Source organism: Prunus avium, chromosome 5 (genome assembly GCF_965620075.1).
Source record: "Prunus avium chromosome 5, drPruAviu1.hap1.1, whole genome shotgun sequence".
Taxonomy (NCBI): Eukaryota; Viridiplantae; Streptophyta; class Magnoliopsida; order Rosales; family Rosaceae; genus Prunus; species Prunus avium.
The window spans coordinates 23535286-23603053 of NC_142288.1; the positions used below are offsets into that span (position 1 = coordinate 23535286).

General features: G+C 38.5%; 4 protein-coding genes, 2 long non-coding RNA genes and 1 pseudogene across 8 annotated transcripts; 6 read left to right on the forward strand and 1 right to left on the reverse strand.

Annotated features, from left to right (window-relative positions):
• The first annotated feature begins 8178 nt into the window (after nt 1-8178).
• LOC148294528 (uncharacterized) lies at nt 8179-12411 on the forward strand. Its single transcript, XR_015835889.1, has 5 exons — nt 8179-8612; nt 10249-10296; nt 11193-11240; nt 11705-11749; nt 12004-12411. It is a non-coding gene; the product is annotated as an uncharacterized LOC148294528 (long non-coding RNA).
• A 775-nt stretch (nt 12412-13186) lies between these two features.
• On the forward strand, nt 13187-19115 carry LOC110766673 (uncharacterized). Of its 3 annotated transcripts, XM_021970037.2 has the most exons (9): nt 13187-13645; nt 13766-13816; nt 13895-13977; nt 16680-16727; nt 17563-17610; nt 18046-18090; nt 18346-18440; nt 18673-18704; nt 18834-19115. In XM_021970037.2, exons 1-9 carry the CDS (start codon nt 13294-13296, stop codon nt 18998-19000), a joined length of 921 nt encoding a protein of 306 aa, XP_021825729.2. In that variant the 5' UTR covers nt 13187-13293; the 3' UTR covers nt 19001-19115. The 3 variants fall into 3 exon arrangements, with proteins under 3 accessions (XP_021825729.2, XP_021825728.2, XP_021825727.2); XM_021970035.2 differs by having other exon boundaries at nt 13191-13645; nt 18673-19115; XM_021970036.2 differs by lacking the exon at nt 17563-17610 and having other exon boundaries at nt 13189-13645; nt 18673-19115.
• Nucleotides 19116-20826: 1711 nt separating this feature from the next.
• LOC110766672 (uncharacterized) lies at nt 20827-23197 on the forward strand. Its single transcript, XM_088253788.1, has 3 exons — nt 20827-20831; nt 21789-22585; nt 22694-23197. Exons 1-2 carry the CDS (start codon nt 20827-20829, stop codon nt 22414-22416), a joined length of 633 nt encoding a protein of 210 aa, XP_088109914.1. The 3' UTR covers nt 22417-22585; nt 22694-23197.
• Nucleotides 23198-32543: 9346 nt separating this feature from the next.
• LOC110766667 (subtilisin-like protease SBT3.6) lies at nt 32544-44883 on the forward strand (annotated as a pseudogene).
• A 12518-nt stretch (nt 44884-57401) lies between these two features.
• On the forward strand, nt 57402-58140 carry LOC110766665 (uncharacterized). Its single transcript, XM_021970031.1, has 2 exons — nt 57402-57462; nt 57605-58140. Exons 1-2 carry the CDS (start codon nt 57402-57404, stop codon nt 58138-58140), a joined length of 597 nt encoding a protein of 198 aa, XP_021825723.1.
• A 2074-nt stretch (nt 58141-60214) lies between these two features.
• LOC110766664 (uncharacterized) lies at nt 60215-62929 on the forward strand. The gene is made up of 3 exons (XR_002528189.2): nt 60215-60420; nt 61890-61951; nt 62805-62929. It is a non-coding gene; the product is annotated as an uncharacterized LOC110766664 (long non-coding RNA).
• A 3903-nt stretch (nt 62930-66832) lies between these two features.
• On the reverse strand, nt 66833-67537 carry LOC148294529 (uncharacterized). The gene has a single exon (XM_088253790.1). The coding sequence runs from the start codon at nt 67535-67537 to the stop codon at nt 66833-66835; it is 705 nt and encodes a 234-aa protein (XP_088109916.1).
• Between the last annotated feature and the right edge of the window lie 231 nt (nt 67538-67768).

Here is a 67768-nt window from a genome sequence, read left to right on the forward strand (position 1 = left end):
GTGATTCAAAAGAACATGATTAAGAACAACTTTCTAAATCAAGCTCAAAATACTTTGGCCAAAGATTTACTGAATCACATCTTGAAACATTCTCCTTCTTTATCGAAAGTAGAGATTCCTTATTGTACATTCACATGCCCCTATGATGAATTAAGAGATCCCAACAACACTTAAGACAAATCTTTTACGGCTTGCCTTTAAGAGCTATCAAAGATCAATAACGCATCATAGGACAACCATGATGCCTCAGGTCTAAGGACTAATTTGCATTATTGCAACTATGAGTTCTCGTTTGACATATAGATAAATATTCCATACGAGAACTACGGTTGATCGCGTTCAGTGTACTCATTCACTAATGAGCACCCACATACTTGTATTAGTGTCAACTACACAAATGGTTTGAGACTAACCATCCTCCCAATTGAGCATACATAATATGTGCTAATCTTGACGGTTTATCAATGCCCATTTGATAACCTATGATTAGGAACATTTTGGGATGCTACGGTTAGAGATTAAAGGTCTCCCGAATCTAATCTTCTTTAGATTACTTTATCTCTTATTTAGCATACCTTGGACATTTGTTTCTTTACACGATGTAAAAGATAACAAAATAAATTTGCCCTTTATATATCATATACGAAATGTATTCTAAGGAGATCACATCAAATGTATTGGCTCTTAGGGCACATTTCTAACAATCTCCCACTTGCACTAGAGCCACATAGCCATGTATCTCATACCCATTATCTCTGTATGTCTATCCAGTTGTGACTGTGACATAGGCTTAGTGCGTGGATCTGTTACGTTGTTTGCAGATGCCCTATCTAATGGTAACATTTTTCTATGTGTTTGGATCTCTGATGAGACCTAGGTTCCTTGGCTTGAGCTATCGCCCCATTGTCATCACACAGTAAAGGTACTTGTGACATTATGGTTAGAACCTCATTTAGTTCGGTAATGAACCTTTTATCCAAACAGATTTTATTGTAGCTTCTAAAGCGACAATGTAATCAACTTTAGTTGTTCTCCAACAACTACGTGTCCATTCAAAATGAAGACGTACCCTTAGGTGGATTTGCAATTGTTGATATTAGATACATTATCCGAATCAGTAAATGCTTCCACTTGCTACTCTGATGTTCCTCCTAGATGAGGAACATGTCCTTAGTCCTTCTTAAGTATTTAAGAACATACTTGATTGCTCCCAATTGATCAAATCATGGGCTTGATTTATATCTTCTAGTTATACTCGTATAACCGATATCATGTCTTGTACATGCTATGACATATATGAGAATCCCTATTGCATATGCATAAGAGATTTTTACTCATCTAATGTATCTCATAATGAGTTTTTGGACACATTCTCTTAGAAAAGTGAAGTCCATGTCATACTGGAAGTAAACCTTTCTTAGACTGGTCCATATGAAATCTCCTTAGCATCTTATCAGCATACAAGGATTGAGATAATCCAATTATTCTCTTAGATTTATCAGGATAAATCTTTATCTCAAGTATGTAAGATGCTTCTTTAAAATCTTTAATTAAGAATAATTTTAATGAGTCACAGCTTCACTGAAGATATCATTCCGATATTGTTTCCGATAAGTAGTATGTCATATACATACATTACTAGGAATACTACCAAACTCCCACTGACCTTTTTGTACACTCATTGGTCATCCATGTTTTGTATGAAGTCAAACGATTTGACAACTTCATCAAATAGGATGTCCCAACTCCAAGAACCTTGCATCAACCCATAAATGGATCTATGTAGCTTGCATACCTTATGCTTATCAACTTTAGAAATGAAGCCTTCAGGTCGATCTATGTATAGTTCTTCCTGAAGGTGGCCATTCAGAAAAGCCGCCTTCACATCCATTTTGACAAATCCCATAATCATGGTATGCAGCTATTGCAAGTCAAATCCGAATAGACTTTGTTATAGTGACAGGAGAGAAGGTTTCTTCATAGTCAATCCCTTCTCTTTGCTTGTAGCACTTTGCTACTAGCCTTGCTTTGTAGGTTCTACTATCCCATCTAAGCCTATCTTCCTCTTAAAGATCCATTTATTCCCTATTGGTACAATACCAGGAGGAGGATCACTAGAGTCCAGACTTTGTTGGTATACGTAGAATCCATTTCGGATTTCATGGCTCCAAGCCATTTCTATGAGTCAATGTCTGACATTGCCTCATTGTAGTTCGAAAGGTCCTTCGATATCCTTACAATCACTTAGGAGATTTAACTCTCCTTTGTTGTCGTGAAGGAAACCACAATACCTTTTAGGCATTCTGCTAACCCTTCTTGAACTACGTGGAGTCTGTGTTACAACAGGTTTGTGGATCTGGGATTGCACTTAGTTCAGTGTTGATTTCTAGCTCATTGGACAATTCCTTGAGTTCTATCTCATGTCCCCCTTTTCCCATCAAGAGTGTATTCTCCTTTTAGAAAGGTAGCTGACCTTGCGACAAACAACTTTTGCTTGTTGATGTGATAGAAGTAATATCCCATAGTTTCCTTGAGATACCCTATAAATCTACACTTCACTAACCTTGCATTTAGTTTATCCACATCTTGCCTTTACATATGCTGGACAACCCCAAATCTTGATCTAATCAAGACTTGGTTTCTTCCCAAATCACATTTCAAATGGAGTTTGTGGAACGGATTTTGGAAGACACTCTATTTAATAATTTCAAGTTCATATCCCTAAAAAGGATATAGGTAAATTAGTTCAGCTCATGGAACTCATTTTAGAAACTCCATTATGTTGTGGAATTCCTGGTGGAGTCCATCGTGATAAGATGCCATGTTCCTTGAGGTAATCAAGAAACTCTGTGCTTAAGTATTCACATCCTCGATCGAATCTAAGGATTTTAATACTCTTGCCAGTTTGGGTTTCAACTTCATTTCTGAATTCCTGAAACTTTTCAAAATTCAGATTTATGCTTCATTAAGTATAAATACCCTAACCGTGAATGATCATCGGTAAAGGTAATGAAGTATGAATAACTGCCCTCTGTGTTTGTATACAAAAATCCACAAACATCTTAGTGAATTAATCCCAACAGTTCTGTAACTCTTTCTCCTTTACCAGTGAAAGGAGACTTGGTCATTTTGCCATGTAGACAAGATTCACAAGTAGGCATAGGAACATGATCAAGTGATCCAAAAGGTTCCATCGTTTGCCATCCGGTGAATTCTATCTTGGCTAATGCCTCCAAGTTTAAGGTGTCACAACTTAGTTGCGGTATCCACATCTCTAGGCCTCTCAGGTCTAGTTGCATCTTTATCCATATACAGTTAATGCTACCATTCATTTCTAAAATGAAAAGAGACCATCAATCAAAATTGCATAAGCAACGATTTGATTGATATGTGAAATAGAACAAAGCATTTTGTCAAACAAAACATCAAATCCATTTCTTAAAATATAGAGACGGATATTAAGTTCTTTACACATCCAGAAATGAAATAACAATTATTTCAAATTTAGGTCTTCTTCGGATGGTAGTTTGAGATGTTAGGTGCCTATTGCATTGGCAACTACATTAGTGCTATTTCCCACGGTTAGCACCATTTCTCATTTTCCAAGTCTTCTACTCCCACTAGTTCATGCACACAATTGCATATATGTTGACTAGCTCCTGAATCAACTATTCAGTTTAGAAGCTTTAACTGTAATTACTAATTTTAGAACAAGAGAGTGACCTTCTGAAGGTTTTTCTCTTGAGGCTTGCAAGACATCTCTTGCAATTCCTCTTCCAATGTCCATCCTTGTCATAGTGAAAACAAGTACCTTTCAGTTACTTGTCTTTCTTTTGTATTCTTTCTTCCTTGGGTTTTTAGAAAATCTTTCTTCTTATTTCCTTTATCCTTACCTTTTGTTTGGATTTGGAAAAAGAAGAACTCTTCTAAAATTTGCAACTATCCTCTTAACCCTTTATCTTTCGAGATATTCATTTAAGCTACTATAGCCATGTTGAGTAGCTCAGATAAGGTGTCGTTCATCTTTCCCATATTATAGTTCATAACATACTGGGATTAACTGATGATATGGATGAAAGAAAGAATCTTGTTGAACTTCAACATCAAAGAAAAATCCATATTTTCCAATATCTTAAGTAATTATATTACTTTGAGATCATGTTGATTAACCGGGAACCCACTTACCATTCTTATCAAAACAAGTTCACATATGGTATTGTAAGCTAGGAGTAGCTTCACCTTTTCATGGATGCCAACATGTAACTTTTACCTTAGTTGTCATCTAACACATGCTTCTTATAAGCCTTTGTCTCCTCCTCAATGGCATATGGACATATGGACCAAGAGGGGTATGTGGTGGGGTTTTTCTTATACACAACCAATCTCATCCAATTATAAGACAACTTGGTGTTTGTGCAATCAAACCGGATAGTTCATGTCATCTTGGACGTTTGAGTCAAGTATCTTTGAGATTGGGTTTGTGATGGTTAATTTGAAATTCTGCAAAACATAAATAGATTTTAATTTAGATTAATCTTCTACCAAGGACTTAGGGTCTTTAAGTCATGATGGTAGCTCCCACTATTTTTGGCAAATTTCGTATTCCTCCTGAAATCCGAGAGTTTCCGTTGAAACTCTTAGTGGGGATGGGAGTCTCACTTTCACATAGTTTTCCTCAACCTAACAGTTTGTTGGATTGCTATGATACTAATGAGAGGATACTCTTATCCAATCACATCATTAATGTGAATATCCATCACTATGACCTCTAGAGAACTAGACCTCAACCTAACAGTTTGTTGGTTTCGTTCGTCTTAGTTAAGTTATTCCCACCATGCTTGTGGGTATAGGGTTTCAAGTATGACCTCAACCTAACAGTTTGTTGGCCATACTCGTTATCTATCCGCACTACATCAAGTATGTGTAATAGGCTTCCCTTGGATGGTTACAAGTACTGGATGTTGCCTCACTGAGGTCCAACAAGGTGTAAATGTGCCACCCAATAAGAGACTACCACGGTGGAAGGCCACAAAATAGCATTCAAAGTGCCATTTCGCTTATCAACTTAATATTGTTTTGAGGGTAGTTAAATTGGTCTCATTTTAATCCAATTTTAATCCTGTTAAAATTACCTATTTAATCTCATTAAATGGTTCCCAGTGCAATATATTAGTAGCACATAATACTCCCACTAAATGTTTTAGAAACCATTTGCTTGAAATAGTGGAAATACATGATACTACTAATTGATTAATTATCATCATTACCGAACATTCCAATTGCATTGGGCTTGTAGGATGATTATGGACTTTCTTGTTGATCCAACACGAGCCACCATGTTGGATCATGGTCTTGGATGGTGATTCATTTTAATTACGCGCGCATAAAAATAAATTAGGCATGAAAGCCATTTCATTATTACATAGCCAATCAAAATCGAATACATATTCAATAAGCGGCCAATCACATAGCTCAATTGTTTGGTCTAAGTCCATAACCATCCTTTAATTATTTAAACGCTTTAAACAATTAAACTAGCAATGTAAAAAACATGCTCTTGGGTTGCATACATATATATGGGTTTAATTCAAGTGGTAACCATATTCAAATAAAATAAATTTACCATGGAGTGAAAACATTTTACTTCAATAGTAAATGTAATTGTAGAAACCTTTTAGGCATAGTTACACTTATCATATATTGCAATTATATCCAAAACTATTCAACAATTAATAATGGATCCAAAGTTGATCCACTAGGGTGTGGGGTTAAAGCATGCATTTGTATAATACAAAGTGGTGATCATAATTTTTCAACTGAGTGAATAATCATGAATGTGACTAGGTAGGCCAACCACACTCACCAAAGTAATCAAAATTAATTTTAGTGTGGTAGGTAAATAATTAGTGATATGAATAAATTGATCAACTTTTGCATTTTATATCAAATCACCATCATTTACATCTAGATAGCCCCACACACTCACCAAAGTAATCTTATTAATTTTAGTGTGGTGGGTAAATGTTTATTGAGTGGAAACATTTTTGAAAAACTTTTAATTTTATAATAAAACACCATCATCATCTTTTGACCTATTTTGGTGGAAAAATCCACTAAACACAATCATCAAAATTAGCCACCTAACTTATGGATCAAAAAGATCCCATAACAAGAACATCAAGAACACCAAGAACATGCATATGAACTTATATGAATGTTCATGCTATTTCCGGAAAAATCCATATTCCATTTTAACCATCTCATGTTTGCCTCAATCTCCGGCTTCACGAGCGAGGGTCTTCATCTACCTCTCTAGTTTGCCTCAATCTCTCTTCTCTCCTCTACCTAACAAATCATCCACCAAGAGTGAACTAAGTCCGCAACTCTAATTATAGCCATACAGTCCGCAACACAATTATAGCCAATCTGCCTCATGTGACTACAGCAACTATGCACCAAGGCAGCAAGTGGATGACATTGCAAGAAATAAACTTGCCGGATGAGAGAAATAGTAACAGCAGCATCCATCTCTATAGCAAGATTGGAAATACCTTTATCAACAGCAGCTTGAGCCCAAAATACAGCCCCCATATCTCAACCTCCAAAATTTGCACCTTACCCAAATTCACAGAAAAACCAGCAATCCAGTCACCTAAGGAATCACGAAGGACACCTCGTGCTCCAATAAGACTAGTGGCAGTCCTTCTAGAACCATCCACATTGAGTTTAAATTTGCCAACTGTAGGAGAATCCCAGGCAAGAAATATATGCATTCTATCAAGCTTCTGGCCAAGGATAGAAATAGACTTAACCCACTCAACAACAGCAGCATAAATAACTTCTCTGGAGTTAAAAGGCAAACCCTCATCTTCACTAAAAACTTGCCTATTTCGCCATTTCCACAGGTACCAACAAGTGAAGGCAAAAAGGATACCCCAACCAATACCATCAGGGCCTTTAACCGTGGAAAGCAAATTACTTAAGAGCCAAGGCTTAGGCTCAAAGAGGAAGAAGTGTGCAGGTGAGTGAAAACTCAAAACAGTACCCCAAACCTCCATAGCCCTAGGACAATCCCTGAGAACATGGATTACAGACTCAGTATGCCACCCACAAATTTGACAAGAAGAATCCACAGCTAGATTCCTCTTAACTCTTTGCTCATCAGAAAGTATTTTCCCCTGATAAGCAAGCTAGAAAAAGAAGTGCAGTTTAGGAGGAATCTTCAATTTCCATAAAACTTTCTAGAAAGGATCATCATCCCCAAAAGCGTGAATGTTACTAACTATGCCTCACGGTGTAATGAGAAGGCGTCTTGGAGTCGTGGTTTCAATTTCACATTATGATTAGTAGAATATGCAAATTATAGTCGGTCTACGTCCTATTAGCTTTAGACTTTAGGAAGAGTAGTTAACCAATGTAACTTATTATTGTATTGTATTAGAGCTAAAGATGCTGAATTCAGATCCATGCATCTGGAAACTTTCAATGTATGTTGAATTAATTCTATGTGTTTGGTTCTCTAGCGACGGAAAGGCTCACATGTTAGGGGACTGTTAGAATGTAAAAAACAACAGATGTTCCACATCCGAACGGCATCTTTGCAAGAAGAATTAGACCTCTTTTCAACTTTGGAAAGTGAAGATCTTGGTCGAATCTGTTGCCATGCTTTTCTTGTGCCCACAAGGTTAACTTGATGGGAGTTCTCACAACTTTTTCTGGTTCAATTATGACGTGATTGAAATGAGTAGGGGCTTTACATTGATGAAGCTGATAAATGACAGAATAACCCCTTCTTCTCAATGAAGTTACAACATTCATTTATTGGTCTGAAAACAAGGTAGTTGGGGTAAACTTTCATGAGCTGTGCAAATGCCATGAAGAGAAAATGCTTCCGACTGTTATTTGGAATCCTGTGATACTAATAAAAAGAATAAATTTTTGAATTTTTTGTGAAATCATAATATTGAAAATATTGCTAGACATATCACAATCTTATGCCATATAAAAAAAATTTCACTTTTGGAAAAAGCCAAAACTTTTCCAGAAAAGACAGAAAAATCTCCCAACTTTCAAACCAAAACATGCAAAATGTAAAGATTCCTTAGGAAATACAAAAAAAAAAAAAAAAAAAAAGGCTTTTTATCCATTTTGACTTATTTTACAAATATTTCTCTCTCCTTTGGCATTTTTCAAAATGTGAGCTCCAGAGCGTGAAAACGAAGACGTGCGTGTTTTTGCTTTCGCGAGAGATGGCAGGATTCTTAGTGACCTTCTTAAATAAGCCCATGTTTGGTTCATGACAGGATTCTTAGTGAGTTCTCAGTCGCGCATAGAACCTAAAACAACCGAAAAGAAGCCAAGCGGGAGAGAGTACCGAAAAGAAGAGAAGCGAAGCGAGAGAGAGGAAATGGCGAGGAATTCAGGGGTTTTGATACGGCAGTTGCTTGGCAATCGCAACAACCCGTGTGCAGCAGGTCGTCTTCATCATCTTCACCAAAAACCCATCCAAAACCTAACTTCAGTACCAAATACCACACCATCTTCACCACACACAATCGATATCCGTTCCGCTTCCAAACCCTTCTCCAATGTATAAGGTTTACATGGATAAGGTAACTTTCTGAAATTTAATAAATTACTGTAATTTTTTAAATTTTGAAGTGGTTTATGGTTTATTGGAAACAGTAGTTTGGCAACTTTCTTACTCCAAACATTGTTCTCTCCTTTAAATCAGATTGTCTGGGCTGAGGCATAAGTTTGGCTTGGAACCTGAAATATGGATTTAATATTTAAAAAGTACTGCATAAGTCTTAAGGAAAACAATTGAAATGCTTGAACAATGCATGTGAAAAGGTTTTGTTGACAATTAAATCTTGTTTTGTTTTTCTTGTGCGTGGTGGGATGCTTGGTTTTGTGAAATAGTTCATTGTCTTTGAAACAAATATTTTCTTTGGTTGATCACATATAGAGGAAGTTACTTTAATCAAACTGCTAGTATAGTACATCACTATAGACAAGAAGTCCCCGCTTACAACATTACAAATATAGTCCCACAAATCCTGATAATTTTAGACCTTTTACATCCCAAATATTGTGTAGTCTGTACTACTGCACCTTGCATCTTGACTGGATGCATTAGAATATGGTTGGGAAATATTGTTGGTGAATAGATTTTGACAGTCCATGATAATGAGAAGAAATTAAATTTTCTTCTTTGAGTTTCCCTGAACAGTTGAAATGACATAAAAATGTATAGTGAAAGAAAAGGGGCTACGTTGTAAGCATAAAATCAGAGTTAGTGAAAGAAAAAAAAAAAAAAAAGTCCTTGTGAATTTCTGCTTGTGTGTGAGGCACAGGTTGTCTTGGAGTGACTCCAAGGCACCTTCAATGTGATGACGGAATTTATCTAATTTCTCAACTTGAAAGCTTTGGTGCGATGGCAAAGGCCAGAGTGTGTCTGGATCTCTCATTTCTTCCCATTTTCCCTTACTGTTTTACATCAGTTTGGTATCAGAGCATCCTCCACCATGTTCTTACATGGTGAGAGATCCTGTGTACTAGGGGCAGATGGTCACCTTGGTAACCAACTTAAGATCATTCTACCTCAACATGTCAAACTTGAGGTCGAGTTTTCTGCAACAAAGGGAGAATGATGCAAGAGCGAAGTTCAAGTAGTAAATGGGAATCTTTCTAGTTTCCTATATAATAAATGCAATTTTCTAAGGTTTACTGTCTTGGAGTCTCCCTATGGGACACGATTAATGTATTAGGTGTAATAATTATGTCTTTATAATTTCCAAGTGTGTTAATGTGGATCTTTCAAGATTGATGTAGCAATTACCCTATAAAAGGGGTTACTTTGTAGGCATAAAATCAGAGTTAGTGAAAGAAAAAAAAAGTTCATATGAATTTTTATTGTGTGTGAGAATTTATCTAATTTCTCAACTGGAAACCTTTGGTGTGATACCAAAGGCCAGAGTGAGTCCGGATCTCTCATTTCTTCCTATCTTCCCTCATTTTGCTACATCATGTTGTTCTGGGTGAAAGATAACTTAATCGGGTACATGATAAAACAAATGTCTTTTTCATTAGCTATGCATTATTTGCTTGCTCATGTCATGCATTATTTTTTTATTTTTCCGTACTGTAATTATGATCCGACATGCAGCTCCTCATAGAAGAATCATGATATTATATGTTGTTGTGCCTCTAAATTAGTAGACCTGACGTTCTTTATTGTATCTACAGAATGGCCCTAACTCTTTGGACATATTATTGGGAGATCCTCACGAGAGGGTATATTATCCGTTCCTTCTATTTTGTTTTTATCAGAAGGTTACTTTAATCAAACAGATAAGATCAATACATCACTATAGTTTATACTATTCTACATTTCACTTTTCATCTCAAATTGGTTGGGATTCAGGGGAAGATGTTGCCTTTTCTTTTGTAATAACAGTAGAAATATTGTTGGTGAATATATTGGACAGTCCATGATACTGCGAAGTAATCAAAATTGTGTTTTGTGAACTAGTTCATTGTCTTTGGAAAAAAGAAATGTTTTCTTTGATTGATACGATGTAGAGGAAGTTACTTTAATCAAACTGATATTATGAATACATCACCATAGACAAGAAGTCCCCGTATACAACAATACAAATGTAGTCCCACAAATCCTGACAAATCTAAAGTGCTAACAATTTTAGACCTTTTACATTCCAAATATAGTTTAGGCTATACTACACTTTACCTTGCATCTTCACTGGATGCGTAGAATATGGTTGGAAAATATTGTTGGTGAACAGATTTTGACAGTCCATGATACTGAGAAGAAATTAAATTTTCTTCATCAAGTTTCCCTGAACAGTTGAAATGAAATAAAAATGTATACTGCAACAAGACATAGAGGGTTTTATCCTATGCTTGTCTTCTTATCTGAGCCTTTTGTTCTGAGTGAAAGATAATTTAATCGGGTACATGATAAAGCAAATGTCTTTTTCATTAGCTGTGCATTAATCGCTTGATCATGTCATGCATTAATTTGTTCTCACAGAATTTGGGACCTAACGATGTTCGGTTTGTTTTCCGTACTCTAATTATGATCCGACAAGCAGTTGCTCATAGAAGAATCAAGATATTATATTTTGTTGTGCCACTAAATTAGTAGACCTGACATTGTTTATTTTCTATAGACTGGCCCTGGATTCCCTGTTGAGTTGCGTGGAATTTATGACAAAGCGGTAAATGATTCGATCCTTCTATTATGTTTTTATCAGAAGGTTACTTAAATCAAACAGATAAGATCAATACATCACCACTTCACCTTTCATCTTAAATTGGTTGGGATTCCAGGGAAGATGTTGCCTATACTTTTGTAATAACAATAGATAAATTGTTGGTGAATATATTTGACAGTCCTTGATACTGAGAAGTAATCAAAATTGTCTTTTCCGAGTTGAGGCATAGTGGGTTTTATCCCATGCTTGTCTGCTCTGATCAGTTTGTTCTGGGTTAAAGATAACTTAATCGTGCACCTGATAAAATTTATGTATTTTTTCATTAGCTATGCTTTAATGCTTGCTCATGCAGTAATTTTTTCCGTACTCTAATTATGATGCGCCATGCAGCTGCGTATAGAAGAATCATCATATTATTTCTTGTTGTGCCTCTAAACTAGTAGATCTGACGTTTATTCTATCTATAGAATATCGCTGGATCCAGATTGGACAGGTTGGGAATTTACAAGACGGTAAATGATTCGATCCTTCTATTTTGTTTGAATGTAAATGTCTGCACTTAGTTCAGTGATGTAATTTCTCATGTGTTTGACCTTTTCTTTCAAAATTTGGCATCTAGTTCTTACCATATCCTAATTAATGATTCAGAAAAGTATAAACAGGCTATGCTTATCTGGGAAAACAGGGGCTAAGCGTTTTGTTCAAGCTGCCCTGATTTTATCTTAAAATGGAATTTTACTCTGCTGATGTGTGCATTTTGCTGCAGCCAATGTTCCATTGCTATCTAAAAGGGGAAATGGTAGATGAGGTTTCCGGTGCTTCTATCAAACACTTGAAAAAGAGACTTGAAAATGTCTACAAGTAATTCTTCTCTCAGTTACCCTACTTCTGTGTGAATTTGTGTATTTGCAAATTATAGTCGGTCTACGTCCTATTAGTTTTAGACTTTAGGAAGAGTAGTTAACCAATGTAACTTATTATTGTATTAGAGCTGAAGATGCTGAATTCAGATCCATGCATCTGGAAACTTTAAATGTATGTTGAATTAATTCTACGTGTTTGGTTCTCTAGCGGCGGAAAGGCTCACATGTTAGGGGACAGTTAGAATGTAAAAAACAACAGATGTTCCACAACCGAACGGCATCTTTGCAATAAGAACTCGACTTCTTTTCAACTTTGGAAAGTGAAGATCTTGGTAGAATCTGTTGCCATGCTATTCTTGTGCCCACAAGGTTAACTTGGTGGGAGTTCACAACTTTTTCTGGTTCAATTATGACGTGATTGAAATGAGTAGGGGCCTTACATTGATGAAGCTGATAAATGACAGAATAACCCCTTCTTCTCAATGAAGTTACAACATTCATTTATTGGTCTGAAAACAAGGTAGCTGGGGTAAACTTTCATGAGCTGTGCAAATGCCATGAAGAGAAAATGCTTCTGACTGTTATTTGGAATCCTGTGATAATAATAAAAAAGAATAAATTTTTGAATTTTTTGTGAAATCATAATATTGAAAATATTGCTAGACATATCACAATCTTATGCCATATAAAAAAAAAAAATTTCACTTTTTGAAAAAGCCAAAACTTTTCCAAAAAAGACAGAAAAATTTCCCAACTTTCAAACTAAAGACATGCAAATGTAAAGGATTCCTTAGGAAATACAAAAACAAATAAGGGCATTTTTATCCATTTGGACTTATTTTACAAATATTTCTCTCTCCTTTGGCCTTTTTCAAAATGTCCCTAGATGAAACTGGAGAAGAAGACGAGAGCTCCAGAGCGTGAAAACGAAGACGTGCGTGTTTTCGCGAAAACGTGCGTGTTTTTGCTTTCGCGAGAGATGGGCTTGTTATTTTGGGCCGCCTTATTTAAGCACTGCCTTTTAAATGGCCTAAGATAAGCCCTAGTTAGTGAGCTTCTTAAATAAGCCCATGTTTGGTTCATGACAGGATTCTTAGTGAGTTCTCAGTCGCGCATAGAACCTAAAACAACCGAAAAGAAGCCAAGCGGGTGAGAGTACCGAAAAGAAGAGAAGCGAAGCGAGAGAGAGGAAAATGACGAGGAATTCAGGGGTTTTGATACGGCAATTGCTTGGCAATCGCAACAACCCGTGTGCAGCAGGTCTTCTTCATCATCTTCACCAAAAACCCATCCAAAACCTAACTTCAGTACCAAATACCACACCATCTTCACCACACACAATCGATATCCGTTCCGCTTCCAAACCCTTCTCCAATTATTCCATTCACACCCCAAACCTTCAATATCTGCAACAGAGACGATTCCTCTCCTCATCCTCACTTTCAGAGTCAGATTCAGATTCAAAACATTTACTTTCAGGTCCCTCAAACCTATTCGTCATACAGTGCGTGGCTGTCCATACTGAGGCAGTTAACAATGTTAAAGGTATGCCAATTTCTCCACCAACCTCATCCCTTATTAATTTTACAAATATTCAAATAGGAAATTAAGTTTTGTCGTGGATTTTAATTTTTAATGTTTAATTTTTTTAATTCCTTGGCATAGATGCTAGGTTGTCTGCGGTTTTCTACTACACAGCACCCGGCTGCCGGGCTAGTAAGTTCTAACTTCTAATCAATGAATTTTCTTTCATCAATCAAGTGATTTGCAATAAATTGCTCTCTTCTTGTGCAGCCCGTAAGTGGATAACTCCAATCCTTGATGAGTTGTGTGAGCAATTCCAACACATAAAAATGTATAAGGTTTACATGGATAAGGTAACTTTTTGAAGTGGTTTATGGTTTATTGGAAACAGTAGTTTGACAACTTTCTTACTCCTAACATTGTTCTCTCCTTTAAATCAGATTTTTTGGACTGAGGCATAAGTTTGGCTTGGAACCTGAAATATGGATTTAATGATTAAAAGAGTACTGCATAAGTTTAAGGAAAACAATTGCACAAGATGTGAAAATCATTTTTCTAATCTTGGTATACTGTTTACCCATATAAGATCATTGAAATGCTTGAACAATGCATGTGAAAAGGTTTTGTTGACAATTAAATCTTGTTTTTTTTTTCTTGTGCGTGGGTGGGATGCTTGGTTTTGTGAAATAGTTCATTGTCTTTGAAACAAATATTTTCTTTGGTTGATCACATATAGAGGAAGTTACTTTAATCAAACTGATAGTATGAATACATCACTATAGACAAGAAGTCCCCGCTTACAACATTACAAATATAGTCCCACAAATCCTGACAATTTTAGACCTTTTACATTCCAAATATTGTGTAGTCTGTGCTACACTTCATCTTGCATCTTGACTGGATGCATTAGAATATGGTTGGGAAATGTTGTTGGTGAATAGATTTTGACAGTCCATAATACTAAGAAGAAATTAAATTTTCTTCTTCGAGTTTCCCTGAACAGTTGAAATGACATAAAAATGTATAGTGAAAGAAAAGGGGCTACGTTGTAAGCATAAAACCAGAGTTAGTGAAAGAAAAAAAAAGTTCTTGTGAATTTCTGCTTGTGTGTGAGGCACAGGTTGTCTTGGAGTGACTCCAAGGCACCTTCGGTGTGATGACGGAATTGATCTAATTTCTCAACCTAAAACCTTTGGTGCGATGGCAAAGGCCAGAGTGAGTCCGGATCTCTCATTTCTTCCTATCTTCCCTTACTGTTCTACATCAGTTTGGTATGAGAGCATCCTCCACCATGTTCTTACTTGGTGAGAGATCCTGTGTACTAGGGGTAGATGGTCACCTTGGCAACCAACTTAAGATCATTCTACCTCAACAAGTCAAACTCGAGGTCGAGTTTTCTGCAACTAAGGGAGAATGATGCAAGATCAAGGATTGAAATATCGGCCGATACACCGATATATCGATATTTTCAACTGTCGACATCGATATTGGGGGGTAAGGCCATATCTTCCCCTATATCGGCGATATATCCCCAATAAGTGTGATATCCCCGATATTTCCCGATACCCATAATAGAACCCAAAAAAAATTCAGAAGTTTAGAAGGCAATTGAAGAAAATTGAAACCCAAAAATAGCTAATCCTTGCCCGTAACCCTATAAATTATTAATATGAAGAATCTATGCACAGTCCACTGCCCACATACCTCCAATCCATCTGAAGAGGATATGGCGATCAGTTTTGGATCTATGAGCATAGGAACTAGACCTAGTACTAACTCAAATGAATCTTATGATGGCTATGGTTATGTCATGTCTGATTATAGTAGAACTAGTTATGAAGTTCAAGATGATGAAACAAATTATGGACCTACTAGTTGGGTCAATCCTAACTATCCCATATATGGGAGGACAGTAGGGAACTCAAGAAAGACCTATGTGCACCATGTTCAAACATGGCTTACAAACTGCTCGAGTTACATGACTTGGTATGACTATTGTATGAATCTAGATGGTTGTTCCTCATTGTTTGAACCTCATAGGAGCTCTTCATTTATGTAGATGGACACTTATCTAAATTGTAACCCAATGTTTAAACAAACTATGGATTTATGCATGGCTTATTCATTCTAATCAACATTTTATTTTCAAAACGCGCATTACATATCACTTATATTTCATCTTATGTATATCTTATTATTAGTAAATTTTGAGTTTTATTTGTTCAATACATTCATTGATAATGTAAATAACATTTATGAAAGTTTTACATCAAAATTATGTGTTTCAATGCCTATATCTGTCATTTTTGTTGATTTTTTCCCGATACCTAAAACGATAACAATATATACCCCGAAATATCCATAAATTGAAGGCCCGATATTATTTGCACGGCCGATATTTTAATCCTTGTGCAGGAGCAATGTTCAAGTTTAGTAAATGGGAATCTTTTTAGTTTCCTATGTAATAAATGCAATTTTTGAAGGTTTACTGTCTTTGAGTCTCTCTATGGGACACGATTAATGTATTAGGTAATAATTATGTCTTTATAATTCCCAAGTGTGTTAATATGGATCTTTCAAGATTGATGTACCAATTACCCTATAAAAGGGGCTACTTTGTAAGCGTAAAATCAGAGTTAGTGAAAGAAAAAAAAAATTCAAATGAATTTTTGATTGTGTGTGAGGCACAGGTTGTCGTGGAGTGATTCCAAGGCACCTCTGGTGTGATGCCGGAATTTATCTAATTTCTCAACTGGAAACCTTTGGTGTGATACCAAAGGCCAGAGTGAGTCCGGATCTCTCATTTCTTCCTATCTTCCCTCATTTTCCTACATCCCATTTGTTCTGGGTGAAAGATAACTTATTCTGGTGCATGATAAAACAAATGTCTGTTTCATTAGCTATGCATTATTTGCTTACTCATGTCATGCATTACTATTTTTTTTTTCTATACTGTAATTATGATCCGACATGCATCTCCTCATAGAAGAATCATGATATTATATGTTGTTGTGCCTCTAAATTAGTAGCCTGACGTTGTTTATTGTATCTACAGAATGGCCCTAAATGCCCATTGGCCTTTTTCAGAGATCCTCACGGGAGGGTATATGATCCGTTCCTTCTATTTTGTTTTTATCAGAAGGTTACTTTAATCAAACAGATAAGATCAATACATCACTATAGTTTATACTATTCTACATTTCACTTCTCATCTCAAATTGGTTGGGATTCAGGGGAAGATGTTGCCTTTTCTTTTGTAATAACAGTAGAAATATTGTTGGTGAATATATTTGACAGTCCATGATACTGAGAAGTAATCAAAATTGTGTTTTGTGAACTAGTTTGTTGTCTTTGGAAAAAAAATGTTTTCTTTGATTGATACGATGTAGAGGAAGTTACTTTAATCAAACTGATATTATGAATACATCACCATAGACAAGAAGTCCCCGTATACAACAATACAAATGTAGTCCCACAAATCCTGAAAAATCTAAATTGCTAACAATTTTAGACCTTTTACATTCCCAATGTAATTTAGTCTATACTACACTTTACCTTGAATTCCATGATACTGAGAAGAAATTAAATTTTCTTCTTCGAGTTTCCCTGAACAGTTGAAATGAAATAAAAATGTATACTGCAACAAGACATAGAGGGTTTTATCCTATGCTTGTCATCTTGTCTGAGCTTTTTCTTTTGAGTGAAAGATAACTTAATCTGGTACATGATAAAACAAATGTCTTTTTCATTAGCTACGCAGTAATCGCTTGATTATGTCATGCATTAATTTGTTCTCACGGAATTCGGGACCTAACGATGTTCGGTTTGTTTTCGTACTCTAATTATGATCCGACAAGCAGTTGCTCATAGAAGAATCAAGATATTATATTTTGTTGTGCCACTAAATGAATAGACCTGACATTGTTTATTTTCTATAGAATGGCCCTGCATTCCCTGTTGACTTGCGTGGAGTTTATGATGAAGTGGTAAATGATTCGATCCTTCTATTATGTTTTTATCAGAAGGTTACTTAAATCAAACAGATAAGATCAATACCACTTCACCTTTCATCTTAAATTGGTTGGGATTCCAGGGAACAATCGATAAATTGTTGGTGAATATATTTGACAGTCCTTGATACTGAGAAGTAATCAAAATTGTCTTTTCCGAGTTGAGGCATAGTGGGTTTTATCCCATGCTTGTCTGCTCGGATCAGTTTGTTCTGGGTTAAAGATAACTTAATCGTGCACCTGATAAAATTTATGTATTTTTTCATTAGCTATGCATTCATGCTTGCTCATGCAGTTATTTTTTTCCGTACTCTAATTATGATGCGCCATGCAGCTGCGTATAGAAGAATCATCATATTATTTCTTGTTATGCCTCTAAACTAGTAGATCTGACGTTTATTCTATCTATAGAAAATCGCTGGATCCAGATTGGACAAGTTGGGAATATACAAGACGGTAAATGATTCGATCCTTCTATTTTGTTTGAATGTAAATGTATGCACTTTGTTAAGTGATGTAATTTCTCATGTGTTTTGACCTTTTCTTTCAAAATTTGGCTTCTAGTTCTTATCATATCCTAATTAATAATTCAGAAAAGTATAAACAGGCTATGCTTATCTGGGAAAATGGGGGCTAAGCGTTTTGTTCAAGCTGCCCTGAATTTTTCTTAAAATGGAATGTTACTCTGCTGATGTGTGCATTTTGCTGCAGCCAATGCTCCATTGCTATCTAAAAGGGGAAAGGGTAGATGAGGTTTCCGGTGCTTCTATCAAACACTTGAAAAAGAGACTTGAAAATGTCTACAAGTAATTCTTCTCTCGGTTACCCTACTTCTGCTTGAATTTGTGTATTTGTGAATGGAGTCATATTTTGGTGCCCATGTCGGTTTTTCACTGTTGTTGAAGTCAAGATGTGATCTTTCTATATGTTTTTATTTCTATCTTTGTGATAAATGGATGAATGATATAGCAAGTTACTAAACTGACCCTATTGTTGAATTTTCTCATCTGCTGTACTTGCTACTCAATGTACGTAAAGTCCATCTGGGATGAAGAAAAGGAAAAGACAAGGTAAGAAAGATGAGAATAATGGAGGATTTGTTGCAGTACTCCCAAGTTTGGTTCCTGAAACATCATTTCCTGTGATGGCCGAACTTGGACAAGTAATTTTTGATTTTGATGATGAGGAAGAGATGACAGATGATGCGGACAAGATGCCATTTGATGAGGAGAAGAGGGCAAGGGACAAGATGTGGTGGTTTGCCAAAGGGTTGTTTTCAAGTAAAAAGAAGAGAGAGATGTTTTGTAAATTGAAAGATCCTGAAGCCAAGCGCAAATGGATTAAGAGTGAAATGGCTAAGGAATGAACTGGAAGTACTTGTATCATGGTACATGTAACGTTGTTTGACACTGTCTATGGTTTAGACTTGTGTGGTGCTGGATTAAGATATCCTTTTTTTATTTATATACCCGCTTCTAGCATCAATATTATTAAGATATCCTTTTTTTTATTCCCTCCCACCCCTGGTGTTTTCTCCTCCCCTCCCCCCTAGTGATTCCTTCTCTCCTCCTCCATTTCTTCTCCCTCCTCCTGTGATTTCTTCTACCCTCCCCCAGGCGATCCCTTCTCTTCCCCCGACCCCGCCATTTCTTATGCCTCCTACCTCCTCCCATGAGGTTTCAATTTCATAAATTTCATATTCAACGTTTTTAAATTTCACCAAATTACGCCCTCCGTCAACTTCACCGTTAGATTTTCTGTTAAATTGGTGATGTGACAATTGTGGTACCTACTTTTACGCGGATGTGTTGCGTAAAAAAAACAATATAAAATTCTTTAAAAATATTATTTAATTTTTAAAAATTTATAACATGTAGAAAAAAGAAAAAACATGCACCATCACCCCCTCTCTCTCCCCCCAACCCTTATTATAGCTTTTGCTACCGACACCTTGCCCCCTCGTGCGGACCTTGCGATGTAACACCAGGGGGTATGCACTAAGGGACAAGAGGGGTTGCACGACCCCTTGGATGACTGAAAAATGGCTGTGGAGGTCTCAGGCGACCCCTTGGCTAGTAGATGCGTGACCCCAAGTGTGCACACAACTTGCTTGACGAAAGTCCCCAAAGGCCAAAAGATGCGCGCACAAGGTTCTAATTTTTTTGTAAAGCACCTTTTGGCCATCGTTTTGGTCCAGGCGCATTCAAATTTTTTTAATGACCTGGGCTCAAAATGCGTCGTTTTGAGCCAGGCTTTAGAAAAAGAAAAAAAAGAAAAAAAAAGGAACTGGTCAATTCCTCCTCTTTTAATTCCGGGGAAGGAACTGGTCAATTCCTTGCAAGACCAAGTACTTTTCTAACCCTTTTACTTTTTGAGTTTTTTTTCTTTCATTTGATTGCTTTGTTTTCTCTATTCTAATCCTTCTTTTTCATGTAGACTGAAAAATAATTTTTTCTTTTTTGTTCATTTTATTTGATAGAAAATGGTGATTTGTTTTTATGGATAAAATTTCAGATAATGTATGTCAAGTGCAATTAAATCATTTATGTTCCCTCTTTCTCAATTTTTTTCCTTTTACCTTGATCAAAAGGTTAATATTTGTTGTTTTTTAGGACATTTCCTATTGAAAGGAGGGGCGATCGTGTACTAAACTTATACACACTACACATATGCTAGGACTCGAACCCAAGACCTTTTATGGGGGAGCAATTGCTCCAAACCACTACACTAGATAGGGGGTCCTTTACCAATATTTGGATTTTCTACTTTCTTAGCAATTATGTCAATATAATAGTGTTATTTCTATCCCAACGGAGATCAGAATTTTTTTGCCGACCTTAGACAAATCCATCCCACCACCTTGGAACAACAAAAACAGGACCAAGAACAAAACCCCAGGACTTTCCAAGCCCTCTCTCAAATCTCCATTGAACAAAAACAGAGAGAGAAAGAGGGGAAATAGAGACGGAGATGGATGGAGGAGTTGTAGGCATGGGTGGGTTGGATCGGAGAGAGAGAGATAGAGAGAGAGAGAGAGAGAGAGAGAGAGAGAGTGCTGATGGTAGTTGTGGTGGTTAGCTGTCATGAGGTTTCAATTTCATCAATTGATTTTTTCTTACGTTTTAATTGATTTTTAAAAATTATAACGACATTTTACCCCCTCGAGGGTTAGCTGCCATATCGAAATAGGCCATGAGGTTTCAATTTCATCAATTTCATATCCAACGTTTTTAAATTATCAAATTACTCCATCCATCAACTTCATTGTTATATTTTCTGATGTATTATGTGGACAAAAAAAACAATATAATATTTAAAACTTTTCAAACAGGTATAAATATTTTAAAAAAACATGCACCCGCAACCCAGTAACCCCGTCTCTCTCCCCCAACCCCTAAGGTTTACTGTCTTTGAGTCTCCCTATGTCACATAATTAATGTTACGGTATTAGGTGTAATAAATATCTTTAGAATTACCAAGTGTGTTAATGTGGATCTTTCCAGATTCATGTACCAATTACCCTATAAAAAGGGCCTATTTTTTGCAAGCATAAAATCAGAGTTAGTGAAAGGAAAAAAAAAAGAAAAAAAAAAGGTTGTAGCGTATTTCTGCTTGTGTGAGGCAAGGTCTTAAATATCGATTGTATCGGAAATATCGGTAGGCTAAAAACACGGAAATTTTGATGGAAATATCGGGATATTATCGATATCGATAAAAATTGAATAAAAACCACGGAAATTGTAAGAAAAACTTGGAAATTTTTATTGAAACTTTGCAGGATGTTTATTTAGTTAATTATCTATTAGTTTATCAAAAAAAATTGGAAGGAAATACATTGCATGATGGATTTAACTGATTTTGTTGATTATATAGCGAGCTGGCAAACACTGCAAAGTTTATCTATTGCCTCCAGCTAAATTGAAAAATATCTCCTAATCATCACCCAAATTAAGAACTTCTTGTTTACTTTTTTGGACTCAAAACCAAATTAAGACCTCAAATTATCGCGAAAAGTATAATAAATTCTAAACGATGATGAGAAACTCCACACCCTGTCACCCATCACAGAGGAGAAAATGCTGAATTAGAACTCCATGGACCCCACCACCTCACAGGCCCCCCCACAACACGAATAAGAACAGCCTGTGATGAAGCTGTGAACGCTACATTTCACCTCACCACCTCCTTCTAAAAACAAAACAAAAACACAACGCAAAACCCAAAACACACATTTCATCATTCTCTTCTCTCTGTTTTCTTCTTGAGCTCAAATTTTGCAGAGCTTTCAAAACAGAGCCAACAGCAACAACAACTTGCTTCAGATTTTCCAACCTTGCCCCCAAGCCAATCACTCCCAGCGTCTCACAAGGCCTTCAAGATCCATTAACAGAGCAGCCAGGCCTGCGCAGGAGGCTCTCTTCTATCTCCCTCAAGCTCCAGCCCATCTCATCCCCTGCAATATCATGGGCCTTGAGCAGATCCAAATCGGTTTCCGCCATGGGAGAGTATGCAGGAGGGTCCATAAGAAAATGGTGGCTCTGGGGTTGGACTTGGATCCTCTCCAGAAAACCCATCTTTGCTCAAGATCTGGAGATGAACGAGGAGGAGACTAAAGTTCTTGGCTTTGACAACAACGGTTTTGTGTTGAAGCTGTTCGATACTATCGAGAACGATATTTCGCCGACAATTTCGGCGACATTCTCGACATTCGGACGGAAACTGTATGGTTTGTGCCCAGAGTATCGGCATGTGAAAAATATCGGCGATAATTTCGATTTTTAAGACATTGTTCGATACTATCGAGAATGATATTTCGCCGACAATTTCGGCGACATTATCGACATTCGGACGAAAACTGTATGGTTTGTGCCCAGAGTATCGGCATGTGAAAAAAATGAAATTATCTCCGATATTTCGGCGACAATTTCGATTTTTAAGACATTGGTGTGAGGTAAGCATAATTAAGATCCGACATGCAGCTGCCTATAGAAGAATCGTGATATTATATTTTGTTGTGCCTCTAAATCAGTAGGCCTGACGTTGTTTATTGTTTATACAGAATGGCCCTAAATGCCCATTGGACATATTTGGAATTCCATACAAGAGGGTAAATGATCCGATCCTTATATAAATTTGTTTTTATCAGAAGGTTACTTTATAGTCAAACAGATAAGATCAACACATCACTACACACTATTACAAAATAGTTAAACCATGACACAAAGTAGATGACGGTGCATCTTAAAACCGTCGTTATATTTTAAAAGACGACGGTGTTTTTAAAACCGTTATGATATATCATCTTATACACTACTAGAATCAAGGGCGAAGCCAATTAAGGCCTAGGAGGGTCATATGACCCTTCTGACCCAATGGTAACACTTACAGTTTAGGCTTTTGTTTGCTCAATATTTTCAACTTGACCTTGAGAAAAGAATGCATGAAGCACAAGGGCGGAACCACACTAAGGGCTACAGTGGCCTGTAGCCTAGTCAGTGACGGTGTACAGATTACCTTATTTCCACTTTCAACATTTAAGTAAATGTCTTTGTCATTTTACTTTTATTTATTTTTATATTACTCCATTTACTTAAGTTTACAATGTAAATAAGGAAGTACCCCCCATTTGGATTCAAATAAAAATACTAGAAAATCAAATTCCCACCAAATCAAAATATGAAAAATCGGTTTTAGTGTAAAATACGATTTAGGCTAAAAATGATGGCTCATTAAGTCAATATATATTTCATACTAAAATCTCATAAAATCAAGTTTTCTTATTTGATGTGTGAGGAATAAAAGCCGCCAAAAATTATCTTCAGAAAATGATTATTCCGGAAACCCATTTTTCATACTTAGTCAATATTTTTACATAAAACAATTTGACCTTCTACCATGTAAGTGGGTAGGAGAGCAACTGGTTTGACCTTCTACCACGTAAGTGTTTTTATTCATGTTCAGTTTAATTAGCAACATCTTCCAATATTGTCTTAAAACCCATTAAATATTTTTGGAACAACAACCATCAAAGTTTTCTTATATAATTGAACTTATTCTAAAATATTTATGTAGAAAAACAATGGATACTTAAGATTTTAGGTTGTTAATCTATTATCTCATAGTTTTATTCTCATGGCACATCCTTGTATGCATTTTTCTTCTCCTCTAAACCATCCTAGTCCAAGTCTAGTGGTGGTATGGCTTTTCCATTTATCTTGGCTAATAATGTTGACCCTCCTTGAGCGAATTCCTGGCTACGCCACTGACTAGAGTTAGATTATTTTTAAAAGACGACGCTTGTCACTAACAAGCGTCGTCTTTTAAAACACGCTGAACAAAAAAAAGGTCACTTGATTTTTAAAGACGACGCTTGTTAGTCACAAGCGTCATCTTTTAAAAATCAAGTGGCCTTTTTTTTTGTAAAGATGACGATTTTTTTTTTTACAGAACCGTCGTCTATTATATGTAAAGACGACGGTTTTTTTAAAAGAACTGTCGTCTATTATATGTAAAGACGATGGAGTAAAATTCTCAAAAGAGTAGAATTCTAAAGGACAATTTCCACATAGGATCTACTTGTAAATTGCTGAGCGAATCATCTGGCCAGCCTAACACATGTTAAAGTTGCACATCCAACACATAAGCAATTGGCAGAGGATGCAGGGACCTTGAATTTTAAATTTTGTGATTCAATGTAATATATATAATAGAGGATTTTATATTCTCAACAAAGCTTATGCTTTTCCTCTTTTTCTTGACCAGGAAATTACCTTAAGTTCTATGGTGCTATAAAACGTGCCTATCCAGACATCAAAATAATTTCAAACTGTGACGGATCTTCTCAAAACTTGGATCATCCAGCTGATTTGTTCGATTTTCATGTAAATTTCATAACACCACCACTTGTATTACACTTGCTAATGAAAAAGGATCGTCTATTATATGTAAAGACGACGGTTTTTTTTATAAACCGTCGTCTTTGCCCAATAAATAATGATGGTTTATCAAAAAATTGTCGTCTTTACATAAGAACAACGACGGTTTTATTAAAAACCGTCGTCTTTACAAATAAACAATGACGGGGAAAAGCCGTCGTTGTTTGATACTCCAAAAGATGACGGTCGATTTAATGACGGTTTTCAAAGTATTACAACGACGGTAACTCCCCGTCGTCTATTTCGTTTTTTGTAGTAGTGCCTTCTCTGAAAATATTATCTCTCCCTCCTTGAAACCCTCCTGAGCTCTCTAAAACACCCTCATGAAACTCTTTACAAAATCATCAAAAAATCGGTATCAATGAAGGAGTTGAGAGATTGAGGTCTTTGCAGATCCATAAGATGGAGAGGGAGGTTCTGTATTTGAGAATCAAAGCTGGTTGAAAGGTTTGATATGAAAGTTACCTAATCTCTCAATACCCTTCTATATCTTGCTAGTGAATTCTGGATTAGTCTCTTTGCGTTTATGGTATGTTCTTTGTCTCCCTGAGTTTAGATTTTGTCTCTCTTCATTTGTCTGGTTTGTTTACATATTTTTTTTATATTTCTGGTTTCTTTTTAGATTTTCTGATTTGGTTCTCAGGAGATGAGGCGGAAGCTTGCAGAATTATAACTTTTTCTTTTGTAGGTTTTCTATGTGAGTCGTATGTTTTTTTGTTGTTGAAAATTTGTTACCTTCTCTTTTCACCATCATTTTATTTATATATTTTTCCTTTTGCAGGTTCTCGATGGTTTTTTTTATGTTCATTTTACAAGTTTTCTATGGAAATATGGTCCAGTGGTAAAATTTCTCTTCCACCTAATTTTATATGTTTATAATCTTAGCTTTTTTTTTTTCTCTCTGTCATTTTGATTTATTTACAGGGATGATGGAGGAGACTTCAGTTGTGCATCATTTGTATGTTTGGATGAGGAAGGCTTGGATTAAGAGTACGTTGGTCTTGTTAGGAAAAGATTGTACTACTTAATTACCATATGTATCGATTGAATATTTATATTTAATTGGTAGGAATTATGTTTGTTGTCGAATAAAGATTGGTTAACTATGTAATAACTATTGAATCTTCAAGTTTTATGAAAGAAACTATTTTTGAGTGTATATATTCATTAATAAAAGCATTATGGTTGGTTTTCTAGTTAAAATCGTTGTATAGCATATGAAATAAAAAAGAACTAAAATGTAGCAGTTTGGGAACTTGTTAGACGACGGTTTTCATAATAAATCATGGTCTTTACAGATAATTAACGATGGATTTTATAAACCAACCATTGGCTTTATAGATAATTAACGACGGTTTTTATAAAACAATTATCCTCTTAACCTACAATCCACGACGGTTTTCATAAAAAACCGTCAACTTAACCTACAATCCACGACGATTTTATTAAAAACCGTCATCTTTCCTCATATAATTAACGATCTTTACCTCTAAACAATGACGATTTTCTTTAAAAACCGTCGTCTTTACAGATAAACAACGACGGTGAAAAGCCGTCGTAGTTTGACACCCAAAAAGATGGCGGTCGATTTAACGACGGTTTTCAAAGCATTACAACGACGGTGGATCCCCGTCGTCTATTTCGTTTTTTGTAGTAGTTACACTTGTTTTTAGGAGAGTGATGGAGGACTTGTTCAGGTACTTCGAAGTAGGTTTCCTGAAACATCACTGCCTGGAGTGTTGAGTGTTGCCGAATCATCAGGGATCGATGGATCTGCCATCAATACCAAAATATTTGTCCAGCTGCTATTATTACCTGTATTTGTTCAACGTTTCCATTTATTACGAAACAATAATGGTAAATATGTCATTAAAACAATTAAAATAGTTATTTAGGGATTTATTGACATTCAAATCTCATAATAGGAATCATAATTACATATCTCCCATGAATTCAAATTTTCTCTAATTTCCTAATTTGAGGGATTTTATTGATATTCAAATTTCAATGGAATCATCGTCACAATCTGCCATCAATACCGATCATCGTTGTGTGAAACAATAAGTGATAATAAATAGTGCAGTGGCTAATGCATGCTAACAATAGAGTAATGAATATAATGTATGGAGTGGTTTATAGTAAAGTAGCATAGCAAAAACTTGTTCCTACACCACAATAAGGACTCCACCACGGCTAGGCTCAGCCAACACTGGTTCTACTTTCAAGTTCCCAGCCATAAAGTTGTTCTTAAAGAGGGACTTGGGGGCTTGTGTGATTTTATCAATCCCTCTTGGCCTTGGCTTTATGTATATACATGCCAGACTATACTCTATAAATAGAAATTTTACAAATATAGTCGCACGACTATACTCCATAAATAGAAATTTTACTAATATAGCCGTGGGGTTATGCTCTATAAATAGAAATTTTACGCGCGCGGCTATACTCTATAAATAGAAATTTTACAGGTATAGCCATGCGGCAATACTCTATAAATAGAATATATTAAACGTATAGCCGTGCGGCTATACCCCTTAAATAGCATAATAATCTGACTTTTTCATCTTAAATCACTATAATTAGTAGTTATGTTTTAACTATTATTTACTTAGTTAATAATTAGTATTCAAATATTTTATTAAAGAAAAACATTAATTAATATAATTTATGAAGTTAATTAAAATATTTAATACTAATTATTCACTAGAGAAACAATAATTAAAACATAATTACTAATTCAAGTAATTTTTTCAGGCTAAGATATTATTTAATTACTAAAAAGAAAATTTAAAAACAATTATTGACCTAAAGATACTAGGTTTATATTTATTTTTAAAAAAAATCTCTCCAGACAAAATTTCGTTGGCAAAGATATATCCTATATTTGCCGGACTGTTCTCTCTTGACAATATTTCGTCGGTAGAGGTAGAGTTTGTCAGGGGAGGTCTAATCCGTCAAATATTTACCCGCATATAATTGGGCCGACGAAATTTCTTTGGGACATGTTTTTTTTTTTCATTTTTTCATTAGGTCTTTTTTAGAAGTATAGCCGCGCGGCTATACTATATAAAATTGAAATTTAACAAGTATAGAATATCGCTGACGTTTATTTCTTGTTATGCCTCTAAACTTGTAGACCTGACGTTTATTCTATCTGTAGAATATCGCTGGATCCAGATTAGACAAGTTGGGAATTCATAAGATGGTAAATGATTCGATCCTTCTATTTTGTTTGAATGCATGTCTGCACATGATGTAATTTCTCATGTGTTTTTGACCTTTTCTTTCTGAATTTGGCTTGTATTTCTTACCATATCCTAATTAATAATTTAGAAAACTATAAACAGGCTATGCTTATCTGGGAAAATGGGCTAAGCGTTTTGTTCAAGCTGTGTGAATATATTTCAGCCGTGATTTTATCTTAAAATGGAATATTACTCTGCTGATGTGTGCATTTTGCTGCAGCCAACGTTCCATTGCTATCTAAAAGGGAAAAGGGTAGATGAGGTTTCCAGTGCTTCTATCAGACACTTGAAAATGTCCAACTTGTTAACAGACTCATAGAAAACTTTACTTGACACTGCCTTTGTCAGAATATCAGCAAGTTGGTTTTCTGAGTTTACGAACGGAAACTTAATCATCTTTTTTTCTAGTTTTTCTTTGATGAAGTGTCGATCGACTTCCACATGTTTAGTACGGTCGTGTTGTACTGGATTATGTGCTATCTCGATCGCAGCTTTATTGTCACAATATAGGTTTGTGGCATTCACTTGTTTAATGCCAAGATTCTTTAGTAATCTCTGCAACCAAAGCAATTCACATACTCCTTGAGCCATTCCTCTAAACTCTGCTTCAGCACTGGATCTTGCTACAACTCTTTGTTTCTTACTCCTCCAAGTAACTAGGTTGCCACCCACAAATGTAAAATATCCAGAAGTTGAACGTCTATCTGTGATACACCCTGCCCAATCAGCATCAGTGTATCCTTCAAGATCCATGTGTGTATGTTTGGAGAACATCAATCCTTTTCCAGGGGCAGTCTTCAAGTATCGCATTATCCGTATTACCCCATTCATGTGTGCTTCACTTGGTTGATGCATGAATTGGCTTACCACACTCACAGCATAAGCTATGTCAGGGCGTGTGTGGGATAGATAAATCAATCGCCCAACTAACCTTTGATACCTTTCTTTATCAGTAGGAGCTTGATCTGGATACATTCCCAACTTGTGATTTTGTTCAATAGGTGTGTCAGCTGGCTTGCAATCCAGCATTCCTGTTTCTGTCAACAAATCTAACACATACTTTCTTTGGGATAAAAATATGCCATGTTTGGATCTAGCAACCTCAATGCCAAGAAAATATTGTAACTCACCCAATTCCTTCATCTCAAATTCGCTTCCAAGGAGCTTCTGTAGATTCAAAATCTCTTCATTGTCATTACCGGTAACCACCATATCATCTACATAGATTATCAGAGCCGTAAGCTTTCCACCACGACGCTTCAAGAACAATGTGTGATCTGAGCTACTCGGAGTGTACCCAAATCGCTTCATGGAATCAGTAAATCTCCCAAACCAGGCTCGAGGTGATTGCTTTAGCCCATACAGAGATTTTCTCAGCTTGCATACGGTATTAGGACTGGATGTCATAGGAATCCCCGGTGGTGGATCCATATATATTTCTTCTTGTAAGTCCCCATGAAGAAATGCATTCTTTACATCATATTGCAGTAGTGGCCAGTCAAGATTTGCAGCCAAGGATATGAGAACACGTACAGTGTTGATTTTGGCAACTGGTGCAAACGTCTCTTGGTAGTCAATCCCATATGTTTGTGTATACCCCTTGGCCAACAATCGAGCTTTGTATCGGTCTATGGATCCATCAGCTTTGTACTTAACAGTGTATATCCACCGGCATCCAACTGGTTTCTTCCCATGTGGTAAAGGAACCATCTCCCATGTAGAATTTTTTTCCAAAGCTTCCATTTCAATTGTCATTGCTTCAGTCCATCTGGAATCTGTCACAGCATCCTGCCACTTACTTGGAACACATACAGTAGATAATTGATTGACAAATGATGCATATGACTCTGAAAATCTATGAGTGGACACATGGTTATTGATGGGGTATTTAGATTTAGCATTAAGGTCAGGGCAATATTGAAGCTTAGGTTTTCCCCTAGTGGATCTAGGTGGAAGAGCATATGATGGGGTATTAGGTGGTTCAGAGACTACCTCGAGTGTTTCTTCATCACGAGATGACTGAGACGGTGGCAGGGCAGGAGGGGTTGTATCTTGTAACTGATCATCTAGATCAACTTCAGGCACAACATCCTCATGGTGGTCATCACTGAGCAAAAGCGATCGGTCGCAAGTAGTGGGGCGACCGGTCGCATCAGAAGTCTCTCCAGCATGTTCGAATCTGTCTGAACACGACCGATCGTTATCTGGGTGCGACCGGTCGCTGGGCAATCTGTCTGAAAACGACCCGTCGCAATCTGGGTGGCGACTGATGGCAGGTGCTATTTCAGGGTTTTCTTTAGTATTTTCTCCAGGCTTTTCTTCAAACGATGAGTCCTTCTCTTCACTCCTTCTCTCCCCCTGAAGAGAAGGGGTCATGGAAACCACAAAGTAGGATACATCTTCATGGAAGGTGGCATCCATAGTGACAAAGAGCTTGTGTGTGGGAGGATGGTAACACTTGTATCCTTTTTTATTTAAACCATATCCAACAAACACGCATCGAAGGGCACACGGATCCAACTTACTTCTTTGGTGAGAGGGAACATGAGCATAAACAACACATCCGAACACACGAGGTGGCAATTTGAGGACGGTAGGAAGAGATACGTGATGAGACAAAGTGTCTAGTGGAGTTTGAAAATCCCAAACACTGCTAGGCACCCGATTGATCACATAGACTGCGGAGAGAAGGGCATGACCCCATAAGTAATGGGGAACTGACTTGTCAAGCATGTAGGCACGTGCAACTTCAAGTAATTGGCGATTCTTCCGTTCGGCAACACCATTTTGTTGTGGAGTGAAAGGTGTAGAGGTTTGATGGATGATGCCTTTGTCCTGGAAGAATTGAGCCAAAACACCATTTACATACTCCCCACCATTGTCGGACCGAAATACTTTGATGGAAGCTTGGAACTGAGTGGTGATCATAGCATGAAATTCGCGGATTGTGGAGGTAACATCACTTTTATGGGTGAGCAAATATACCCATGTCATGCGAGTATAGTCGTCTATAAATGTAACAAACCACCTCTTGCCATTCGAAGAGATTTTAGCAGGACCCCAAACATCAGAGTGAACCAACTCAAAAGGAGATTCTGTTTTAGTATCACTTGAAGGAAATATGGTTCGATGGCTCTTGGCCAACACACATGTTTCACATTGAAACTGGGAATCACCTAAACCTCGGAATAAAGATGGAAATAACCGTCGAAGATAGCCAAACGATGGATGTCCTAAGCGACGATGCCATAGCCAAATCTGTTGTTGAGCACGTGAGTTTGGAGCATGAGTATGAGCAGCACGTGGTGGTGATGAGACCGTCAAGGTATACAACCCCCCTCTCCGTTTACCATGCCCAATTGTCTCGTGAGTCGTAAGGTCCTGAAACTTACAATGAGAAGGATAGAATGTGGCATAACAATTATGTGAGTCAAGGAATTTCCCAACAGACAATAAATTGCATTTAATAGAGGGGACAAGTAGTGTATGAGGTAAGGATAATTTAGGGGAAAGTGATATAGTCCCTTCTCCAGCAACATTAGAATGAGCCCCATTGGCACTAGTGATGTAAGGATAACGAGACTTATGAGATAAGGTGGAAAAAACAGTGGAGTCAAAAGTCATATGATCAGTGGCACCAGTATCAATTATCCATGTAGTAGAGCGTGTACCTGAGTCGGGGTTGGAGTCGGAGAGTAAGGCATGAGATGGAGACTCACCGGTAGTCATGACACAAGCAGTCTTGGGTGCCATGTTGCGGGTCTTGTGTGAAAGTATGGATTCGTAAATGCAGCGGACGATTTCAAGAATACAACAGGTGTACAGCAGACCAAAGTAACCAAAGGAACACAAATTTGAATAAAGCAAAGGCAAGGATAAGGGAAAATAGAATCAAATATGGATAAGTAGATGCAGCGGAATGGTAAAAACAACCAATGGAACACAACACAAGTTTTGTGTTGGAACAATATAGGAGCAAAGAAGCAAGGGCAAGGTTAAGTAGAGGCAAGGTTTAAGTCAAGGCAAAGTAAGAACAAGGTTTAAGCAAACAAGCTTAGAACTTCAGCAATAAAGAGCACAAATTAGGATTGTGATCACAACCAATTTTAGAGGCAAGGCAAGGGTAGAGATATGAGCAATATAGCAGCAAAGTATGAGCAAGGGTAAGTAGAGATTAGGCAAGAACAAGGTTATGCAGAAGCAACCAAAATCGATTGCTCTGATACCATGCCAAAGTGTAAAGAATTAAACAAAGTGTAGAAGATTTTCTGGAGTGCAGAGATTTTCTGATTTTATTTTCATTGTGTTTCTGTGATACTTACAGCAGGATATATATACTAGGAGAGAGCTTGCTATTCAAGCTTTACATTAATTACAGCCACTCTATGCAGCAGCCAACCTATAGCCAACCTACAGCCACCCCACAACCAACCTAGAGCAGATTACAGCCACTCTATGCAACAGCCAACCTATAGCCAACCTACAGCCACCCCACAACCAACCTAGAGCAGCCAACCTACAGCCACTCTAGAGTAGCCAACCTAATTAATATTAATAACTACCAAACAATAGTCTACATGCTAACAGATTTGTATGCAGAAGATTCTTCGCTGCATCTAAACTTATCCCTCAGCCCAAACAATCTGAATTTGGTTGTGGAACAATATTTTTTTATATCATACATCACTATAGATAAGAAGTGCCACATAATAGGAGAAGTGTATGGAAGATGGTGGGTTACTTGGTAATGAAGTTTGGTAGAATTAGAAAGAAACTTGATGATGATGATGATGATGATGATGAAGCAACTGCCGTATCAAAACCCCTGAATTCCTCTCCATTTCGTCTCTCTTGCTTCACTTTTCTTCTTTTCGTTCTCCAACCATTGGAGGCAAAACTCAAAATTTGGGATTTTTAGCCCAAAACCTTCTCCAACCCATATATTTGGGGGAGCTTCTACAATAAGGATTTTAGAGTGAGGAGCTTATTTGAGGGGTTCAATCCCACCATCAAACCATTTAAAATGTTTAAATCCATTGATTTCCTCACATTTGTTGATGATGGGATTGAACTCCTCAAATTCCAGTCTAGGCAGAATTTTTGGGTTGACTGAAAAATGGAGCGGTATTTGGCCCTGGATTCCAGTCTAGCGGAATTTTTGTGGGGCCCAATATTCATAGCAAACAAGAACCATGCGGGGCCTCATTCGAAGCAAATGATGGGTTGTCGCCCACTACCTCAAGTTGCTAGCCGCATGTCAAAGTCAAGGCAACTTAAAAATTGCACTTCTATGGCTCCATTTCAAATGGGTTGCTTTCAATTTTTTTTTTTTCCTCAAACCTACATGGCTAGAAATCAATGATTGATATTAAAACTTGGGTCAATAGGAAAAAAAAAACCTAACAGCTGAAATTTAAATTCAAAGGTAAAAAATAAGTAAATATATTATTCTAAGTTGGATACAACATCAAAATACATCACAAACTCTATAAATACACATCAATTTGTTCATAAAATTATGTTTGTGAAATTTTAAAAAAAAATTACGTCAAAATGTTGAAAAAAATAAATCACGGAGTAATGTGCAAAATTTAACCACAAAGACAAAATAGGATTTTATCATTCTTTAAAAATGTAATAAAATTGGGGACTCAAATTATGAGTCCGCAAGGTTGGAGGAAAAAACAGTTTGAATCCTCAAAATACATGAATAACTGTATTTTGGAGGGTGAAATTTTGGGGGTTTGAGTCGTCTAGGGTTGGAGATGGCCTAATGGCCTCTTTGTTTTCTTTTTCGTTTCCTGTTTTATTTTAGGGCTAATTGCATTTTATGCCTCATGTCTGTTACCACTTGCAAATTCAGACTTTATAACTTGGTGCATTCTTTTTTTTTAGTAAATATTTTGGTGAATTTTATTTTAGACTCAATCAAATTAATGAGCAATGTAGAATTCCTTTGTCTTCGAATCCCCTTCCATAATATTGCTTGAAAAAATAAATAAATAAAGAAACTGTTATCAACATAACTTTGAAGTGCCAAAAAGAGACTTTGCCAGAGTTGGTTGACGGTATGGATGTGGTTGGCCGAAGTTGGTACTATTATTTACTTATTAAGGAATGATATAACCGGTTACCGAATCGACAAGTGGAATTTATTCCCTCTTCATCTTCATAACCCAAGCAGAATGCGAGAAATTTACTCGCTCAGTGAAAACAATGGTACAACCATATGAACTGGTGTAGAATGCCTTGATAGATAGCACAACGCCTAGATTGCAAGCATTCTAAAGACAAGCCACTTTTGCACATTTAAAAAACTGAAACTGCTGATATAGTGTACTGTGGTGGGAAGGCCACAGTAGGTCCCTTTGAAAACATTCTGTGGGAGAGCGTCTTTGCTGCGGTGGAAAATTTCATATGGCATAGAACTTAAATAACCGCAATTACCAGGAGGAAACCTCTCCTCATTATGCAGATACACACGATTCTGCACCACCCTAAGAGCCATTCCACTCGTGAGGGCTGGCCCGAGACTCGTTTCGCATTTCCAGCGGGCTTTAGCAGCCCGGGAAGATGGTGGGGGTCACCAAACCAGGCAAGCCCAAAAGCATATCGAGCTCGTGCCCGAGTGCTGGTGATGTCAGCGATAACGCCATGTAAGGTGAGTCCTCATCCACTCTGCTCCCAATAGTATCATATAACATCACATTGCACCGGTTGATGCCGAGAGTAGAGTAAGTACTGCTGTTGGAATTTTTGTAAGTATTTCAAAATACAAAATTATTTTATTACTTATTTTATGTTGAACTTATTTTTCCAAATTTTTGAGTGGTTTGATTACTTCTTTAAAACTGCAATTTTTTTGTATATTTATAAAATTTATGACCTGATACTTTTATATTAATTTTGAGGCCTGTTAGCTTTGTCGGTTTTGATATCTCCTCTTTGGTTTTAATTGAGTTATTACCGTTACTTTTTATATCAATTTATTTTATCATTTAAATAAGTTAAATGTCTTTGGTTTACAATAGTTGTTGAAGGTTTTGATTCCAATCTTTATTGCGTGAGTTAATTGCTTAGTTGGGATCAAATTTTGTTCTTAACGTGCAAGTGTTTTATGTGGTTTAATTGCTTGGTTAAAAACCCAACGTTCACTTGGAGTTGGTAATGTCCTATATAATCAACCATTCGAGCTATACGTTAAAAAGAGAAGAGAAATTAGATTGACACTTTTCTTCATTATTTTCTTCTCCGCATTCTTGAGTTTGTGTTCCAATTTGTTTTCTTTTATCAAGGGAAAGATTCGAGTTGTTCATCCTGTTGTGAATTAATGACTAACTCACTGTCCTTAAAGATCTTGTTGTTGATGGACTTTGGACAAAGAACTCAATGATGGATGAGTCTTACACACACACACAGAAAATTAACCAAGCACAAATGACACAAGTGTTTATAGAGGTTCAGCAATTTGCCTACATCCTCTTTGGTGATCACCTTGAGAAATTTCACTAATGAAGATAGGTTACAACTTTGGTTTACAAAGGAAACCCCATTAGAACACTACCCTCTCAATCTGTTTCTCTCACACCCTTGCTCAACACCTTGATACACTTAGAGAACTCTCTTGCTCTCCCCTTGGTTTTTCTGAACTCACTGAAAACTACTTCAGTTTCCAGCTTCTGCCACTACATATATTCAACTTGCTTTCTCTTCTTATGATATCTTGCTTCATTCCCCATTACCTACACAGACCAGTGGACATAAGATAAGGCATCATCTTGTCCTCCACGTTCCTTCTTTAGTCACCCACTTAGACTAAAGGTCAGATCAAGTAGGTAATAAAATCCCACTCAGCCACCTCCCACTTAAACCAGAAAATGGAGAGTGAATACTTTGAAGCAAGTGAACCAATTAGCAATAAGTGCTCTCCCAACTATCCAGCAGGTAGTCAACCTTCTTTTAACTCAGAAGTGAGCCATTAAGCCCCTGCAATCTTGTGGAAAGCGATAGCCACCAAAAAATTAGTTGAAAACACGTAGGAAACAATCAGCACAGCACTGCGTACGACCGGTCGCGGATACCTTGCAATCGGTCGTGGATACCTTTCGACCAATCTCGGATACCTTACGACCGGTCGCAACTTACAACCGGTCGCAAATACCTTGCGACCGGTCGCTGCCTGCGATTCCTCCAGACTTCGATTCTGTGTAAAAACGACCGGTCGCTGATACCTTGCGACCGGTCGCGGATGCCTTTCGACCGGTCTCGGATACCTTACGACCGGTCGCGGATACCTTGCGACCGGTCGCTGGTCCAAAACTTAGTATCCTTTATGAGAGCCAATTTTCCAACACATTCGACCCAAGTATTGCGAGTGTACGCTTATAAGGGTCATAGGTTGTTGTATCCTGGAGGGTAGGGTGTTAAGCTCATAATTTCATACATATACATGCCCAATTTACTTACTTCTTTTGCTTAGTTCCTATAATTCTAAGTTATTTCCCTCCCTTTGTGTGTTTTGTAGGCCAATAGAGCAAGAGAGCATAATTCATGCAATTCAAGCATGTTAAGGCCTAATTTGGATGAATGGAAGAAGAGCTTAAAAGACAAACTCATTTTGGCTACAGCCCCCTACCAGTCCAGTTCCGTAGGTCATATTGCAAGCTTTGTTTCAGCAACCTACACAGCTCGGATGAGGCAGAATTCTTCATGAAAGTTGTTCCAATGGGTGTGTACTATAACATATCCAAAATTCAGCCCCATTGGATAAATATGGAGTCTGTTACCTAGCAAACACAGAGCCATGCTCAGGATGGATTTTATCAGCGCGCAAAATGAGTTAGCAATTTGTTTTGGCCTTAACTTCCTCCTCCGACCTTGGATTGGCCCAAATGACATATGGCTGGAAAGAAGACATTCTGAACTTCAATTTCGAGTGCTTAAAGTCCTAATTTGATTAAGATAAGCCCAAGTTGTAAGCCCTTGAAGTTGCTGGTTATGCTGACCTCAGCATGTGCTGGTTGGATGCTTGGTCATGGTGAGCTAGGTATGAGCTATCATTTCTGGTTGGAAGCTTGGTCATGGTGACATGAAGATGAGCTAGGGCTGCTGGTGGGATCTATTGGTGAAGTGCATCAACCAATTCAGATTTTATAATGCAAGTGTTGTATGCATTAGTGAAGTGCATCAACCAATTCATCTTTTATAATGCAAGTGTTGTATGCATTAGCCATATTGAATTCAGATTTGTCACTCCCCTCTCCCTATAAATACCACATCCATTCCACATTCAAGACACAACAAATCCTAAGATTCACAACCCCCACAATTCACTCCAACCATCCTCAAACACTCTCAAAATCCCAAACACTCCAACAATCACCAAAACAACTCCAGCAAACCTCTCTTCCATTTCCCTACGAATTTCATCTTCCTTAGCCATCACCACTCACTCAAACTCATCCCAAATCACCTCCATATCCTTCATACATCTTTCTAGAAGTGGGGAAGCTCTTGGAGAAGCATTAGAAGTGGAGAAGCACTTGGAGAAGCCTTGGACACCACAAGAACTTCAGAAAAAGGGTTTTTCTACTCTTATTGTATTCATTATGTTTTCTCATTTCTGTTCAAGTCTCTTTTCCATTATGAGTAGCTAAATCCATAACTAGGGCTTCGATGTAACCTAACATGAATATTCTGGGTTTATAAGTTTGGAGTTTCAAGTTTGATTCATGATTCATGTTCTTATTCATTATGCTTATAAGTTAACATGCTTGTTTGAATGATTGATCACCATTAGAACTTGTTTGTTAACTATCTTGGTTTGAATTAAGAGTATACACCATGCTTTAATTCGAATTGAACTATGAATAGGAAGAGTATGTATGGACATTCGACAACAGGGATTAGATACATACTTGGTTGTTTAAAATGTTCTTCTATGCTTAATGGGTTCCTAATGCTTAATTTTAGGTTAGACAACAAATGATCAAATTAGGGAATTAGGAACACAAGGTTAGGACCAAACACCATGGCCTAATCATACTTTAGCTAGAATCAATCTTTGAATCTGAATTAGACTTGTTACTTGAATCTTTATAACCCAGAATTGAATTGTTATGGTGATTCGAATGCCCTAGTCTCAAAATCTGTTTTCCAACTCTTAAAACCACTCTTTGTTACATTTGTTTACTTGTTTTTGTTTGCAATTTCATTTTGCTTCTTTTGTTCAACAATCACAACCACTCTTGTTTTAAATTCTGTTTTAGACATAACCTCCTACTTTCTTGAATTTGGTAATCTAAGTACATAACTAGTTTTAACTTCTCAGTCTTCGTGGGTACGACCTCGTACTTGTCTTGCTATACTACTAATTGCCCCGTACAATTGCGAGTTAACATAATATTAACAACATAGGGCGCCATACAACCTTGCTACATCGAGACATTGTCTCCGAGGGGCGAAATCTACTCTTAAGGACAGTGAATGACACGCCTCAACCTAAAACTATTATTCTACTCAAGTATCAGGGAGAACGATCTTCTACATCCCAAAAGATTAGTATCTTGTTGTAATTTCATTAATTTTATTTAATCTACTATATCAATATAAATTACAATTTTCTAATAATTATTTCTGTGGTGTTTTGCAGGAAAAGTAGCATCCCTAAACCAAATTATCCAACAACTGCTTCAAAAGCTTGAAATCTGTATCTCTAATGTCTTAATTTATGGAGGATTACCACTAATTACTGTCTATATGATATATAGCTTCACATAGTTTATATGGGGGAGAAGTAGCATGTAATATCCCACATCGACCAACGGAGAGAGGGTGATGTGCCTGATATGCACATGCCCACCTCCATCTAGCACAATGCCTTTTGGGAGCTTACTATGGAACTCCGAAGTTAAGCGAGTTTGGGCTAGAGCAATCCCAGGATGAGTGACCCACTAAGAAGTTGCTCGTGAGTTCCCAGAAACAAAATCGTGAGGGCAGGGGCCCAAATAGGACAATATCATGCTATGGCGGAGCCGATCCGGAATGTGACATAGCATGAGCATCCTGAGCTTGTAACTAGTTCACATCATGATTCATGAGATGCTGGCATCAGTTGTTGGGAGGTATATAGCCTTTACAGTTTTACTTTCATTCAAATCAGTAACTTTTACACTTCATGCTACTTCAGTTTCACCATAAAGAGTGCTTAAGCTTCTGATTAAGCGGCTTGAATCACGTGAATTGAGTTCTAATTTTTAGTCTTGCAAAGGTGTGGTGGGGGCTGCTTAATTCTATTTCATTCATGGTTATGCTGTTTTGGAAACTTGCATGTTTGAAGATGACTTAATTTATGTTAGTCTCTGGAGGTAAAATTCTAAAATGGTTGTTGATTATGTGTGGTTGAATCTATGCTGCAGCAAAGAAGCCGCCATTGACTCAATAGTCTATAGCTATAAACATGGTTTCTCTGGTTTTGCAGCGAGGCTTATAGAATCTCAAGCCAAGGAGATTGCAGGTACTTTTACATTGAGTACTCTCTCTTCTATGACCACTTTTGATAATCTCATGTATGCCTCAAAATTTTCTGATTATAATTATTGAGTATATTCCTTATGTTCAATCTTGTTTTAGAGTTACCCGTAGTTGCTCATGTCATGCTTAATAGCTTTCATACGCTGCAAAATACTAGGAGTTGGGATTATCTAAGCCTCTCTTCTCATTCTCCACCAATCTTATGCATGACACAAAGATGGGAGATGGGATTGTCATTGGTATAATTGACTCAGGAATATGGCCAGAGTAAAAAATGTTAAATGATGAGGGGTTGGGGCCAATCCCAACCTGTTGGAAGGGTCGGTGCGAATCAGGAGAACACTTCAATGCCACAATAGACTGCAACAGAAAATTTATAGGAGCAAAGTGGTTCATAGATGGTTTCTGCCAAAGATAGTGTAATTGATGAAGTAGGGAATGTGAAATAAGATAGGTTTTGCAGAGAATACAAATCTGATTTTTCTCATTGCACATAATGAATATATATCTACAAGTATAGGCATAGCTAGATAGCCATCCGTTGGTTACAACCCCAATTCATAATTTACAATAAATTACAATCTCCAAAGCATGAATTATGTCTCCATGTTTCCAGCTTGTTGTGTTCCCCTTGTGTTCCCCTAAAACATGGACATGAGTTTCTAGGTGGTAGACAAGCTTTTCCATGTTTCCAGCTTTGTCTCAAGTCATTGTCAACAGTTTCCTTGCAATTTGTGCCTAATAAATCACGGCAATGAGTTGACCGAAGGAACCCCTTTCCTCAGCCCTAGCACTTGCTCGTAAAACTAAAACGCAGCGTTTCGCCAAGGTGTTTGGCCTTCCTGAACACAAAAGAAAAGTTGCCAAGGCATGATCATCTCGGCCTCGATTGTAAGCCGAGGCCGAGGCCGAGTGAAGACACGGCCAGAGATATTAAAATCAAATCATCACGTGATAGCAGGGTCTCATGCTTCATTTAATGAAGTAGTGCCTCTGTTTATTGCAGCAAACCCACTGGCCACGAATAAGCATTTAATGCACGAGGGAAGGTGGGAAGTGACTGAAGTCAGGGTTTGGCGACAGAAAACAGAGTGATTAGACGTAGACATTCTCACAAGAATTCTTGCAGCTTGAGAGATTAGGTCACCAGCTATCAGAACAATAAATGCGTCTCCACGGCCAGAAGCGCAGAACCCACGATCAGGGCGGCGGCCGAGATTCACCAGGATTTATGGGGTCACAACACCATACTTCACGATCCCAAATGTCGATTGGACTACCCACTTGCTCTAATCAGGCTCCACCATGCAGATTTTAAGCCTCGATTACTCCTCCAAGAACTCTTCCTATAAATACGAGGCTCAAGCTACATTCAAAGGGTTCAAACACCAAACCAAAGCCTCCCATGGAGCAACTTATATTTTCCTGTAATGCACTTTCAATATCTTTACTTGCTTTCCTAGGAGTAGTGTTAGATTGTAAGGAAAATCCATTCATCAATATATCATACGACCCTTGATTTTCAAGGCGCCGGAGCACCATCTTTGTTATTCGCTCATTCACCCCATATATCATACGACCGTCGCTCGTCAAGCCACACTCCGGAGCACCGCCCAAAACCCACCACCAACACCACCACTCAACGGCCTTGTAGTTCAGGCCGTGAACCTAACAGCCGAGATTAGTTCCTCTCTCAGCTACAATCGTTTGATTAGAAGACGAGTTCAAACAAGCGCACCACTTAACCATTTCCATCCACATCAACCATCTCGACGCACGTTAGACCGTGCTGGCACGCCCGCGCACAACCGCACCGCATCCAAAAGTAGGAAGCCACGTGTTAACGCACACCCCCTCGGCCCGGAGCACCAGGCAGTGAGATCTGCGCCGCCAACACTTGCTAACAATGAACAACCATTCAACACCACTGAATTTACAGAGTTCTTGTCTCCTAGAGATGCAATGGGACCCGGACATGGCACACACACTGCCACAACCGCTGTTGGTTCCTTTGTTGCCAATGTAAGTTACAAAGGCCTCGGCCTAGGAGTAGTTAGAGGTGGTGCACCCCAGGCTCATTTGGCCGTGTACAAGCCATGTTGGTATGCAGCAATTACAGTGGGTGCTGCAGCTGATCTGCTGAAAGCTTTTGATGAGGCTATTTATGATGTGTTGTCACTGTCTATTGGGAAACTACCTTCCTAAGTTTGCAGAAGTTGATAAGTGCGACGCAATTTCCATAGGCTCATTCCATGGTATTGTTGAGAAAAAATGGCTCAATTAAAAGATACAAAAATTCAGAACAGCGACCGATCACAGGTTATGGGCGACCGGTCGGTTTCGGCAGATTTGAAGTCTGGAGCAAAAATCGACTCTGTGCCAAAGCGACCGGTCGCAAGGTATCCGAGACCGGTCGTTAGGTATCCGCAAGGTGTCATCAGGGTATCCGCGACCGGTCGCCCCGACGATGCTGTTTCAGTTTTCTACGCATTTTCAAGTCTTCCTTGGTGTGCTACCACTTTCTATCGACTTGCAAGGATATTTCTGATCACTTCTGAGATAATAAGAGGTGGCAAGCAGGTGGAAAGCTAGGGAGAACACTTTGGCAAATTGATAACTTACTTCAATGAGTGAATTCTCTCTTGGTTCAAGAGATTGATGGCAGCTAGCAACCATTGATCACTTGCTTTGTGAGCTGCCATAACAGGTGTCTAAAGTTGGATAACTAAAGCTAGAACGTGCAGAACTTAATGATACCTTATCTTGGAGTCCAAAGGCTTATATAAGAGGGAAGAGGAAGCAAGAGAACTTTAAGTTGTTAAGTGCATAAGTTTGTGCAAAGTATAGAGAGTTGAAAAGAATCTGGAAACTAGTAAGTTCAGAAAATACCAAGGGGAGAGCAAGAGAGTTCTCTAAGTGTATCAAGGTGTTGAGCAAGGGTGAGAGAGAAACAGATTGTGAGGGTAGTGTTCTAAGGGGGTTTCCTTCTTTGTAAACCAAAGTTGTAACCTATCTTCATTAGTGAAAGTTCTCAAGGAGATCACCAAAGAGGAAGTAGGCAATTTGCTGAACCTCTATAAACACTTGTGTCATTTCTATTTTGGTTAAATTTCTGTGTGTGTGTAAGACTCATCCATCATTGAGTTTGTCACAAAGTTCATCAACAACAAGGTCCTAAGGGGAAGTGAGTTAGTATTAATTCACAACAGGTATGGCCAAGGGTATTAGTGTTGTTTGTGTCGCAAAACCCAAGCGAAGGTGTCGTATAGCAGTATAGCTCGGAAGTCCGAGTGTCGTATCCACAGAGAGCGGTGTAAAGAAAATAACAGGGATGAAAAAGAACAATTGTGTTTAAGAAGTAGATTTAAGCAAGATTTTGATGTAGAGAAAATTCAATTGATTAAAACACTAAAGCATTGGTGTTCCACTTTTAACATAAGCATGCAACTCATATTAATATGATCCACAAAATATTTTCCAATGTAGTTGTTCAAAATAATTAAAGCTCTTTTTAATTTCCTTTAGAAGTATTCTAAGCATAACTTGTACCATTAGCAACAAACTATCAAAAAATAATCTTCGTCGAAATTAAAATAATCTTCGTCGAAATTCTATTAATCTTAGTAATTATCTCCTCCTTTAAAAGCATGTTTTTACTACACAATGGGAAAAACATGATTGAACCCATGAAATAGAATATCAAACATTCATCAATTAATTAAAAAGAAAAACTACAAATTTCATTTGAACAAAACTACAAATTCACATTAAAGCTTAACTTTGGATCAAACTAATAAAAACTACTTACTCATATTAAAAGCTTTCCCCCTAGCCTTAGGTAGGAAGTTAGTTCCCCATAAAATAAAACTAAAACAGAAATTTAGAACTAGAAGAATTGGAGGAAGAGAGCTCAAGAGAAGATTGCGAGCTTGGTGTGTGTTTTGAAGCTTGAAGACTTCTCTATTTATAGGGCTAAAAGGGAGGAACATCATGATGAATTCCAACACCAGCATTTCTATTTTAATACAATCCATAATTCCCACTTCATCTTGTCTATGTTGGTGAGGTTGCCATAATTCCATTGTTGAATTCTTTTCTATTCTTTTCCATTTTCTTGTGGCTTTCATCATCTTTTTAGTCAAGTGACATTGAATTTGAGCATCTTTGGAGTGGATGACATCTCACAAGCATGTGAATTCAATTGATTCTTTCTTGCTTCCATCCCATTTGCATGTGTTAATTTCTTGGATGCTTCACTTTGTTGGTTGTACTCCATTTCTTCTTCATTCTTTTCAAGGGGACATTTCTAGTCATGCATGTGTTTTGTTGATTCTTCTCACAACACACACACATGCACACCTACAAAAATAAAAAATCATTGATCAAAGTTAATAAAATAGCATTAAACCAATTTGACCAATTAAAAATATGATTGCACAATATTCTTTAATTACCCCTTATATTTGTTTTGAAATAAAATGTTAAGGGCAATAAACATGTGTTATTGTGTTATTGTCACACCCCCCAACTAGCTTATTGCTAGTCTCTAGCAATTCAAGCATAAACAAAATCTAGCTCCAACTCAAAACAAACAAAACAACTAAGCCATTTTCTCAGGGATCTCGATTGCTTTTAGCATATGCAATAAGCCTTTAAACCCCTAGGTTGCCTTAGTGGACGAGTTATAGTCTCGTGAGGGTTTTCAAGGATGATACCCACAAACATCGAAATGGAGGTTATACTTAAGGTTATTTTAAATGGCCAACAAATCATCAAGAAGAATACAAAGCAGTAAAAGTCCAGATTTTCAACTCATGGACAATTTTTAAAAGAGCAAACACATTTTTAAAAACTCATCCCAACTTAAAGTCAAAGGCACTTATAACCATTTAGTAAATTTTTCATTTGTTTCCTTTTGGTGTAATGTGAACCAACACAGTTGAGAGGCCAAAATAAACTTCAATCATACTGATCCATTTGGAGAGCCCATTTCTGCTGAAGGAATGCTACAGAAGCTCGGGGATCTATTTGATTACGGAGGAGGACTAGTGAACCCGAACAAGACAGCAGACCCTGGCCACATATATGACATGGGCACAGATGACTACATAAACTATCTTTGTGCTGTTGGCTACAACACCTCAGCTATCTCAAGCCACAGCATGTCCCACTGTTAAGCCTTCCATTCTGGATGTGAACCTACCTTCCATTACCATTCCAAATCCGAGAAAGTCGATAACTCTCTTGAAGTGTGACAAATGTTGGTCATGTCAACTCAGTATATAAAGCTCAAATAGATCCTCTACCAAGCATTAAAGTAACTGTAAAACCCGAGAGATTGGTTTTCAATTCCACAGTTAAGACAATCTCCTTCACGGTAGCAGTTTCCACCTACCAAGGTAACACAGTATACTTTTTTCGAAGCCTGACTTGAAGTGATGGGATACATGCTGTGACAAGTCCCATATCTATGAGAACACAGATCATACAATCCTATACTAATGACAATTGAAAATAGATCATACTCATCCAGTAAAATTGGCTACATACTAATAAGCGCATTTCTCTGGAGACAATGTCTGCCTCCCTTCTCTTTTGTAAGCATAATTTTATTAGTCATATAATGCACAGTTGAAAAGAATATATGAGAGTCTGCTTGATGAACAAGGAATTTGATTCTCATTTGTGAGTGCACTGAAGAACAATGAACCAGGTGCCTTGGTGGGAAAATTGATATGGCATCATGTTTTTTGCAGGTTAAAAAATATATTAAAAGGCACATCAGATGAATAAAAGATGAAAAATATTCATGCTTTTTTGCAGGTCCTAAAATATTATGCTTGGCCATGGCACACAAATCACACCAAGCTTTTATGCCCTACTGTTCAAGTTGACAATACAAAAGGCTGGGGAAGTAGATAAAGCAAAATATTCAAAGTTTTGAGGAAAAACTTTCTACCCAAAATGATGTCCTCATATGAATTGAGAGAGAGAAGATTTTCGACTTTTCACATGGCCATTAGGACTATTAGATTATAATTTACAGATGCTGAGATGACTGGCTTTTTAAAATTTACACAATACCTGTAGAAAATCTTAGGAGTTTTCTTCCTTTTTTTTTTTTTTTTTATGGATTCCAATACAAGAAGAAACTGGACGTGTGCAAGAAAAAACTACTCTCTTGTGGTTCTTGCTCTTTGTTTACTTTAGCACTCTCTCCATACCTCAATAATATTTGTTGAGGCCACAAGTGAAGTGAGTGTATATACATAATCTCAAGTTTTAGCTCCAACTCCATTTTCTTTGTTCTTTCTGCACTGGACAGGTATTTGACAAGGTGTGTTTTCAGGTGCACATTGTTTATTTAGGAGAAAAGAAATATGATGATCCTTTATCTACAAAAAGTTATATCATAAAATGCTAACCAACTTGCTAGGTAAAAGGGAACCTTCACCAAAGGAAATTACCTCATCATCAATGCAAAAATCTGCAATCTTTCACCAAAGTCAACCTTGATTTCTGCCTTCCTGTTATAGCTGATCTAGATTGATTCTCTACATCAATCCTATTGTATTTACCTCATTTAGACAATCTGGATTGATTCTCTACATCAATCCTGTTGTATTTACCTTATTTAGACATTATCAATTTGTATAGAATAGCCAGCATGTGTATCAGTAAATAAATCAATGAAGCATACCATTCATTCTTAATCTCTTTATGGTATCACAGCCCTAAGGCTCCAATGAGCATCCTCTGATCCTCTCTTTTTTTATTTTTTTTCCCAGCCGTCTATACTATGGCTCCTGAATGCTCTGATATAACCACCCCAACCATCACCGACACCAACTCCAACACCTCCTAATCACCATTAAAGCAGCACAACTTCCAGTCAAGCTCACACCCACAAATTACCCATCTTGGCGTGCCCAATTTAATGCCCTCCTTATTGGCTATGATCTCATGGTTATCTCCGATGAACTTGCCATCATCGATGTCCCTCTTTCTAATGATGATCTTCTCTTCTACATTCTGAATGGAGTTGGTTCTGAATTTAAGGAGATTGCTGCTGTCATTCGTTCCTGTGACACCTCTATCTCATTCGAAAATCTTCATGATAAGTTGGTTGAACATGAAGCTGCCCTTACACGTGCCGACGCTACTGTTGCCACACCTGTCATCATTGCTAATGTCACTCAAAGCTCCCAGCGCACCCCCACCAACCATGGTTCTCGCTCCAACAACTACAATAACAATCGTGGCTCTTCTAGCTCCTGCAACAATTCTCGTGGTTCCTCTGAATCCACCTCGCCTTCCACCACTGACAACGGTCGTCGTTCAAACAACACCACTGGCACTGGTTATCGTGGCTATTGTCAATGGTGTGGTACACAGGGTCAAAGTGCCAAACGTTGTCCCCAGCTTCAATCTAGCTCCCAAAGTCAGCCGGTGGTCAATTCTACCTACCATGGCCGCCACAATGCCTCTCCCACATGGTTGCTTGATTCCGGTGCTTCTCACCACGTTACCTCCAAAGTCACCAATCTCTCCGGTGTCTCTACATATGATGGTCCAGATGAAATAATTATTGGTAATGGTTCAGGTTTGGGTATAACTCATGTCGGTTCATCCTCTCACTGCCCCCTCCTCCAAAACCTTTACCTTATCTAATGTTCTTTGTGTTCCTTCCATCAAGCAAGATATTATTTATATTTCCAAATTTAACAAACAAAATAATACGTCTATTGAACTTTTTCCTGATATCTTTCATGTCAAGGATCTGAGCACGGGGCGGTACTTCTTCGAGGCCCGAATAAGGATGATGTGTACGAGTGGTCCTCCCAATCCCTCCGTCAACCTCAGGTCGTGGTGGGTGTGGTGGTCTCCCCAGATTTGTGGCACCGGCGTCTTGGTCACCCAAATTCTAAAACTCTTCAACAAGTTCTTCGTTCCTCTTCCATTCATGTGTCCTCCAAATTGTCTGAGTCTCTTTGTCATTCATGTCAATGTAATAAGAGCCATAGGCTCCCATTTGGTACTTCTTCCTTTACAAGTAATGGTCCGTTAGAGCTTCTTTATAGTGATGTTTGGGGCCCTGCCCCGTATTCTTCCATTGATGGCTTTTCCTACTATCTTATTTTTGTTGATAATTTCACCAAGTACATATGGCTCTACCCTCTCAAAAAGAAATTGGATGTGTTTTCCACCTTCACCACCTTTAAAGCCCTTGTTGAAAATTATTTCAAAACTAAAATCATCACCTTATTTACTAATGGTGGAGGGGAATTTGTTAAACTTAAAAACTTTCTCTCTTCCGCTGGCATCTCTCATCTCATCACCCCATCACATACTCCACAACACAATGGTGTTGCTGAACGACGGCATCGTCATGTTGTTGAAACCGGTCTCACCCTTCTTCATCAAGCCTCTTTACCTCTTTCCTATTGGTCCTATGCTTTTCAGACTGATGTCTACCTCATAAATCAAATGTCCACTCCCATCCTTAACAATGTCTCATCATATACCCAACTCTTTCATCAACAACCCAATTACTCACATCTTCGTACGTTTGGATGCCCGTGTTTTCCATGGCTACGGCCTTACAATTCCAACAAGTTACTTCCTCGTTCATGCCCGTGTCTTTTTCTTGGTTACTCCTCTCATCAAAGTGCCTACAAATGTCTTGATCTCTCATCCAATAAACTTTTTATCTCCCTTCATGTCTAATTTGATAAGTCCACTTTCCCTCTTGCTAGTGCCAATAATTCCGCTTCTTCTGTCCTCCCTACTAATTCCACCTCTTGGTTTACTCTTGCTCCTCCTATTACTCACATTCCGTTCCAAGGAGCCACCCTGCCACCACCATCGGCCACCACCTCCTTGCCTACTGCACCACTCACATCAACCTCCGCTGCCTCTTCTGCCTTGGAGCAGCTCTGCCCCCCTGCGCACATACCAACCAAGACCCCTACTGTCCCTCCACTTCCGCCACAAAACCCAGCCCCCACTAACCCACCCCATTCTACTCATACCCCTCCACAAACCACGAACCCAACCCATTTTCCTTCCAATCCTACCCCCACTGAACCCGTAACCCAACCTCCCCAACCATCCCCTACTCTTACCTACACTAGAAACCCAAATAGACTCGTTCTTACCTTCCCAGCCCCTGACCCATTACCTCCCCTGCCACCTTCTATCGGACTGTTTGTGCCTAGAAATCTCGGCCTGTGAAGTCGACCGAAGGAGCGACCTCTCGGCCAAGGTGCCCACCTAAAAGAAGAAGGGGCCGTCAAATTGTGGTTCGTTTCTCTCGTAGGACATGGATGAGCCGTGAAGGCAAAGCCATCACGGCCACGGCCATGGTGAGCATAAACGAAGAAATTGATAAATTCTCAAAAAACAAGGCCAAAGTAGAAAGGTCAAGTGGCGTCGCCACGTTGCATCGAGGCCCCATGCTTCATTTAATGAAGTAATGCCCCTAACTGCAGCAGAGAACCCACGATCCACGTAAGAGCATTTAATGTGTGAGGGAATGGGGGAAGTGATTGAAGTCAGGGAATGGTGAGTAAAATCAGGGTGTTGAGTGCAAAAATCTTATGACTTGAGAGATTAAGTCACCAACCATCATATCAGAGCATTGAATGCTCCTTCGAGGCCCAAGATGCAGAACCCACAATCAGGGTGGCGGCCGGGATTTATGGGGGTCACACCACCGTACTTCACGTTCCCAAATGCCGATTCGACTGCCCACTGTCTCTGGTCAATTTCGTCATAGAGATTTTTAGCCTTACTGCCCTCTCAGGACTCCGCCTATAAATTCTAGGCTCCAACTACGTTTAAAAGGTTCAGACACCAAACACAAGCCTCCAACGGAGTAGATTATATTTTCCTACCATTTACCTTCTGTCATTTATATTCCTGTAATGCACTTTCAATATCTTTACTTGCTTTCTTAGGAGTAGTGACAATTTGTAGGAAAATCCATTCATTAATATATCATACGACCCTTGGTTTTCAAGGCGCTGGAGCACCATCCTTGTTATCTTTCCGTTAATCTCACATATCATACGGTCATTGCAACCCAGCGACGCGCCGGAGCACCACCTAAAAATCCCCCACTAGCAACCACCATTAACGGCCTCGTAGTTCAGGCCGTGAACCCAACGGCCAAGATCAGTTCCTCTCTCGGCCACAATCGCTCTGATTAGAAGTTAAACTCAAACAAGCGCGCGATTCATCTACCCATCCACCTTCACCATCCTCGAATGCACGGTAGACCGTGCTGGCACGCCCGCGCACAAACGCACCGCACCAAAGAAGGACGACCCGTGTTGACGCAGACCCCCTCGCCCCAGGGCACCAGGCCGTGAGATTCGCGGTGATCAACACTTTTGGCACGCCCGGTGGGATACCTCTTTTGTCAAAGACTTTATGGTGGAAACTAGGTCACAGGCAAAGCTCAAGAACAAGAGAATCGAGATGACTTCTGAGACTTCTGAGTCGACTTCCCCGATAATGACAGCGGAAACCAAACAAACGGTCAATATCTTGGCCAGCGTTCCAATGACGACGACCCGTGTATCAGTAAATAAATCAATGAAACATACCATTCATTCTTAATCTCTTTACTAGGAAGGTATGGCTTTTATCTCGGCCCTCGCACCCTCTCGAGAAGTTGAAACGCAGCGTTCTGTCAGGGGTGTTCGGCCTTCCAGAGAAACAAGAAAAATTGCTAAGGCATGGTTATTTCGGCCTCGATTACAGGCCGAGGCCGAGATCGAACAAGGTCACGGCCAAAGACATTAAAGTCAGATCATCACGTGATGGCAGGGTCCCACGCTTCATTTAATGAGGTAGTGCCTGTTTAAGTGCAGCAAACCCACTGGCAAAGAATAAAGCATTTAATGCATGAGGAAAGATGGGAAGTGATTGGAGTCAGGATTGGGTGGCAGGGATCAGAGTGATTAGACGCCAACATTCTCACAAAGCTCTTTGCAGCTTGAGAGATTAGGTGACCAGCCACTAGAGCAATAAATGCGTCTCCACGGCCAGAAGCGCAGAACCCACGATCAGAGCGGCGGCCGAGATTCACCGGGATTCATGGGGTCACACCACCATACTTCACGATCCCAAATGTCGATTGGACTACCCACTTGCGCTAATCAGGCTCCACCATGCAGATTTTCAGCCTCGATTACCCCTCCAGGAGCTCTGCTTATAAATACAAGACTCAGGACCACTTTCAAAGGGTTCAAACACCAAACAAAAGCCTCCCACGGAGCAACTTATTTTTTCCTGTAATGCACTTTCAATATTTTTACTTGCTTTTCTAGGAGTAGTGTTAGTTTGTAAGGAAAATCCATTCATCAATATATTGTTCGGTTCATATTTACACATGATTTTTCATGTTATTCACCCACTATTTTGAGTTAGTTCTTGACATTTTATAGCTTTTTACTTCCTTTTTGTGTTTTCTTAGATTTTACCTTGGATGGAATGAAAATGAGCTAAAAATGCATTATTGGTTATAAATTCTGTTGTTGTTCATTTTCGTAGGTCAACTTCTTGGCCTGGGATCAACATGCTCTGGTGCTCGGATGAGGTCATGATCTTCATGAGACTTGTTCCAATGGATGTTAACTACAACATATCCAAATTTGAGCTCCATTGGACAAGTATTGCCTATCCAACCAATCCAGCATGTTACCACAGCTTTGGAAATCCGAATTTGGCCAGCTTTTACCTCCTTTGTGTCATCTTAATTTCTTGTTACCATAACTCTTGGTAACAAGGAATTACCTTTGTAAAAGAGATATTTTCTGAAGTATTTGGCATCTTTGTGAGGACAAGGCTTCATCATTTGCAAAGGGACAAGAAGATAATGGGTGAAGACTTTGCATTAGAATACTAAAAGTAAAAGCTGGAAAGGAGGAGAGAGGGAAGCAAAAGGAAGTGCAATCTGATTTTGGAGAGGCTTTTGAACGTGGAAAAGCAATTCCATTCGATCATTCTACAGAAGAGAGCAGATTTTGGAGAGCTTGGAGCTAAGGGAAAGCCAAGGTGCAGCCAAGCAAAGTTGCGCGCAACCGCACCGCACCCAAAAGCAGGAAACCGCGTGTCAACGCACCTCCCCTCGGCCCGGAACTCCAGGCCGTGAGATTTGCGCGGCAGACACTTGTTTGAACACATGTGATACGAGCACTCGGAATCCAAAATCCAATCAGAAGCATAAATCATGGAAGTAATAGCAAGTGCATCAGTATTAACAATGCTATTAGTAAGTAAAAGCTCACCGTCGCTCTCTTCTGTGACCCCGGCTTCATCCGGCTTCTTCCCTTTGTTTCTCTTCGCTCGCCATGTAGGGCAATTCTTCTTCCAATGATCCTTTGACCCACACTCGAAACAACTATCTTTCGCCTTGGATTTTGACCTTCCCTTATTGCTCTTCTTGCCCTCACGCTTGCTCGTTTACCTCTCTCTCCGAACTTGACCACAAGACCTTCACCTTGAGAGACTCCACCGGAACGTTGAACAATTTTGTCATGCATCAGGATGTCTTGCATGACCTCTTCATACTTCAAGGTTCCCTTCCCGAACATAAGCGTTGTACGAAAGTGTTTATAAGACTGTGGCAGGGATGTCAACAACGTCACGGCCTTGTCTTCCGACTTATAAACCTCATTCATTCTCTGCAAGTCAGCAGTACACCTATTAAAGGCGCTCACGTGCTCCATCATGCTTGCGCCCTCCTCCATCTTAAGAGAGTGAAGCTCTTCCTTCAAGAAAAGCTTGTTGGACAATGATTTTGACGCAAACATCTCTTCTAGCGTTTCCCATGTTTGCTTTACGGTGTCTTCCATCGCATTACACAACACCCCATCGGTTAGATGTTGTTCAATGGATCCTCTAGCAAGCTCGTCTAGGTCATCCCACTCTGCATCTGTCATGGTTACCAGCTTCTTTTCCTTGCCTTCCAAAACTTTGCTGAGACCCTGCTGCTTAAGAACATGTTTCATTCTTCTTTGCCAAAGCGTGAAGTTCTCATTGCCGGTGAACGGCTTTAACTCCACCTTTGTGCTTGATACCCATTGTGACTTAGTACCGGAACATTCTTCCTCCTTGTCGCCTGCCATCTCCAACACACCGTCGCTCTTAAAGTTATAAGAGCACTTGGGCATAAACCAATGCCCGCCGCAACTGCGGCTTGGATACCACTTGTTGTACGAAAACACTTCCAAGACCTTGTCGTTGATAGACTCTGCAACAATCACAACACAAGCTACGCAAGATAAATCGCACACGAAACCACAAAAGTAAACGCGGCGTCATGCCTACGTCCTTTCCGGTGATCCCCGAGAAAATTCACTAGTATGAGAAAAATCTCTTTGGTTACAATAAAGAACTCCCTTTGATCTCTCTCTCTCTCTCTCTCTAAATCTCTTTTTCTCTCACCCTAGGTTTGTATATCTTGAATCTCTTCTAAACCCTAGTCTAAAGTACCTATTTATATGTATAGGCCTTTAGCACAATCATATAAGGAATATGAAACTAAAAAACCTCTCAAAAATAGGCCAAAAATCGACCTGTTTTAAAACAGGAAATCGCGACCCGCTCGAGCGCCTGTCGAATTTTCCTTATGCCGCTCGAGTGCCTGCAAGCTGGGCTACTTCCTTCTTTCCTTCGTTTAGTTGAGCCAACTCCAACATGTTGAAGTAGAATGAACTTAAGTTGGTTGCCAAGTTGACCATGACCATCTGTGCCTAGTACACAGTGTAGCCATTAGGGGTGGGCATCGGGACTGAAAACCCATAACACCGAGCTAGATCGGATGGAAAAAACAGGAACCAAAACCATTTGACCAAAAAAGTCAATAAGCCATCACTGAACCAGATCGGACCAGTTCAAACTAGTTCCGATTTTGGTTTCACACCTTACCAAACCGAACTGGATCGATTGTGTTTGGTTTTTTTTTTTTTAGGTGAAAACCGGACTGAACGAGACCATAACCAGTTAAATAGTATTGATTCTAATTCTGTTTTAAGGTGAAAACTGAACCGAACCAGACCGCATCCACCCTTAGTAGCCATAATGGCTAAAAAGTTACCAACGGATGGGTTTCAATGCAAGCAACTCACATTGAATATTCACAAGTGAGTCAAGTTTACAAAAGAAAAAAAAACAAAAAAACAATAACGGTTACAATACAAGCTACAGACAAAGAGCATGTTTTTCTTAAGTACAAAGTTTTATGAAATAATATTTTTTTATTATATTTTACATATGTTCTGAATTAGTTAATTTTTTAAATGTAATCTTTTCTAAAAAAGTTGTAAAAAAATCTTAGTAAATGTTGCCCAGAGAATCAACCTTAAAGGCGGGGTGAATAAGGTTAATTTCAAATTTAAATTTAAACACAAATAAGTGAATTTGACAAGCACAATAATAATTAAAGAGATAGGGAAAGAGAGATTCAAACTCAGAGATTTATACTGGTTCAATCCACCTTACCTACATCCAGTCCTCAAACACACCACTTGAGAGTTCGATCCACTATCTTGAAAAAACTCCTTGCAGAAGGAGTTGAAACCTTTACACTGTCAGAGCACACCACTCCTTCACAGCTAGAGCACACCACTCTAATACAAGGTGGAAGACACCCTTCTCACCTCACAGGGTCAAACCAACCCTTTTTACAAATTTGAAAGAAATAACTCTCAGAATAACACCACTCTAATACAAGGTGGAAGACACCCTTCTCACCTCACAGGGTCAAACCAACCCTTTTTACAAATTTGAAAGAAATAACTCTCAGAATAAAAATCTCTCCTAATTGAGAAGGATATACAATTGAAGCTCACACAAACTCTCCTTTCTGAGTAGATGATTACAAACATAATTTTGGACACTACAACTCTTGTATGAATTTGAACAAGGAATGGCTCAAGAGAAAATGATATTCATAGTATGATGAATGCTTGTAAGCTTGGATGAATATGTTGAGTTGTTGTCTTCATCAAAAATCTGAATACATATTTATAAGTATAGAAATATAGCTGTTGGAAAAATAGAGCCATTAGGAATATAGCTGTTGGAAAATATAGCTGTTAGAAAACAGATCCGATGAGACAGTGTCGTTGGAACAGTGTATAGCTAACCTTATTTCCATTTCCAACATTTAAGTAAATGTCTTTGTCCTTTTACTTTTATTTATTTTTATTTTACTCCATTTACTTAAGTTTACTAGAAAATCAAATTCCCACCAAATCAATATATGAAAAATCGATTTTAGTTCAACATGGGATTTGGAATAGAAATGAAGGTTAATATATACTTCATATAAAAATCTCATAAAATCAGGTTTTCTTATTTGATATGTAGGGAATAAAAGCCGCCAAAAATTATCTTGAGAAAATGATTATTTTGAAAAAGCATTTTCATACTTAGCCAAAATTTTGATAAAACAGTTTTGCATGTATGATATGAATGTATGAAGGAACCTAAGGTCAATCCAGGCAAAGAGCCTTGGATGTTCAATTCACAAAGAGTTTTACAAGAATAACCTAACTCTTCCATATTGAAGAAATATCTGCTTGAGTATCGCCTTCTTGCTTCAATGTTCCAAAAGTCTTCCACTGTGTACAGTATTTTTGATCCATTTGAGAATGTCTACTCCTTACAACTTATCATACTTGAAATACATTATATAAATAAGGAACAATTTGTTATCATCAAAATATGCACAATAATATTAAAGATCGTACGGCTAACAGCAAGGGCGGAACCAGGAATTTTTCAACGGGTGGGCTAGCTAAAGTTATTAGTTTAAAATTTAATGATTATTTTTTTGGGTACTTACAATTTCTATAGTCATTCAAGAAATAAAGTAAACATTAAATCATATAAACTACGCTAGTTCATAGCTCCATAAACTAATTTTCAATAAGTTTTAACATAAACCAAATAGGGTTTAACATCATAGTGGATTGAACATCTAAGGCTTTTTACCTAGATTGACCTTAGGTCCCTTCATGCATTTATATCATACATGAAAAATTATTTTTTGTTAAAATATTGACTAAGTATGAAAAATGGTTTTTCGGAATAATCATTTTCTCAAGATAATTTTTGGCGGCTTTTATTCCTCACACATCAAATAAGAAAACTTGATTTTATGGGATTTTAGTATGAAGTATATATTGACTTAATGAGCCATCATTTTTAGCCTAAATCGTATTTTTCACTAAAACCGATTTTTCATATTTTGATTTGGTGAGAATTTAATTTTCTAGTATTTTTATTTGAATCCAAATATGGGGTACTTCCTTATTTACATTGTTGAAGCACCTACCACCAACTGAGCAAATGGGCAATTTGAAGCACCTACAATGGTTTTTCCAGTAATGGGAGGTGTAGCAGCACCTTCTTGCGCCTTAATACGTTCGCCACAAACTGGGCTAATATTGAAAATAAGTTAAATATATAAGTTTTATATTTTTTTCTTAAAAACCTACACTGGGTTGCAGCACACTGGTTCCGCCCATGGGCTAACAGTAAAAATAAGAAAACTAAGGCCCATGGGAGCCCAGCCGCCTAGGTCCATGCGAGCTCGGCCTGTCAATCCCATTGAGGCCCAACCCAATGGGTGGGCTCAAGCTTTAACAATTGAACCCTCAGCCCGACCCATAAAATAAAAAAAGCACATAAGAGCTAGCCTGAGTCTGACCCGAACTCGAAAATTTAGGATCGAGCCAGCCCAGCTTAGCCCAATGTAAAATTAACAACGAAGCCACAACACAACAAATTTCCAATGATGGGGTACTTCATTGTTAAAATTGAGAGGACATGGGCAAACACGTATTCTGAGTGAAATCACATAGTACCCAAAGGCTCTATTTTGCCATATCATCCACTCTAATTGGGGTAGATGGTTAATGTGTACAAATTTACCAATATAACAATGCCACATCATCGCTTTTAATAGAGTTTGGGATGAAGTTGACGGTAAGGGGGAAGTGATATACCAAACAATGGTCAATGGGGCAAAATGAGTCACGTTAACTTCCAAATGGCAATGTGAGATTTGAGTGAACTTTCAGGAGTAGTGTAACCATTTTTATTTATTTTTGGTTGAAAGGATACTGTAACAATTAAGCCTTTACATTTACAAGAAAAACAAAACAAGATCTTTTTAATCATTTTACATGCATTGATCCAACATTTCAAAGATCTCAGACGGGTGAACATTAGATTAATGATTGTCACATCTTGTTCGATTGTTTTTTTTCAATTTTGCACTGCTTTTTTAATCATTAACTTCAAATTGTAAGACGATTTATTGTCTCAGTCCACAAAAGATGATCTTCTAATCCCAAGAGGACTCGAGTTTTTGATTGATCAAGAAATAGAACTCAACCTTATGAGATAATACTTGTACAGAGCTTATTAAAGTTAAACACAAGTATTAAAAGGATTCCTGACATAACATGGATTGAAACAAACCTATTCTAATTCAAAAAGGACACTCGAATGCTTCTTGATAGGCAAGGCTTTCGAAGTGATGCATCTATAAATAGAGGTCCCTTCCCTTGCAGCAAACACACTCTCAATTCAAATCTCACCCTATCTAAGAGAAAGAGAAACTAAAGTGCTGCATAGGTGAAGAAGACTCTCTATACAATTATCAAGACTCTCTACAATTACCATGGCTAAACAAGGTTAGTATTATTGCATAAAAGCTAAGTACAGACTTCCATGTGGTATCAGAGCTCTAGGCTTTTGTTCTTTAATCTAACTATTTAATTGTACGCTATAAAAGTATGCAGTTTTTCTTTTGTTTACAAATCTTAACTATTAAAGAGCATAAGGTTATCACTGCTCATAAAGTTTTGACCAATAATTTGAAAACTGTTATGCAAAATGAGTAAGCCACAGTTGCTCAAGCTATGTAGGAGTTCTTGAATTTGACAATTTGGTCAGAAAATTGCATCTGTGTTCATAGCTTTCTATATGATTCTCCATCCACATATGGAAATTGTACAGATTGATCACAACAATGATGGAACAATCTGGACAGTTGACTGCACTGGCTTGTAAGTGTCTTTACATCCACAGATGTGAGTCACTTGCGCAGGAAGTTTGTACAGTTAACTGTTTAGGGTTTTGGAACATACTAACTTAAACCCACAGGTATAAGTTGACATGTTTAAATAAAGATTTAGGGACAGTTTTATTACATTTGTATTGCAAATTCTACAGTGAATCACAACTCCATCAAAACCTTGACTGGATCGAATTATAGCAAGTGGAAACAGGATCTGGAAATATCTCTAGGTTTTTTGGATTACAATTTTGTGCTCAAAGAGAAACCCCTTCAAGTACCAGATGCGGATGCCTCTGTAGAAACTAAGACTAAGTTTGCAAAATGGGAAAAGGCAAACAAGATGGCTATGTTGATCATGCAAAGGGCTATGGCTTCATCAGTGAAAGGAAGCATTCCCAAATCTGAGAATGCAAAACAATACTATGAGGCAATTGCACAAAGGTTTAAGGAATCCGAGAAAGCTGTCAAAAGTACCCTGCTGAATCAATTGATTGATATGAAATATGATGGACAAGGTTGTGTAAGAGCTCATATCATGAACTTGATTGACATAGGGACAAAACTACAGGAGCTGGATATGACAGTAGATGAGGATATGATGGTCCATTTTGCACTGAATTCACTACCTAAGGAATTTAAATCTCTCAAGGAAACCTACACTGCTCTGCTCAGAAGGAGAACTGGACTTTGAATGATCTCATTACCATTTCTGTCCAACAAGAGCACAACATCATAAGAGAAAAGGAAACCAAGATGGTTAACATGATTCAGACTAAACAGAACAAGGAAAATAAGTATAAGGCTGCAACTAGGAAAGAGAAAGAAAGCATAGCAGATAAGGCTTTGAAACCTACAACTGGTTTTGGTTGTTTCTTTTGCAAGAAAGCAGGTCATATGAAGAGAGACTGCAGGAAATACAACAGGTGGTTGGAAAAGAAGAAGGGAAAAGATAATAACAATCTGATTTTGGTCTGTTTCGAATCTAATTTGGTTAATTTCTCATCTGATTCATGGTGGTTAGACAGCAGTGCTTCTATTCATGTGGCTAATTCCTTGCAGGAGTTTACAAGCAAGAGGCTGCCAAGCAAGGATGAAGTGAATGTGTTCGTGGGAAATGGAGAAGAAGTTTGTAATACCCCGAAAAATTTAAGGTGGATTTTCATATTTTAGTGAAAAATAATATAATTGTGGAGAATGATTATAGGTTGTTTGTGCCTAATAAATCACGGCCATAAACTGGCCGAAGGAGCCCCTTTTCTTGGCCCTAGCACTTGCTCGTAAAACTGAAACGCAGCGTTTCGCCAAGGTATTCTGCCTCCCTAAGGACAAAAGGAAAGTTGCTAAGGCACGATCATCTCGGCCTCGATTGTAGGCCGAGGCCGAGGCCGAGCAGAATCGCGGCCAAAGGCATTAAAGTCAGATCATCAAGTGGCAGCAGAGTCCCACGCTTCATTTAATGAAGTAGTGCCTCTGCTTATTGCAGCAAACCCACTGGCCAAGAATAAGCATTTAATGCACGAGGGAAGGTGGGAAGTGACTGAAGTCAGGATTTGGCGACAGAAAACAGAGTGATTAGACGTGGACATTCTCACAAGAATTCTTGCAGCTTGAGAGATTGGGTCACCAGCTATCAGAGCAATAAACGCGTCTCCACGGCCAGAAGCCCAGAACCCACGATCAGGAGCGGCGGCCGAGATTCACCAGGATTTCAGGGGGTCACAACACCATATTTCACGATCCCAAATGTCGATTAGACTACCCACTTGCTCTAATCAGGCTCCACCATGCAGATTTCAAGCCTCGATTACTCCTCCAGGAACCCTTCCTATAAATACAAGGCTCAAGCTACATTCAAAGGGTTCAAACACCAAACAAAAGCCTCCCACAGAGCAACTTATATTTTCATGTAATGCACTTTCAATATTTTACTTGCTTTCCTAGGAGTAGTGATAGTTTGTAAGGAAAATTCATTCATCAATATATCATACGACCCTTGATTTTCAAGGCGCCGGAGCACCACCCTTGTTATTCGTTCACACACCCCAGATATCATACGACTGTCGCTCCCTGAGCAGCGCGCCGGAGCACCGCCCAAAACCCACCAACAGCACCACTCAACGGCCTTGTAGTTCAGGCCGTGAACCTAACAGCCGAGACTAGTTCCTCTCTCGGCTACAATCGTTTGATTAGAAGACGAGTTCAAACAGGCGCACCATTTAAACATTTTCACCCGCTTCAAACATCTCGACGCACGGTAGACTGTGCTGGCACGTCCGCGCACAACCGCACCGCACCCAAAAGCAGGAAACCGCGTGTCAACGCATATCCCCTTGGCCCGGAACTCCAGGCCGTGAGATTTGCGCAGCAGACATGGGTATTTTATCAAGTGATTTTGGATTGAGATTATTAAATTAAGTGTGTTTAATTTCAAGTTGGACAAACATGACCAAAATACCCCTAGGTGTGGATCATTACCAAAATACCCTTGTAGGAAAAAAAAAAAAGAAAAAAAAAAGAGTAGGAGGCAACGTGTAAGCCAAGAATTTCTTCCCTCCTTCATTCTTCCCCCCTTGCCTCAAGTTTTCCTATCCACCATTTATGAAGAGTTGAGTCACCTAGTCTAAAATGGTGAGTCACCTAGCCTAATTAAGCTCTTCCTCCCCATTCATTGTATCATCACTCTTTCTTAACTTGGTGACTCACCTAGCCTAAGGCTTTTCAATCATAAATTCACTCTTATTCTCATCATTCATTGTATCATCCTTTCTTCCTCATTCACTTATCTTCATCCTCATTTTTCTTTTGTTCCTCTCCAAAATCCAAAATTCGTCACTTCCTTGGAGCAGCCGAGAACTCAAATTTCGGAAGCTCAAATGAGAAAACTTTCTTCATAAAAGTTGTTCATTTCCATGATTCCTATAACATACTCAAATTTCAGCTCAATCCGACTAGTATAGGCTCTGAAACGTTGGTATGATCACAAGAAGTTTACCATTTCCTGATTTCACAGCAGTATGCTCGGTTTCAGTTTGTTTCTGTGATTTCCTGTACTCAAATGACTTTGGTTCCTTCATCAAAGTTGTTTGAAATGCTATCTATTATAACATATCAAAATTTCAGATTGATCGGACTTCTAAAGCCACCTTGGGAATGTTTAGAGTGGAACTTGTTTATAGTCTTCAACCTTAGGTCCTTCCCTCGTTTTCAGTCCAACACTCATTTCAAAAGCTCAAAACACTATGGTTTCTTCATGATAGTTACTCCAAATTCTCCCCTTTATAACATATCTAAAGATCATCCAAACGCAATCATTATAACTCTCTAAAAATTGGTATGAACAAAACTTGTTCAATTGATTATGTTGAATCTCTTGTTATAGATATGTGTACTTTCTCTCAAATGGCTTGTTCCTTATCATTCAATTGCTCAAATTAGCCACTATCATCTCAAGTAAATGATTCTTTGAAGGCTTGAAGCTCATCTTTTTATTGTCTCTTTGAGTACTAGTTAAACCAAGTGTGGTTAGAATGCCTCAAGTATATATATATATATATATATCTTTCAAAGTGTGTTTTTGTGAAGTTCTAGATGATTTCGATGTGATTTTTGTTCCAATTTCATTTTGGGGTTTTGTTACATCAAAATGAATACCTCAAAGGTTATTTCAAAGTTGGTTTTGTGCCATTTGAATTTAAATTGATTTTTTGTGAAATTTCAAAGTAGAGACTATCCTGCTGGAATTGTTTTGATTCTGCTGCATACCCTGTTTTGAAGTAAGTGTTTCAAAACTTCCTAAACTTGGATTTTCATTAAATTTTAGTATGTTTTACTTTCTCATATTTTCTTCATATCTGGAAATTTTTATCCAGTTTGGTTGTAAATTGTAATTTTGGTGATTTTTCAAAATAAAGTGTACAAACCTGAAAAAAAAAAAAAAAAAAAAAAAAAAAAAAAAAAAAGAAGAACGTTATGCAGCCTAGTCTGTTTTGGTTTCTATTTTGACATGCTTCCTTAACCCTAATTTTTATCAAATTTTGAAATCTTTAACGTTTCTATGTCTAGTTGTGATCTGGAAAGTTTTACATTATTTTGATTTAAACTCAATATTTAGTGAATTTTCAAAGTTAACGTGTTCCAACCCAAATGTTTAGCAAAACTGAAATTTTAGTTTTAAATTGATGTTTTAAATTTTCTTTATGAGTCTAGAGCCGAACCACCTGATTTTAAACATCCCAAAGAGTAGAATTTTTATAGGAGGGGAATAGATTAGTTTTTTCTGAACGCTTAGTTCTATGCTTGCTTGGATGTGAGGTTAAAGGAGTAACAATCGGGTCAAACAACTTGTCAAGTGTTTTGTGGGGTTTTAGGACTGCGTGAGCTACTACTCAAACTTGTTTCTTTATTTCCAATAAATTTTAATCAGTAAATTATCTTAATTAGGTGTTCTACTCTGCGTACTTTCGAGGACGAAACCGCACAAGGTTAAGCTAGCTGGACTTGAGGTAGGGTTTCCTGATTTCCCAATGATTGGGCTATGTCACTTTTAATCTTGGTGCTTATATATAGTATTATAAATATGAATATTATTTGATGTTATGGGAATGTTATTGTTGATGTTTTTCCTTGAATATTATTGTTGCTTTGCTCGATGAATATTATTTGATGTTACGTAAACATTATTATTGAGGTTTTTCCGTGAATATTATTTGATGCTATGTAAATATTATTATTGATGTTTTTTCCATGGATATTATTGGATGTTTTGTGAATATTATTATTCATGTGATTAAGCCTAATATATTATTGTTATTATCTGTGGCATTATTTAGCAGAAATAAATGATGTTTGTGCTGCACTACATATGCACAGAAATACAGTGGTGTTTTGGAGTGTGTGTGTGTGTGTGTGTGTGTCGTTTCAGATATATCTAAGGGGTGGGAGAATGCTTTAGATATATCTGAATAAAATGTGGAATATATTCAGGTGACGGGAGCAGAGCTTGAATATATTGAGGTGATGGGAGCAGGGCCTCTAATGATAAGTGAAAGTTGAGAAATTCGTAAACAAAAGAAAAAATGGGATAAGGACTAGTTCATATTTTAGGGTATTCGAAGCCACAGTGGTAAAACGCATGGTATGGGACATGCAGGCTTGTTTCCCTAGGATATGAATTAGTGGGATTAGAAGGGAGTGAGTTCATGGCATCACCACATATGCAAATTTATTTATCTGTTATGATTGCATAATTTGTATATCTTGTGTTGTTGATGCATGACACTTTGATTAACTGTGATAGCTGACTTTGAGGGGTTTGACGGTACTTTACTGGGCATTAGAATGCTCATACCCTAATAGATTGTGCAGGATTAAAGAAGAAGTTTGAGGAAGCGGGTTCAACTAAGCTGCTGGGCTTTTATTGTTGATTTATATAATTAATATTTGTAAGTAGTCAACCGTTTGTTAAAGATCTTAGTGTGTAGTTAATTACAAGCTACTGGGACTCTGATTTTGTAATGTTAAGTAAATTTGTATTTTTTTTGTGGCTCTATTTCTCATCATATCATGGTTGTAGGATTTTATTCTTATGACTATGGTATGACTCACGCCATGATTCGGGAATATTCTTTATTTTCGAATCGGGTCGTGACAAAGTTCAAGTTAATTACATAGGGACAGTTTTTTTTTTTTTTTATCAAATAGAAAGATTCATTCAACCGTAGCACCAACCAAAGATAAAGTTTACAAACGAACGGAAAGCGTTAGTGTGGCCTCATTAAAACCTTGCCATCCAAAACCCCAATGGGGAAAATCCGGTCAAGGAAAAAGAGTACCACCGCATCTCAAAAAAAAAACAATGAATTACACCATAGCTATATCCTTATCTAAAAGAATGCTTAACCATGGAGGAGCACGGTATTTCCAAAAAAGTCGAGATCTCACTCTCAACCCATGCTGAGCTAGACTATGTGCCACCCCATTACCCTGCCGGTGTTGGTAGAACACTCCAGCCACCTCTCGATCAACCATTAACCGACGAACATCCTCCACCACATTACCAATATTACTCCACCAATCCAAATCATCTTTAAGAATAGAAACAGCTTCTTGAGAATCAAGACCAATGGTAAACCGAGTAAAACACATGTATCCCATCATCAATAACCCTTCCCGGACAGCCACCAACTCCGTGCCCAAAACATCCAAACCAGGTGGACCAAACGATGCGAAACCACAGATAAAGTTTCCGGCGTGGTCACGACAACATCCCCCCAGACCCCGACTGTGAGATCCCACATCGACCAACGGAGAGTGGGTGATGTGCCTTATATGTACATGCCCGCATCCATCTAGCACGAGGCCTTTTGGGAGCTTACTGGCTTTGGAGTCATAGGAACTCCGAAGTTAAACGAGTTGGGGGCGAGAGCAATCCCAGGATGGGTGACCCACTGGGAAGTTGGTCGTGAGCTCCGAGAAACAAAACCGTGAGGGCCAGAGAGAGGGGGCCCAAAGCGGACAATATCGTGCTACGGCGGAGCCGATCCAGGATGTGACACCGACCACCTTTCTCACGTCCCATAGCCCCATCACAATTAAGGAGAAGAGTATTGACCTGTGGTTTCAACCAACGGGCTTGTGAAGAGACGAAGGGGAGCTTGGACCGCTCCTCACAAGATTTAAACACTTCCAGCATTTCCATCGTGTTTTCCACCATATTATCCACCCGTGTAATCTGTTTCCCATGCAAAGAATCATTACGTAGTTTCCACGCACTCCACGCACAACAAGCAAAGCGCTCTAAGTCAGCTTTCGACAGCATTGAAGCCACAACCTCAAAAGCATCAGCGAAGGTGCCCCCCGCCATATTAATTCGCCGGATGAAATGGGTACACTTCCGTAGCTTTTGACTCATTTTACACGACCACAAAGCGTGGAAAGCATCTTCAGGATAGTTCCCACACCTTGAGCACACATGAGACGGAAGCACCCTTTTCTTAAATAAATTGACTGCAGTTGGTAGAATTTCAGTACATGCCCGCAAAAGCAGCATCTTAATTTTGTTGGGGACAGCAAGCTTCCAAATTCGTATCCAGAAGCCTTCTTGAGCACTCTGATCTGATCCCCCCACTCCAAAATCCTCATCGCATTGCCTTACCGCCACACGATACCCAGTTTTAACGGAATATTTCCTTTTCTTTGAGAAAAACCAATATTTGCTATCACCCAGTTGTGAAACTGATCCCAAAGCGATGCCAGAAATGATATCCCGATCTTCCAAGCTAAAATGTTGCTCTAACAGTGGTAAATTCCAAGAGCCAGAAGCCGTTAGAAGGTCAGAGACCATAGAAGTCCGCTCCAGCCCTCTAGTCATCAACGGTTTAAACGTAAATGGTTTTCGAATCCACCTATCTTGGAGAACACGGATAGAAGCTCCATTGCCCACCCTCCAAAGCAATCCATCCTCAATAACCTCACGTCCCCACAGAATAGATCTCCATATCATTGACGGCGAACTCCCCAAACTAGCCTGCATAAAATCATCCTCTGGAAAATATCGGGTTTTAAGCATCTTAGCCACCAGAGAGGTGGGGTTCTCTAAAATACGCCAAGCCTGTTTTGCGACCATGGCTTTATTAAAAGCTTCAAAGTGTCTGAAACCCAGGCCTCCCAGCCATTTTGGTTTACATAATTTTCTCCAACCCAACCAATGAATTCCTTTCCTACCACTCTTCCCCCACCAGTACATTGCAATCATAGCAGATAATTCCTGACACAAAGATTTTGGCAGCTGAAATACTCCCATTGTATAAGTAGGTAGTGCCTGACCAACCGCCTTAATTAAGACTTCCTTGCCCGCCGCTGACAACAACTTCGTATCCCAAGTATTAAGCTTGTGCCACACTTGTTCTCGCACATGATTAAACATCCGGGATTTGCTGCGTTGAACTAAGGTGGGCAGCCCAAGGTAGCGTTCATGACATGTAACAATCGGCACTCCAAGCATTTCAGCAATCAGTTGCTTCATCACCGGATCAATGTTAGGGCTAAAACAAACTGCAGACTTATCAAAATTAATTTTCTGACCAGATGCTCTCTCATACATGCTGAGAATCTGAATCAAATAAGCACAATCAGCAAGATGGGCATTACAAAAAAATAGGCTATCATCTGCAAAAAATAAATGAGAAATAGTAGGTGCTCCCTGAGCCACGGAAATGCCGCTAATACGCTTGATTCTGAGTGCGTTAGAAAGCAAAGTAGACAGTCCCTCCGCACAAATTAAAAACAGATAAGGAGAGAGAGGATCTCCCTGACGCAGCCCCCTTGATGGCACAATCATTCCCAAAGCCACCCCCCCGAACATGAACATAGTATATAACAGTGGATATACAATCCATGATTAGCTCCACCCACCTATCGGTAAAGCCCAAACGCTTAAGAATAGCCTCAATAAAGGTCTATTCCACCCTGTCATAAGCTTTAGACATATCCAGCTTTAGTACCATTTTTTTCAGCTTACTCCCACCATGCCGTTTAATAGCATGGATGCTTTCAAAAGCAGCAAGAATGTTGTCCGTAATCAGCCGTGTAGGGACAAACGCGCTCTGAAACTCGAAGATGATAAGCGGCATAATAGGCTTCAACCTGTTAACTATAGTCTTGGAAATCATCTTATAGATTACCGTACACAAACTAATCGGCCGAAACTCCGTAACTTTAACAGGATTGTCAATCTTAGGAATGAGCGTCAAAAGTGTGTGATTAATTGTTTTCACACTGGCACCCCCATTCAATACATTAAGGCAGTACCCTACCACATCATTGCCTACCACCCCCCAATACTTCTGATAAAACAGTGCCGACATACCATCCACTCCTGGAGACTTAGTAGGAAACATTTGACCCAAAGAAGTTTCGATCTCCTCCCTTAAGAAAACTTGATTGAGGCGCAAATTTTGAGATGGAGTAAGTATCGGTTTAACCACCTCAGTGACTGCCCCTGCCTCATGAAGTCCATTGGAAGCAAACAAGCCTTGAAAATAATCACAAAAAACAATGCCAATACTTTCAGTAGATGTATGCCATATCCCCTGATCATCTACAATAGTCTTAATTAGATTCTGTCGTCCCCACATTTTTACATGTTCATGGAAAAATCTAGTATTTTTGTCCCCATATTTCATCCATGAGACCCACGATCTCTGCCTCCACAACATTTCTTCTCTTTCCAGTAACACATCCATTTCCCTACAAATATCTCTCTGTTGAACCTCAACCACTGGAGAAGACCTTCTGTTTTGGGTGTCATCTAACTTCCGCTGCAGACTTCGGAGCTTTGTGGATATTCGGCCTACATGGTCATTATTCCACGTCCGCAGAGGCCCTTAACATGCCTTCAATTTCTCTACGACAGTTCCAGTCTCAGACTCCCAAGCATGCGTAATGACGTCTTGGCAACCCTCAACAGTAGTCCACATTTCCTCGAACAAAAACCGCTTATGCTTCCGCGCCCAAGTACTTGGTCTCAAATATGACAACAAAGGGAGATGGTCAGACACCATAGAATTCAGATGATGCGTTGTGACCTCAGGAAAGGTCCTAACAAAGTCACCATTAGCCACCATTCTATCCAGCCGAAGCTTTACATTCCCAGCACCTTGCCACCGGTTAGACCATGTAAACTTATACCCCTGAAACCGAATAGTTGTCAAACCACACTCCTCCAAAGCTTCCCGAAAGGCCCTCATTTGTGACATGGGTCGGAAGCGGCGACCCAAGTACTCATGAGCCTCAAGTATTTCATTGAAATCCCCACCTACAAGCCATGGCCCTTGAACAGTCCCTGCAATTCGTCGTAGCAAATCCCAAGAGTGCCGACGTAACCTCGTTTCAAGATTACCATAAAACCCAGTAAAGCGGAAAGTCTCCATATCCACACCCTTTAAAACAGCGTCAATATGCCCTGGAGAAGAAGAAAGAATAGATACTTCCACTCCGTGTTGCCATAACAAAGCTAAACCTCCCGCCCTTCCTTCTCTTCCCACACTAAAGCACCCCATCATACCCAACTGCCGTTGCACACACTCCATCTAGCGCACCGTCTTTTTGGTCTCCGACAAAAAGATGATACGAGGCTTTTTATCTCTGAGAAGGAATCTCAGAGCTCGGAATGTTCGTGGGTTGCCCAGAATCAAGCTAGAATTTGATTTTGTTTTGGAATTAGATGAAGTAGTTTATGTTCCTTCTATGAAGAAGAGTTTGATACCAGTTACTAGACTTGTAAAATCAAAGTTCAGTTTGAATTTTGATGGAACTGGTTG

Excerpts from the sequence above, each read along its gene's own strand:
- LOC148294529 (XM_088253790.1), bottom strand. The coding sequence starts at position 67,537 with ATGGAGTGTGTGCAACGGCAGTTGGGTATGATGGGGTGCTTTAGTGTG.
- LOC110766665 (XM_021970031.1), top strand. The coding sequence starts at position 57,402 with ATGATGGAACAATCTGGACAGTTGACTGCACTGGCTTGTAAGTGTCTT. Across the intron at positions 57,463-57,604 it reads GTGTCTTTACATCCACAGAT|TGAATCACAACTCCATCAAA; the intron begins GTGAGTCACTTG and ends CAAATTCTACAG.
- LOC110766673 (XM_021970035.2), top strand. The coding sequence starts at position 13,294 with ATGACGAGGAATTCAGGGGTTTTGATACGGCAATTGCTTGGCAATCGC. Across the intron at positions 13,978-16,679 it reads ATAAGGTTTACATGGATAAG|AATGGCCCTAAATGCCCATT; the intron begins GTAACTTTTTGA and ends TTGTATCTACAG. Across the intron at positions 18,091-18,345 it reads AGTTGGGAATATACAAGACG|CCAATGCTCCATTGCTATCT; the intron begins GTAAATGATTCG and ends ATTTTGCTGCAG.